This window comes from Triticum dicoccoides, chromosome 5A (genome assembly GCF_002162155.2).
Source record: "Triticum dicoccoides isolate Atlit2015 ecotype Zavitan chromosome 5A, WEW_v2.0, whole genome shotgun sequence".
NCBI classification, from domain to species: domain Eukaryota; kingdom Viridiplantae; phylum Streptophyta; class Magnoliopsida; order Poales; family Poaceae; genus Triticum; species Triticum dicoccoides.
In genome coordinates this window covers 65,460,255-65,532,343 of record NC_041388.1, presented here as the reverse complement: position 1 = coordinate 65,532,343, position 72,089 = coordinate 65,460,255, and the positions used below count along the sequence as shown (strand labels likewise).

General features: G+C 46.7%; 7 non-coding genes and 1 pseudogene across 7 annotated transcripts; all 8 read left to right on the top strand.

Annotated features, from left to right (window-relative positions):
• The first annotated feature begins 30,148 nt into the window (after window positions 1–30,148).
• LOC119304423 lies at window positions 30,149–30,267 on the top strand. The gene has a single exon (XR_005148252.1). It is a non-coding gene; the product is annotated as a 5S ribosomal RNA (ribosomal RNA).
• A 339-nt stretch (window positions 30,268–30,606) lies between these two features.
• LOC119304514 lies at window positions 30,607–30,725 on the top strand. The gene has a single exon (XR_005148329.1). It is a non-coding gene; the product is annotated as a 5S ribosomal RNA (ribosomal RNA).
• Window positions 30,726–31,525: 800 nt separating this feature from the next.
• LOC119304422 lies at window positions 31,526–31,644 on the top strand. The gene has a single exon (XR_005148251.1). It is a non-coding gene; the product is annotated as a 5S ribosomal RNA (ribosomal RNA).
• A 365-nt stretch (window positions 31,645–32,009) lies between these two features.
• On the top strand, window positions 32,010–32,129 carry LOC119304667 (annotated as a pseudogene).
• Window positions 32,130–32,494: 365 nt separating this feature from the next.
• LOC119304502 lies at window positions 32,495–32,613 on the top strand. Its single transcript, XR_005148318.1, has one exon. It is a non-coding gene; the product is annotated as a 5S ribosomal RNA (ribosomal RNA).
• An 863-nt stretch (window positions 32,614–33,476) lies between these two features.
• Window positions 33,477–33,595, top strand: LOC119304484. Its single transcript, XR_005148302.1, has one exon. It is a non-coding gene; the product is annotated as a 5S ribosomal RNA (ribosomal RNA).
• Window positions 33,596–33,951: 356 nt separating this feature from the next.
• On the top strand, window positions 33,952–34,074 carry LOC119304491. Its single transcript, XR_005148307.1, has one exon. It is a non-coding gene; the product is annotated as a 5S ribosomal RNA (ribosomal RNA).
• A 2,053-nt stretch (window positions 34,075–36,127) lies between these two features.
• Window positions 36,128–36,246, top strand: LOC119304447. The gene has a single exon (XR_005148275.1). It is a non-coding gene; the product is annotated as a 5S ribosomal RNA (ribosomal RNA).
• Window positions 36,247–72,089: the final 35,843 nt, after the last annotated feature.

The following is a 72,089-nucleotide window of genomic DNA, read 5'->3' as shown; positions in this document are numbered from 1 at the left end:
AAATACTCCTTCTATTCCTAAATATTAGTCTTTTAGAGAGTTCAACAAGTGACTACATACGGAACAAAATGAGTGAATCTAGACTCTAAAATATGTCTATATACATCTGTATGTGCCAGTCCATTTGAAGCCTCTAAAAAGACTAATATTTAGGAACGAAGGCAGTAAAATGTAAGACATCCATGGTCCTCAGTTCAATATTTAAAATGAACATGAAACTAAAACATGAATATTAAGTATAGTACTACAGTACATGCAAATGTTGTGTTTAGGCGGAGCTATGATTGTCGGGGGTCAACCCCTCGACCTTAGATAAAATTGTGGAGCTCTGTTTAGAGTTGTTTAGATTATATTTGTCCCCACCCTCACAACCACCGATTGGTGGTGCACCCCCACCCCTCTTCCCTGGGAGAATATCATGTGCCCCCATACCTTAGATGCTATATGCCGATACGAGTTGCTTGGAGCTTGTAGATCTGAGATATAGCAGCTCACATGATGTGTCTTAATATTTTTGCAGGAAACCTTGATGAGTTTGAGAATTGCACACAATTTGTACAAAAACTACTTAGATGCCCTTTGATCCCATATCCAAACGACCTCGAAGCTCGTATCACCGTAGCATCTAAGATGAAGGAGGACATCATATTCTCCTGTATGTAAGAATATCATGTGCTACCACACCTTAGATGCTTTGGTGATACAAGATCTTCGGAGGCGTTGGATTTGTGACCCAACACCTCCTCGATGGTTCGAATGGTTTTTTGCAGAAAAGCCCCAAAAGAGTTCAGCCACTGCTTACAAGCACAAAGACTGCTCAGATGCCATTGGATCTCGGATCAAATGACCTCCAAGCTCGTATCACCGTAGCATCCAAGCTGCAATAGCACCTTATGTTTTCTCGCACGGGAGAGTATGAGGTGCTCCCGCATCATAGATTCTATGGTGATACGAGTTCACTGAGATCTAACGTCCCACAGTAGGATGTTTGAATATTTTTGCAATATACGGCTGATAGAGTTTGGGAAATGCGCAGAAAGTACAAGTACTACGCATTTGCCATCTGATCACTGATCATACGACCTAGATACTCATATCACCGTAGCGGGTAATTAAGCTACGGGGAGCACCTAATATGAGCACCAGGGAGCCGTTGGATCGAAGATGCAGCGGCACACACGAGGCCTGAATGTTTTATTTGCAAAAAAAACTTTGGAGAGTTTGGAAATTGCGCATAATTACAAAGACTACTCCGAAGCCATTGGATCTCACTTCCAACGGTGTAAAAACTCGTATCACCATAGTATCTAAGCTGCGGGGTGGATGTGATATTCTATGCCACTGTCATTTTTGTTTGTAAACTTGCAAAATACGTGTAACTCGTGCCGTTACTTGTCTAACCGCGCAAATTGTTTGTTCAAAAAAACCATCCTACACTGAAATATCGGAACAACACAAGAGGGTTCCACTTGTCATTAATCAAATTTGGACCTAAAACTAACAAATCTGAAAGACGAGATTCGAACTAGCAACCTGGACTACAAAGCGTAAGTCGATATCATGAAAAAACGAACTGTTGTTGGCTTTGTCCCATAACTTGATTTTATACAGTACTTGCGTTGAGTAGAGTAGAGGGAGTGCCTCGTCAACACGTGCATGACCGTTGTCTCACTTACTAGTGGGTCCTAGGTCTGCGATCTCAATCTCTCTTCTCTCCATCGTCTAACCTTTGCACGGGCACACACGAAGAATGGCGCTAGCTTGTCATGGTGTTATTAAAACTAAAAAAAGCTTGGAAAATAGAAGAATCACCTAGAACAAGAGACGTTGTGGCTGGTCGAGACGGAGCTAACCACATCTATCCTCCGTGCCATGTTTGCATGATGAAGTTGTGTGGCTAGTGGGGTGTTTTCAACCGACTGGCTGGGTCCCAAGGTCGAACGATAGGTACTACGTCTGGTACAGTATATTTTTACACGCACATAAATTCTTCCTGACGGTGCACGCATAAATTCTTCCTGACGTGGGACGCCCTACCGCGCGATTTCTGGGTCCTCCTCGGTCGTAGCGCTGAAGCAAGTAAATGAGTCATCAAATCACAAAAGACCACCTTTCCCGCCGAGTACATCAGTGAAGCACGGTGGCTAGCTAGTTGGGCTAGTTCGACCGATTAGCTAGGCTGCCGCCACATTTGTTTTTTCACCCCTTTTTTATCTACTTGCCGGCACGTAAATTTAAATATCCATCGCGGCGTTGCTCAAGTGTTTGGGTGCGGCAGGATTTTTAATTTTTTGATTGGTGGGAGCAGGCGCGGCAGGATTTTTAATTTTTTGATTGACGGGAGCAGGCGCGGCAGCAATTAGTCACGATGACTCCGCCTATAAAAACCCACTGCTCCCTGATGTGAGAAGTCATCGACTGGTGTTTTACCATGGTGAAAACCAAAAGATTCCCCGCTCCCTCCGCCTTCCCGTAGATTGCATTGCCTTTCAGCCATTTCGCCCCCTTTGCTTCCTCTCCCCATTGCTTCTACCTGGTGCCATGGCGGCGCAGCAGATCACAGAGTCCGAGGTGAGGCTCCTGACATAGGAGCTCCATGCCAAGGATGCGGAGCTCAGGGCCAAGGATGTGGAGCTCCGTGAGCTCAAGGAGGAGAAGAGTGCCATGCTCCTCCCGTATGTGCGGGAGTTCACGGAGCTTCAAAAGCGGCTGGCGTCCACCACAAAGATGCTCGAGGCATCGGCGACGTTGCTGCAGAAAGCGAGAGATACGATAGGTCGTCAGGGGAGCCGGCTGGAGCGTGAGCGAGTCGATCGTGACGAAGTCCAGGATCGCCTCAGCCACTTGGTGAACCAAGTTGCCACACACGTGTTGCGGCTGCGCGATGCCTACCGTTGTGCCAGCGCGATGATGTCGGCCATTGGGCAAAACCCGTTCGACCACCCGGTCGACTTCAACGAGCTACGGCTTCCTGACCTGGTCTCCTTCTTCACCTATATCTCCGAGGAGCTGAGCCGTCTCCACGTGATGGTGGGGGCTGAGCTGGACAAGGAGGGTGAGGGAGTCCTGGATTAGGGGGTCTCCGGACAGCCGGACTATATCCATTGGCCGGACTGTTAGACTATGAAGATACAAGATTGAAGACTTCGTCTTGTGTCCGGATGGGACTCTACTTGGCGTGGAAGGCAAGCTAGGAAATACGAATATGTGTATCTCCTCCTCTTTAACCGACCTTGTGTAACCCTTACCCTCTCCAGTGTCTATATAAACCGGAGGGTTTTAGTCCGTAGGACAACATACAATCATACCATAGGCTAGCTTCTAGGGTTTAGCCTCTCTGATCTCGTGGTAGATCTACTCTTGTACTACCCATATCATCAATATTAACCAAGCAGGACATAGGGTTTTACCTCCATCAAGAGGGCCCGAACCTGGGTAAAACATCGTGTCCCCTGCCTCCTGTTACCATCCGCCTTAGACGCACAGTTCGGGACCCCCTACCCAAGATCCACCGGTTTTGACACCGACATTGGTGCTTTCATTGACAGTTCCTCTGTGTCGTCACCGTTAGGCTTGATGGCTCCTACGATCATCGACGGTGATGCAGTCCAGGGTGAGACTTTTCTCCCCGGACAGATTTTTGTATTCGGTGGCTTTGCACTGCGGGCCAATTCGCTTGGCCATCTGGAGTAGATCGAAAGTTACGCCCCTGGCCACCAGGTCAGGTTTGGAAGCTTAAACTACACGACCGATATACGCGGAGACTTGATCTTCGACGGATTCGAGCCCCTGCCTTGTGCGTCACACGGTCATGACGAGTACGATTTAGCTCTGCCATCAGACAGTATTCGAGAAATTGCACCGGCAGCCGCTCCGACCCTTAATTCGGAGCCAGTTGCGCCGTCCATGGACGGGTGGATGGACCCCGCCACGGAGGCCTTACCCTCAGCGGCGATCGAGCCGAACATCGACCTTACCCTGCACGAGAGCCGTGTTGTCAAACTGTTGGATCCTTCTCCAGCCACGTACTGCGAACCGCCGGCACCCGTTCCTATCGAATGTGGCTGGGCGCCGATCATGGAGTTTACCTCCGCGGATATCTTTCAGCACTCGCCCTTCAGTGATATACTGAACTCATTAAGGTCTCTCTCCTTGTCAGGAGGATCCTGGCCGAACTATGTCCGGCGGGACTGGGATGCGGACGATGAAGAAATTCGCGGCCCACCCGGCACCCACTTAATAGCCACTGTCGATGACTTAACCGATATGCTCGACTTCGACTCCGAAGACATCGACGGTATGGACGACGATGCGGGAGATGAAGAGGAACCACTACCCACAGGGCACTTGACAGCCACCTCATCATACAATATATACATGGTGGATACATCCAAAGAAGGCGATGGCGACGAGACAGTGGAGGATGACCCCTCCAAGAAGCAACCCAAGCACCAACGTCAGCGGCGCCGCTCTAAGTCCCGCCAAAGAAAAAGTGGTGATACCGGCACAGGAGGTAATAACACTCCGGATAGTGCCGAAGACAACAACAACCCCCTCCAGCAAGAGTTAGAGTAGGAGAATGGAGGAGGCAGCCCTCCTGAGAGAGCGGCAGATGGAGAGGCGGAGGATGATTACTACATGCCCCCCTCCTAAGACGAGGCAAGCCTCGGCGATGACGAATTCGCCGTGCCAGAGGATCCCATCGAACAAGAGCGCTTCAAGCGCCGGCTTATGGCCACGACAAATAGCCTTAAGAAAAAGCAGCAGCAGCTTCAAGCTGATCAAGATCTGCTAGCTGACAGATGGACTTAAGTACTCGCGGCCGAGGAATATAAACTCGAGCGCCCCTCCAAGAGTTACCCAAAATGAAGGTTGCTGCCTCGACTAGAGGAAGGAGCGTATGACGCGGCTGATCGGCCACCTCGTGGCCGTGATAGAGAGGCATTCCAGCCAAAAGCTCAGCCTGCACCCTGACGCCATTCAAATAAAAAAGCATGGGGAAACACACCAGACCTACGAGATGTATTAGTGGACAAAGAAAAACATGCAAGATCGATCTACGGATCACGAGGGTGTTCCACTATGCGAGACGATAAATGTCACGCCGAATACAGTAAAAGTAAATCGGCCGGGACGAACACAGCGGGCAAGACCCATCCGAGCTACGGCACGATATAGCCCAATACAGAGGCGCCGCACACCCCTTATGCTTCACAGATGAAGTAATGGATCATCAAATCCCAGAAGGTTTCAAACCCGTAAATATTGAATCATACGATGGCACAACAGATCCTGCGGTATGGATCGAGGATTTCCTCCTCCACATCCACATGGCCCGCGGTTATGACTTACACGCCATCAAATACCTCCCACTAAAGCTCAAAGGACCAGGGTGGCATTGGCTTAACAGCTTGCCAGCAGAGTCCATTAGCTATTGGGAAGATCTGGAAGCCGCATTCCTCGACAACTTTCAGGGCACTTATGTGCGACCACCAGATGCCGATGACTTGAACCACATAATTCAGCAGCAAGAAGAATCGGCCAGGCAATTCTGGACTCGGTTCCTAACAAAGAAAAATCAAATCATCGACTGTCCGGATGCAGAGGCCCTAGCAGCCTTCAAACACAACATCCGCGATGAGTGGCTAGCCTGGCACCTTGGTCAGGAAAAGCCGAAATCTATGGTAGCCCTCACGACACTCATAACCCGCTTTTGTGTGGGAGAAGACAGCTGGCTGGCTCGTAGTACCAAGGACGGCAATAGTAGGTCACGTCACAACAAACATAAGCGCCACATTAATAGCGATAATACTGAAGATACGGCAGTCAATGCCGGATTCAAAGGCTCTAAACCAGGTCAGCGGATAAAGCCATTTAAAAGAAGCACTACGGGCCCGTCCAGTTTGGACCGTATACTCGATCGCTCATGTCAAATACACGACACCCCCGACATGCCATCCAACCACACCAATAGAGATTGTTGGGTATTCAAGCAGGCTGGCAAGTTAATTGCCGAAGACAAAGATAAGGGGCCACATAGCGATGACGAGGAAGAGCCCCGGCAGCCGAACACCGGAGGACAGAAGAGGTCCCCCCCACAAGTGCGGACGATGAACATGATATACGCAACCCACATCCCCAAGAGGGAGCGGAAGCGTGCGCTCAGGGACGTATATGCGCTGGAGCCAGTCGCCCCAAAGTTCAACCCATGGTCCTCCTGTCCGATCACCTTCGATCGCAGGGACCACCCCACTAGTATCCGTCATGGATGATTTGCCGCACTGGTCCTAGACCCATCATTGACGGATTTCACCTCACTCGAGTCCTTATGGACGATGGCAGCAGCCTGAACCTGCTTTATCAGGACACAATGCGCAAAGTGGGTATAGACCCCTCATGGATGAAACCCACAAAAACGACCTTTAAAGGCGTCATTCCAGGTGTAGAGGCCCATTGCACAAGCTCAATTACACTAGAAGTGGTCTTCGGATCCCCGGATAACTTCCGAAGCGAAGAATTAATATTCGATATAGTCCCATTCCGCAGTGGTTATCATGCATTGCTCGGGCGAACCGCATTTGCGAGATTCAATGTGGTACCGCATTATGCATACCTCAAGCTCAAGATGCGAGGACCTCGGGGGGGGGGGGGTCATTACAGTTAATGGAAACACTGAGCGCTCTCTTCGAACGGAGGAGCACACTGCGGCCCTCGCAGCAGAAGCGCAAAACAGCCTCTCAAGGCAATCCACCAGTTCAGCGTTTCAAGACCCGGACACCTTCAAGCGCGCTCAGAGTAATCGGCAACTAGACCGCCTGGCACAATCTGAGCTCGCGTAGCAATGCAGCCCCCACCCCAGTCCCAGCCAAACGGCGAAATCCGTGCCATGCGTACATAATTACGCATTAAAAATACCATGGGCACAGGTCGGGAGGGGGGCACAACTACGGCACGCCCCAAGACGTGGCTTAAACCGCACTAGGGGCTTCCGGCTTTGCTATTTTTCTCTTTTCAGGAATTTAATCTCTGGAAACCCTGTCTGGCAGCATGATTGCCGAACACATGATGCAGCAACCAAGGAGGCACAAAGCTAAGTCACACCACGGAACTCCCAGATGGATTACGATAACGAGTGAAATATTTGCTTTAATACTATTCCTCAGCTTGCCCTTGGAAGGGACATAGTTCCACTTTTTGCTTATCGCACTATATGTATCATTCTGCTTTAACGCACCTTTCTGAATAAAACAATGCATAACATTACGACTATTATTGCATTCTATGGCGAAGTGAGAGTGATAAAGCATTATTAGTCCGGTTGCCTTGTTCGCTGTGCTGAGCACCTCCCTCGAAGGACCCAAAAATGGGAACAAGAGTGCTCAGGTTTATCCCGAACACCCCAGCACTCGCGGCATGGGGGCAGAAGCCGAGGACTAGCCATCTCTCAAATTGGATAAACAGCCAAACAGAAGGTAATATTTTAAATTCAAACAAGCGTTGCATAGCGCATATGAAACAAGTTTTCATCATACAGGATCACACGAGCAAGTTTATTCAAATATTACATATTTGGAACATTCATCCGCTACAAGAGGGGCACCCTTCAGGACAACCTCGTAATAAATTTCGGGGGTGCGATGCTCCTTGCCCTGCGGCGGTCCTTCCTTGATCAGCTTCACGGCGTCTAGCTTGGCCCATTGCACCTTCACACGGGCGAAAGCTTGGCGTGCACCTTCGATGCAGACGGACCGCTTGACGACTCCCAGCCATGGGCAGGCATCCACAAGCCGCCTCACCAGGCCGAAGTAGCTGTTTGGAAGGGCGTCGCTAGGCCACAGCCAGACTATAAAGCCCTTCATGGCCTGTTGGGCCGCCTTGTGTAGCTCAACCAGCTGCTTTAGCTGGTCGCTCACAGACACTAGGTGTTCGGTCCCAGTATACTGGGCCGAGAACAACTTCTTCGTTGAGCTTCCATCCTCGGCCCAGTAAAACTTCGCGGCATCCAACACGCTGCTGGATAAATCTGCGAATGCTCCTGGAGAGCTCCGGATTCGGGTAAGTAACCGGTAATTTACTTTTACATGCTTGCTTTGCATATAGAATGCCTTACCCGCCACTATTTTCTTCATCGCGTCGATCTCCTAGAGGGCCTTTTGGGCTTCGGCCTTGGCACTCTTTGCGCTCTATAGGGCCGCGGCAAGCTCAGACTCTCGCCTCTTCGAGTCAAGCTCCAACACCTCATGCTTCGTCATGAGAGCCTGGAGCTCTTGCTGCACCTCGCGCACCCGAGCCTCTTGCCTTTCTCGCTCGGTGCGCTCCTTGGCCGCTTTATCTTCGGCCTCGGAAAACGCTTGCTTTAGGGTCGCCACTTCGGTCGTGGCCCCTGGCAAATTCATGATGATCATGTCATTTTGCAATCGCATTCCTTTTATACATATCCAAAGACTAGGTACTACTTACCTTTGTTCTCCTCGAGCTGCCTCTCGGTAAGGCCGAGCTCGTCCTTGGACCCTTTAAGGTCCTGCTTCAGTATGGCGACCTCCGCAGTCAGTGCGGTAGAAGCCAGCAGCGAAGCCTGCATATGCATATTGACATACTTATATTAGACTCCTGCGATATTGTTTGATCCTCTGTTCGGCTTTTCTTTGTGAACACCGAACAGAGCATCAGGGGCTACTGTCTATGTGGTAATATTTTTCCTATATTTTAAACACGTACCTCAAAGCCTGTTAGAAGGCTGGCACAGGCTTCAGTCAGTCCGCTCTTGGCGGACTGAACCTTCTGGACCACCGCACTCATCATACTACGGTGATCCTCGTCGATGGAAGCACTGTGAAGCGCTTCCAGCAGATTGTCCAGCGCCTCTGGATGGACAGAGGTCACCGGTACAGGCGTCTTGCCCCTCTTGGAAGGAGGCCGCCTACCCGAGTCCGGAACGACTGGAGCTTCTGGCGCGGTGTTCGGCTGAGGGCCGAACTCGGAGCCCTCAGGGGCCTTGTCCCCTCTGCTCCCAGAGTCCGGAAGGTCGCCTTGAGGCGCCTCTGGGACTGTCTCCCCTCGACCCTGTGCCACTTGAGACAATACATCGGCATTGTCCGTAGGGCCAGGGGAGGTGGCGGTCGGAAGTGGATCGCTATCCATATCCGACGAGCCCAGGGAGCCATCCGATGATACATCGATACGGGCTCGTGGCAGTGTGCTTAATCATATTCGGCGTTAGGTGAAGCAGTGCGACAAAGGAATGCTATGAGTTACTCTGGTATCCGAATACTTACGACTTCCCCAGGGGCTTGGCCCTGGGCAGCCACTCGTCTTCGCCATCGGCGGCGGTGGTAGAACTGTCCGGAAGGAGAGTCCTTCCCTTCTTGGACCCTTCGGCCTCCCCAGTTGGGGCGGCCTTCCTTTTCTTGTTTCCCCTGTCTGGAGGGGGAGCATTTTCTTATGCCTCCTCATCTTCAGGGGAGGAGTGCACCGTAGAGTCATCAGACGGTTAGTCCGATGACGCCTGGCGTCGGGAACTCTTTCAGGTTCCCTTGGCCTTCTTGGTCTTCTCCAGCAACGTGTAAGGAGCCGGAGTCAGCATCTTCGCCAGGAGAGCGTCTGCTGGGCCTTCGGGCAAAGGAGCCAGACAGTCGATTTGTCCGGTCGTCTCCTGCCAGTCTTGTGAAAGCTATGGGAGCTTAGATCCCGCATAGAGTCAAACTATGAAAAACAAGTATCATGTAAAAGGTAAAACAGCTTACCGCACTGGCTTGGCGCTTCCGCTGAGTCCGCGATCCTCGATAGTGGGAGGGGGAACCTCGACACCCTTGAATATCACCTTCCAGGAATCCTCATGTGTTGTGTCGAAGAGCCTGTTTAGAGTTCGGTGCTGGGCTGGGTCGAACTCCCACAAGTTGAAAGCCCGTTGTTGGCACGGGAGGATCCGGCGGATGAGCATGACCTGGACTACGTTGACGAGTTTGAGCTTTTTGTTCACCATGTTTTTAATACATGTTTGGAGACCGGTCAGCTCTCCTGAATTACCCCAGGACAGGCCCTTCTCTTGCCAGGAGGTGAGCCGCATGGGGGTGCTAGATCGGAACTCGGGGGACACTGCCCATTTAGGGTCACGCGGCTCGGTGATGTAGAACCACCCCGATTGCCACCCCTTTATGGTCTCCGCGAAGGAGCCCTCGAGCCATGTGACGTTGGGCATCTTCCCCACCATGGCGCCTCAGCACTCAGCCTGGCGGCCGCTCACTACCTTCGGCTTGACATTGAAAGTCTTCAGCCATAAACCGAAGTGGGGCTTGATGTGGAGGAAGGCCTTGCACACGACGATAAACGCCAAGATGTTGAGGATGAAGTTCGGGGCCAGATCGTGGAAATCCAGGTCGTAGTAGAGCATGAGCCCCCGGACGAATGGGTGGAGAGGGAATCCCAGTCTGCGAAGGAAATGGGTAAGGAACACTACCCTCTCATGCGGCCTGGGGGTGGGGATGAGCTGCCCCTCTTCTGGGAGCCGGTGCGCGATGTCGTCGGGCAGGTATCCGGCTCTGCTCAGCTTCTTGATGTGTCCCTCGGTGATGGAGGAGACCATCCACCTGCCTCCCGCTCTGGACATGGTTGGAGAAGGTCGAGGTGGGAAATGCGAACTTGGGCGCTGGAGCTCGAGTGTGCAAAAATGGATGGGCAAAGGAGGAAGAAGGCATGGATGAAAAAGGTGAATCCTTATCCCTTTATATGGGCGGACAGAACTATGCGTCCCCACTAGCCTGGTAAAACTGGCTTATCCCCCAAGCGCCATAATCGATGGCGCAGTTGGGTTACCCACGCCCGTATTGATGAGAATCCCGTGATAAGGGGACACGTTCTCTGCTTTGACAAGACATGTCAAAAAACTGCCTCGCGTTATGTGCGGGGCTAGTTAAAGGAAACTGTTCGAATAATCACCGGGCCGTGACATAATGTCGTGTTGCCAAAACAAGTTAGCAAATTAGATTTGCGGAAATATTATTCTCTCTGAGGTGGTATGTGGAACTTATTTTGCAGGGTCGGACACTATCCTTGTATTCAAATTCTTCCGTGGTATATTCGGAGGACGAACCCGGCTTGCAATGCCAAAGACAATACTGCGCGCCGGACTCATCGTCATTGTAGCCTGGTTCAGGGGCTACTGAGGGAGTCCTAGATTAGGGGTCTCCGGACAGCCGGACTATATCCATTGGCTGGACTGTTAGACTATGAAGATACAAGATTGAAGACATCGTCTCGTGTCCGGATGGGACTCTACTTGGCGTGGAAGGCAAGCTAGGCAATACGGATATGTGTATCTCCTCCTTTGTAACCGACCTTGTGTAACCCTAACCCTCTCCGGTGTCTATATAAACCGGAGGGTTTTAGTCTGTAGGACAACATACAATCATACCATAGGCTAGCTTCTAGGGTTTAGCCTCTTTGATCTCATGGTAGATCTACTCTTGTACTACCCATATCATCAATATTAATCAAGCAGGACGTAGGGTTTTACCTCCATCAAGAGGGCCCGAACCTGGGAAAAACATCGTGTCCCCTACCTCCTGTTACCATCTGTCTTAGACGCACAGTTTGGGACCCCCTACCCGAGATCCGCCAGTTTTGACACCGACAGAGGGGTTGCGGGCTGCCGCCACCGTTGCCGGGCGAATCCTTTCAGGGCTCCGTCACCGGAATCCACTCGTGCCATTGGACGCCGTCTTTGACGAGCTGGCTCCCGTCGACCGGGAGCGGGCTCTGCGGGCGGTTGCACCCTGCATCACCAACCTCATGCGCCCCGAGAAGCAGAGGGACTTCGGTGGTGTTTAGGCGCCCTCTGCATGGGCATGTCCATGTCTCGGTGCAACATGACCGTTGGATCAAACTCAGATGGTGCAAATCAGTCACTGTAGCGCAAAGCGTGTGGGTGTGCTTGGTTGCATTCTCATCTCAATATAGTTGTTTCCTGTTCATGTATTTTTGTCAACCTACTAGTGTGGACTCATGCACCCTTCATGCACTCTGCCAAACACCCACAAGTGGGTCGAGAAGGGAACTTTTGCTCCCATCCTGTGCACCCTTCATACACCCTGCCTAACACTATTCGTGCTTCATATGGTTCATGTTTCGTGGAGTACTGTAGCACCATACTCTCCGTGCGCTGTGGACCGTTTTGTTAACATTGATGTCACTGTTCATTCTCGACCGGACAGTCGAAAAAGCGGTACTATGTTACATATAGGAGTAGTTGACATGCGCACAACATCATTTGTTAACGTCATATCTTACTACACTAGCAACAAGATTGTGTAGTACTGACGTATGAACCACTACACATGCCTACTAGTAGGAGCACTATGTATGTTCAAGTGGCTGTCGTGTTTCGCACTCCTCCGTCGTAAGAGTGGAAACGCTTGCTGTAATCATTTTTTTCTTCAGAAAAATAGTGGACACGCTATACCATGCGGATCCTCCTCCAGCCATGCACTAAATTATTGACTTTCGCCGACATGTGGGACATCCAGCACCTGGGTCCACCAGCCATGCACTAAATTACTCCGTAGTAGAGTGATGGTAGACTACCCTGATCGAACCACTGCAGTAATGACCAATGAGCCGTCAAATCACAAAACCCCCTCCTTTCCAACAGTAAGTTGGATGGACGAAGCAACCATCATTTCACTCTTCTCTCTCAGCTTCCTCTCTTGAAGAAAACCCCCACTCGCTTCGCTTCTCCCTCATCTCGTTCCTCCTTTCACTCTTCACTCTCACCTTCCTCTCTTGGATGGACGCCGGAGCACGGTTCGACATGATGTCGATGGCTCTAGCCAAAACTGTCGAGGCTCATGGTACGAAGAAGCGCAAGCACCCCGCCGAGACTACCGCAGACAAGCTCAAAGCCATCGCCCTGTCCAAGCCCCCCTCTCCGGGACCCCTCATTAAGCAAGTCCAGGTAATGTCTCTTGTTGACGATCTTTTTCTCGATCTTGATCATGTTTTTTCATCTAACATGCAGTACTAGTACTGGCAGTACAACTTTATGGGTGATCTTGCATGTGATTTTAGTGTGCCAAATGACGGTTCTAAATTCCTCTTTTGAACAAAACATGCGAGAGGTTGACACTGATTTCTTATAGATTACTTTCGACTACTCCCTCTGTCCCAAATTTCTTGTCTTAGATTTGTCTAGATACGGATGTATCTAATACTAAAATGTGACTTGATACATCCGTATCTAGACAAATCTAAGACAAGAATTTTGGGATGGAGGGAGTACTTTATGATCATCAATGCTACCTTTTAAGAGGGTATATTTGCCTCAGTAACTTGTGTTATGGATATTGCATGTAATCCCTCTGCTCTCATGCCTTTGAAGACATGTTCTAGTGTCTTTGTTCACTCATTTATGTGTGTATATGTAGTCATATATGGAGTATAATATCGAAAATCATCTTATATTTCTGAACGGAGGTGGTAAAAAAATATGGTTTCTGTTTGAATTAGGACCAGGTCCGCGGTGGAGATGAAGTTCTCAAAGTCATGCCGTTTGAACTGGAAGACCTGATGATGAGTTCTACTACTGAACTATCCAGCTGTTATCCTTGTCGCCACATGTCCTGAACTAGTGTTTTCCTGTAGCATTGTTGTCAGGCATGTTCTCGAGGCTGTACTTGTCCACAACAATTTCCTGGTTGTGCCTTTGATTACAAAGGGTGTGGTTCTTGTAAAGCTTACCAACAAATCTAATGCGGCCTGTCTTCATCATCATGTTTATGTGTGGAAAGACAACTCTGTTAGGTTCTCCAAGGTTGACAAGATGGTGATGGTGCATGTAGACATCTCACATGAAGTCCATGGCCTAGTCAGTTATGAGGGGTTCATCCCGTAGGTCGGTGGCAAGAAATAGTCTGCAGAGTTTAGTTAGTTCAACTTTGCTTGCCTCTAGTAAGTACTATTGTTCAGCACTTGATTTGTGTTTGTGAACCCTGTATTGTTTATTAGTACTGCCGCTTTTGGTGTGTGGTCAATCCTGAGAATGGTCTATGTTAATGTCTGTCCTCTCAATTCAGTATGTATATTTTGAATTATACAGATCATATTTTTTGTGAGGACGGTTTATCAATTATGGTTACACTCCAATATCTATATGCATTGCAGGGTTTATCGCACCCACCAGGATTTCCAGTCCCATGGATGTTCGGTCCATACAATTTTTCACGACCTTTGGACTGTCCTGCTTGTGGGAGTAGGCGGGGCCCCTGCATGCCACACATAGTTGGACTATCAATCTTCAGTTTAGTACTTCAACATAGTGATTTCCTGCTAAGGATTCACTCGTGTCACATCAAGTAAATCTTATTGATTTGCTGTCTAAATATTATTGAATTAATGTCATGTTTTCTTTCTTTTCCTGCAATTTGACGATGCAGATTTTGCCATGTGACATTCATCACAGAATAAACCGTTTGGTTTGCTCTACGATGGCTATTTTTTCAGGTTTCACTTCTTATGTCGTGTCAGTAATGAAGGCACTATGCATCACTTATATTACTGGAAAAAATTGGATCAGTCTGTTGTCTGAGTACAAGCTGAATCCCTATGATGAACTGCAATTTGGTTTAACAAAAACGCCACAATTAGTCCTTCTCGCATTTAAAAGAAATGAAGAAAAAAACTGGATCACAGTCACGGATCCTAGTCAAGTTAGAAAGCTGACCATAGTAGACCAGAAACGATCACCGCTGTCTCGCACAGATCGAGCACAAGAAGTTTCTGTAGCACTTATAGTGGCAGCAGCTCAGTCTGATGCAGCTGAGGATTGGGCACCGACCGCGTCAGCGGATCAGTCTGATCTACCAGAGGATCGGGCATCGACACCGGCACCTGCTCCGACACTGGCACCAGCTCTACAGGGAGCACCATCTCCGGCAGCAGCAGCAACTTCAGCACTTGCACCAACACTTGCACTTGCATCTGCACCGGCCCGTGCAGTTGCACCGGCAACAGACTAGGCTGCAGTTCGCACTTCATATACCAAAGTCTTTACAAAAACCTACATGTCCACCTTCTTGGTAAGCATTGGCCGCCCAAGTGCTTCGTTCTTTTTTCTTTCCATGTTGTTTCACATGATTCACTGTGTTGATCTAAATGTTTGGGTATGTCTTCTTGTTTGCAAACAGAGAATTCCGAGAGCATTGAGGGAGTCATTCAACAATCCGGGCGACCGCGGCCAAGTTTCTCTTACCATGCGCAGCCTTGGTGTGAATGAACCCGCTCAATATACCGTAAGTACAAAGGATGGTGCATGATGATTGATGCTAAAGGATGGTCAAGGTTCAAATCTAAATCATATCTTGCGGTAGGGGATGATGTCAGAATCGAAATTTCTCGGCAAGGAGAGCTGGTCCAAATCAACTTTGAAATTCTTCAATAGCAGCACGCAACTGCCGAACTGATCTATCCCTCGAGAGATTTTGATGTAATAATCTGGCATGGTGAAACAAGTGTCCTGTGTGTATAAGTAGTACGACAGTATTATTTATCACATGGTATATCGTTGATAGATTTGCAACTCTAATTGCTGGTTAGGAACTGTCGTTCGATTTCATTCCAATAGCTGTCGTGCTTTATTCAATTTTGTGTAGTCGCCTTGCGACAACATCTAAAACCAGCGCCGTACCGATCGCTTGCAATATGAAAAGCGCTGAGGTAGAACCTATGGGCCCCCAAACATGCAGGGTCAGCCTGCGGCCCAAAGTCCAGAACCGTGAGCCTATCTGAGTATTATATTCTCAGTTTAACCCCCATAAAAAAGCTGAACCCCAATAATGCCCATGCGTTGCAGAGGGAGTATATTTCTCGGAAAGGTGAGCCTATGATATAAAAGATTTGTATATTTCTTTACAGAGTGAGTATCTCTCTGTCAAAAATATATTTATGTGTAACTAGTTACTCCTGTCTTTCTACTTCCTTTCGCTGATATGTGGGGCAACCGGCAACGGGGTCCACGTGCCATATGCACAAATTAGAGTGCACAACTTCACGGTAGACACACCCCGGTCGTAGCACCGCAGCAATGCCTAATGAGCCGTCAAATCACAACCCCCCTTTCCAGCTATAGAAGTAAGCTGGACGGACGAAGCGGCAATATTTCACTGGGCCTGAATCCCCTTCTCCCTCATCTGCTTGTTCAGAGAAAAATCCCTCTTGGCGATTGCATAGGGTGTTCTCATGGAGAACTAGGTATGAATTCTTCATCCATCCCTGATAAATCCAAGTCCCTTGGTCGCAAGTAATCCTAGGATGGCAGCCGCCGCCGTTGATGCATTTTTCTTCCTACTGAATCTAGTGTGTTTCATTTGCAGTGCCCAAAGTGCGAGTACCCTACAGGTTTCTGCGCCCTCGGCGAGAAACCACACTTGTTCCTTCTCATCCTAACACAACATTTTGAAACACGCATAGTACGTTCCTAGAATCCTCTTTTCTATCCGGGAGGGTGGGGATTTTTTGAACATGCTGTGTTCTCATATTATTTTTCCTGCAGTGTATTATTTCTCTGCCAGAACACATGTACTCAAGATGCTCGGCCTTGCCATAACTGAATACACTAGTTTAATGGTCACAGTGAAGACAAGCCATCGATATAAGTTCCGAGTTGGGTTCATGAACCAAGAAGATTGCTGCTTTTTTATGGCCGAACATGGATAAACTTTCTCAAGTGTTACGGACTGAAAGTTGGCGCACGAATGTTGATGGAAATAGCAGAACCTGGTCTAATCTTCACTGCGATCTTCCACCCCGACGTCTTTCCAATTGTTCATCCATGTTAGTTTTGTATCTGGTTCTTGCTTGTTGCCTCGATTACTTCTTAATCCACCTACTCTGTCTAACTAATCACAATTTAAGTTTAGAAGTAGCAACGAATCTCTCACGAAGATGCTACTTCTAAGTAATATTTTCTCATAATTGGTGGCACGTGTAGGTTTTTTCAGAGTTAAGCAGTCTGCTCATTTGTTACTCTATAATAACTCGATTGTTACTAATAGCACTGGAGTTGACTGGATCGACATCCACAAGTTCCTCCACTTTATTGATCGTCTTGAGGTCCTTGTGGGGCGTTTCAATGGTAGAAGGCCACGTTGGATATGTGTGCCACTGCTGCACTCGTTGAACAGGTCCAACTGTGTCGAGAAACTTATGGTACGAGCTGTTTTCTGTTATATATGTTGTTCTTAAACTATTGCTTATACACAGTTTTACAGCTGTGATCTTCTTGAAACAGGAACTGCCGAGTTCTATTGTTCCTATACAGATGCCTAACCATGGTCGGGTTAGACATGCGCTTGGTCACAACATGATGTTTATGTCGACCTACTCAATTCCCCTTGGAGGTGAAAAGATACTTATTCATGGGTGGTCTCAAATAATAAAGGCCCGTCCATCTTGGAGAATAGGACAGAAGATTATGTTCATGCTTTTCCATGGCTCTAAAGAGAATATCCTGTTTATTGACCACGTTGCGAGATGAAGCCGCTTTTAGAAGGTTGTGGATGCGCGGGGTGTCGCCTGGGCCTTGTCCGGGGGCTTGGCGGCCTCACCCTTGGTTAACTGTAGGAAAAGTAGCACCGTTCGAGGCGTGCTTTGTACGGTTGAACCTGTATAAGTACTCATACTGCTCTCAGCTTTGGTTGTTAAGTGCCCCTGCTGGTTTCAGTTAAGGTTGTTAAGTACTCCTGCTACTTTTACAGTCTGTCGTGTTTCTTCAGTCCTGTCTTCCTCCAGCCGCCAAAACCAAACCAACGCCGGCGGGGCCGCCTGCTTCCGCCTCCCACAGTTGGCTGCGCCTCAGCGCACGCATCGCCACCCCACCGTCTCCAAAATCGTTAACGCCGACGTACTCCACGCGCTTTGGTGCGCTCGCCGCAGCGCCGGCCTCTCGCATTGTCAACATGGTCAACAAACAACAAGAATCGGCAGAAGTACGTGGAGAGGATGACAATAGGGGCCCACCACGTCAGCGTATGTAAAAATAAAATGCTTCCTCCTAGTGTTTTCCTGACATCTGGGACCCACGACATTGTGAGCGTATATAGTCAATAGACAAGAGAACAGCACAAGATCGGCTGACACCTGGGACGTAGCTACTCGAGCAGTATTTTTTTGTTTGGTATTGTTGAGACGGAGTAGGGTTTGAACTGGGCTGTGGCCCGTCTAGCCCGAGCTTATATTTTATGTTCACCATGTGACCAACCCAGCTATTTTTTCTTTGTGAAAATGAGCCCATTTTATTTTTTCTGAAGAATACTTATTTTTCTATTCCTTGATGGGATGCAACTCTTTCAAGACGCCTGCAAATCTTGAAAGTAGTATGAAATGGGTTGTAAATATAAAAACAGATGACAAATTGGCAATTACTTTATAATTTCTGAATTTTTTCACATTTTCAGATTCCTATTTCACTAGGCATTAACCTAATTTTAATATATCTTCAAAGTGCTTTAAATCTGGCTCGACATTTCGGTATTAAAAATAGTTTGGAACCCACAGAAATATGCAAAATTGGCCCTGGCCAACCAAAAAACGACTGCAATAAATTGCATAAGAAGTTTCCATGAGCTATATATAAATTATTAAAAAAAAGAGGGAGTTGTCTGACTTGTGGGCCTGTTTAGTTGACGCGTATGCAAGATTTTTTTAGTTATTATATACGTCAACAAACGATTCTAGCAGACATAACCGTTGGATGTCAATCCAACGGCCATCGTGTTTCTTCAATCTCTGATCTTCTTGCTCAAGCCGCCAAAGCAGTGCCGGCGGGACCGCCTACTCCCGCCTCGCGTGGCTGGTTGTGCTGCCGCGCAGGCCTCAGCGCCCCTACTACTCCCACCGCTGGCCAGGGCATCCCTCTACTCACCCACACCCCATGTTATTCTGCAGCAACGGCAGCCTCACACCGCAGCCGAACCGGTGAACCCTCGTACTCCTCTCCGCGCGTGCTTCCACTGCCACGTCTTCCCTGGCTCCGCGTCGTCCCTTCCTAGGCCTCGCCAACGTCCACCGCCATGGTGCTCTGGGTGCGGCATGGTCAATGTGGTCAACGACCGACTTCCATCGGAAGAGTACTGTACGTGGAGAGGCTGACAGCTGGGTCCACGGCAGCCGCAAGGAAGTGCCTCCTTATTACGCGGAAAATAATTATTCCTCCACTGAACAGCAGGGACCAACCGGACGGGCCACCAGTATTTCGCGAAAAAAAATGTTTCCCCCTAACTGCTGGGATCCATAGGACGGGCCACCGTATTTCGCGAAAAAAACGTTCCCCCCGCTGTCAGCTCGGACCCACCGGAAGTGCCTCCTTATTACGCACAAAAAAATGAATACCCCCTGCTAGCTGGGACCCACCTTGGTGGGAGGCTAACTTGTGGGCGTACTAAGTTGACTGGGACGGAGGCCTTTGTCAACTTTAGTCAATATATGAACGATTCTAGATCCAGTGACCGTACGATGTCCATCCAACGGTTGTAGTGCTTCTTCAACCTCTGGTCTTCTTGCTCCAGCCACCCAAAGGAGCGCCGGTCGTGCCGCCTGCTCCTGCCGCCCGTGGCCGGCTGTGATGCCGTAGAGGCCTCACCGCCCCCTACTACTCCCACCGCTGGCTAGGCCATCCCTCTACACATCCACACCCCCTGTTATTCTGCGGTGACGGCAGCCTCACACTGCAGCCGAATGAGCGAACCCACATACTCCTCTACGTGTGGGCATCCACTGCCGCGTCTTCCCCGGCTCCGCGTTGTCCCCTTCCTAGGCCTCGCCGAAATCCAACGCCCTAGTGCTCTCGGCGCGGTGTGGTCAACATGGTCAAGGAATGGCTTCCATCGAACGTGGAGACGGGTCACCATGTACATGGAGGCGGAGGCCAAGGAAGCACGTGAAGATGGCATCGACCTGCTGGAAGAGGGCCGGCTGTTAGCCCTCAGCCGGTCCGCCATCTATCAGCAGGGTCTGCGCCGCTACCACAGCCGGAAAGTCAAGCCAAGGTCCTTCCAAGAGGGTGATCTTGTGCTCCGGCTGATCTAGTGAACAGCCAGCCATCACAAGCTCTCAGCCCCTTGGGAGGGCCCCTTCGTCATCAGCAGAGCTCTAGGCAATGACTCCTACTACCTAATTGACATGCAGAAGCCGAAGGAAAGCAAGAAAGATGATTCCGACAAGGAGTTGGAATGACCATGGAATGCCAATCTCCTCCAAAGATTTTACAGTTAAAAAGCAGTATGTATCACGCTAACTTTTGTACTAAGTACGAGACAAAGGGTCCCCCGAGGAGCACTCGGGGACTACCCTTTTTTATCTATGGTTAATGGGTAACATGCCTATGAATATGTTACTAAATTTGTCTTTTCGTCCGGCACCAGGCCTGACCAGTCGGCCCGGGGACTTGCCGCCTTAAGTTATATATAAAGTTCTGCCTGCAGTCAGACAAGTAGTGTGCCGGCACCCAAGCCCCCTCTTCCCAAAAGTCACAGCTCGAAGAATCGACTGTCCGACTGGTTAGAGTCAAGGGCAGGAAAGGATGCCCACACGAAAAACAGCTAGGGACCAACGAACTAATATAACGCGAGCCGGAATCCTGCCCCGCCAGCCGGCTACTAGAGCAGTCGGCTGGCCGGCTTCCCGTTCACCTTGCTACAATCTAAGAAAGCTCAAGTACTTGCCTTCCCAAAACAACCGAGTCCTTCTCCAGCCACAGACTGTAGAGCAGATGTCCGGCTAGGAAGACGGCGGCCAAGGAAAGGCGGCGAAAGAAAAAGCCGAAAGAATGAAAAGCAAACGTGAAGGGAAGCCAAACACATGCATAATATTTACACAAAAGACCTTCGAAAGGCCAGCATTCGACATAGTCTGAATACACCCCCAATGGGTGGAACTGCCCAAATTTAAAGATTGTTCAAAAGAGTAACAAGCAGGAAAGAAAGGACGACGGATCAAGCCAGGGGAACGACGAGCGAGTTGGGAAGGTTGGTGGAGTCGGCGGCGCCGGCTGGAGGAGTGACCGGCTGGCGAGTCTCGGCATTGTTGTTAGAGGCACGATCGGGCTGAGACGGGCGGGTCGCTTCACCATCCGGCGCAGCGTCTTCATCATCCTCTCCCTCTTCCCCTTCGCCCTCATCACTGGAGGCAATCTCCTCCGCCGAGTCCTCACCTTCGGCCGGGTTCAACCCGAACCACTCGTCCGGCTGAGCGACGCCGGCGTCATCCACCTCAGGAGCAAAGGCGCTGGTGTCGGTATACTCGGCGATCGCCGAGGCGCGCTGGATGATAGCCGGCCGCACCGCCTCCAGCTCCTCGTCAGCCTCCTGCCGCCTGGTGCTCAGCTGGTCCAAGTTCAGCCCAGGATACCAAGCTCAGACGAACTCCAGTGCCCGCCCAGCGCCGGACCAGGCCGCTAACGCCTTCCAAGCCTCGAAGCGGCCGACTGCGACCTCCAGCCAGTCGGCGGTCCAACTTGGGGTGCGCGGGATCACCTCACCGGGCCAGAGGGCGGCCTGCACTTGCGCCCCGGCGCGCTGAAGACGGCGGAGCATGCGGTGGGACAACTGTAGGCGGGCTTGAAGCACCAGAAGCTGCTCCTCAAGTGACCGGCTGGCACCCGGTGCAACCTCGGCTCCCGCCTGCCGTCGCGCGTCACGATAGGCCTCGATGGCTTGAGTGGCGGCAGCAGAGTAACCGGGAAAGTAATCTGCACAAAGAAGAAAGTAGTGGCACAAATTCAAAGGATAAACCAGATAGTAGGAGGCAGGCAAACAAACGACGAAGATGGCGGCTCACCGTCGATCAAATCTTCTACCCGGCTATAGCCTTGACTCAGCGCCTGCCTGGCCTCGTCCCAGTTCACCGCCTCGGTCTCGTATTCGGCTTTGAGGGCGGCCTCGCTATCCTGCGCCTCCTTCAGGGCCGCCTTGTGGCTCTCCTCCTGGTCGGCCATCTTCTTGGCTAGGCGGTCATGCTCTTGAGCCAGGGCGGCGCACTCGGCCTCCTTGGCGCGAAGGGCGGTCTGGGCTCCGCTCAGCTGGCTCCTCAAGTCAGCATTGGCCCCTGTAGATATGAAGAAAGAAGAAAAGATCCAACCCGACTACTCAGCAGTCGGCCCAAATCTCAGGGACTACACCCAGTGGGTGCGCTGACGCGCCCCCACTTGAGACAAAAGATGAAGCACTTACTCCAGCTCTCGGTCAGATCGGTGGTTTTCTGATTCAACTCTTGGGCCTGGGAGTTGAAGGCAGCCGCGCGGAGGTTATGATACTCCTGCAGACGAGATAAGTGATACAAGTAAGAACAAAACGACAATTAGAGTCTACCAAGAAGTTCCAAGCCGCCTGCTCAGCAGCCGACTCGGAACTCGGGGACTAAACCAAGTGGGTGCGCTGACGCGCCCCCACGGAAGAAATCAGGAGCAATCAACGAAAAACAGAAGGACTCACCCGGATCACCGTTCGCGTCGTGAGAAATTCTTGGGTGTACTGCTTCAGTGCGGTAGCTTGAGCCTGAAGCCGGTTCCGGACGTCCTGCGCCGCCACATTCAGCACGGCCGTCCCACCGCCCGGCGTCCACCCAGACGAGCTATCGCTAGCCGCTTCCAGGTCCTAGGTCGGCTGGCTGGCGCTAGCGGCGTTGTGAGGATCTGGCGCTGAAGTCGCCTTCTCCTCGCGCCGACGGGACGGCGACAGGACCACAAGGTCCGCCCCGACAGTCGGCTCACCTCCAGCCAGCTGCGCGGGCGGCGCGTCGTACCGGCCACCTTGGCCCTTTCCAGTCGGCGGCGTCAGTTCCGCCTCCTTCCCCTTCGCCGGCTGGCCACGGCTAGTCTCCTCCATCGGGGGCACTGGAGTGTCGGGTGCCGCGGCACGAAGGGGGATGATGAGCAGTGGAGGTTGGTTCCGTTGGGCCTCCCCCTCCTCCTCCGTGGCCACGGCCTCCGCCTGGGCCTTGGAAGCCGCGTCGGCACGTGCCTCCACCGACTTCTCCCATGCCTCCCGAGCCGCCCTCCGCTCTTCCGCCTCCCACTCCTCCCGCGCTTCCTGCGCGTTTCGCTCTGTAGCTTCTAGGAGGTCGGCACGGGGATCCACACGGCAGGAGCTTGAGGACCCTCCCGCGGGTCCGACTACGGAGGCGGCAGGGGCTCGTTCAAGAGAAAGTGGGACCCTGTTTTTTAAGTCAAGAAGAAGGCTTAGAAAGATATCAACCGAAGAAGAAAAAGAAAGGCATAAGAGCGACAACACCTATGCTGAAACCGACTGCGGCTGCTTCACCACCTTGCAGAAGCGGGCCGCCTTCGCGGCCGCCTCATCCCGTTTGGTCGCCACTGCGGTACTCTTGGGCTTCTTAGGCCGACTTCCGAAGTGGGTTGACGCGGCCTGGCATTTCTACGCGCCGCCATGGGTAGCCGGCGTGGCGGATGGGCCCGTGCTTTGATGATGGGGCGCCGGCTGACGGCGCGGAACAACCTCAGCCTCGGCATCATCCAGCCAATCCTCGAAGGAGGCCCCGAGCCCAGAGCCGCCTGCCTCGCCGCCCTCCCCTGCGACGTCTTCTTCCATGGCGGCCGCCCCCAGGTCCGGGTTGTCAACGTTGTCCATCATGCGGTCAGGGAGGAACTGGCGTTCCACCCCCGCAGGCCAGGTTGCCGGCGGAAGCATGGGCTTCTTCCAAAACAAGCCGACTGGTTAGGAGTTGGCCATCATGAACCCAGCAACAAGGAAAGAAGAAAAGAAGAGAAACTTACTACCGGCGGAGGATTGGCGCGAGAGTACGACACCTTGCCGTACTGCCACTCCTCGGTGAGCTTGCAGTTGGAAATGTAGTTCACCATGTAAGACACCTCGGCATGAGGCATCTCCTTGGTGCTTAGCCAGCATGGATCGAAGTGGCCGCTCATCTGACAGATCATGTGAGGTCGGCCCTGAAGCGGGAGCACCCGATGCTCCACGAAGACGGCCACCAGGTCAGACCCGATAAGGCCCTCCGACTGGATCATCAACCGGAGCCGTGCAACGGAGGCGGCCCCACCCTGAGACAGCGACCTGGCCCGGAAGGACCATGAGGGCTGCCTCCCAGCCGGCGGTCCGGCTACATAAGGTGGCAGATTGACGAAGTCGCCTTGGGGAGCGATGTTCTTCACATAGAAGTAGGATTTCTGCCAGAGCTTTACCGATTGGATCAGCGGGATGGGAGGAAACTAGTTGTTGTCGCTCGTCCTCTGCATGGCGATGAAGGCGCTGCATGGGGCGGGCACGCCCGCGACGACAGTGCCGAGCTCGCACTGAAAGAATTCTCCCCACAGTTCGAGGGTGGGGAGGACACCGAGAAAACCCTCGCACAAGGCGACGAAGGCCGACAGTAGCATCACCGCGTTCAGAGTAAGGTGATGCGGCTGGAGATGATAAAATTCGAGGATGGAGTAGAGAAACCCGCTCGCCGGTAGGCCGAAGCCGCGCAGGCAGTGCGAGCGGAAGATTACCCGCTCGTCCTCCTCCGGCGCCGGCGAGATCTCCCTCTCTGGCGCAAGGCGGACCCGCATGAGATCCGCGCCTAGCAGCCGCCGCGTCCGACGGAGGAAGTCGACGTGGTCATCGTGGACGTTGGAGCCGTCCCAAGAGCTCGACAACGCCATGGGGACGACGGGGCGATGAGAAAGGTGCGGCGAAAGAAAGGCGCACGACCCAGCTACGATGAAGCGACGGCAAGCCAAGAAGATTGGCAGGAAGGCCGAGCGGCGGCAGGTAGCTGTCGCGGCGGAGAGGAGGAAGAAGAAGGAGGGGGCAGAGCGAGGGAGAGCGCACGAGCGTCTGGCGCTCCCCTCCTCTCCCCCTACTTATAGCCTCGTGCGGCGAAGCCAAGGAGGCATGGCGTGGGGGGACGTGGGATTAACTGCACCCACTCCCTCACGCCCCGCAATTATTGCGCCTTCACGGTGTGAGGAAACCACCGCTGGGGCGCGCGCGGTCCATTCGGGCCGCAGAAGATCCGCGCGTGGGCCGAGGCCCTGTAGTGGCGGGCCCCGGACTGCGGCGTCCCCCCGTCACGCGCGTGGGTTGGCAGGTCCTTCCAGCCGCGGGGTGCCACGTGGCGCGCAGGCGACGAACGATCAGCTTGTATCCTGACTCGCGCGCCAACTGGAACCCGCCTTCAAGCTTCGAAATCTCTAAGAGATGGCGCGCCTAGTCAAAGTTGTCTCCCAATTCCCGGCCCCTCAAGATAGGAAGCTGACTGAGCTCCTTCTCTTTTTTCTGCCTCGGGGCCCAAATAGCTTCGGGGACTACTATTGGAGTAAATGACCACAGGTAGCCTAGCCGGCTTCCCCTAGCACTTCAGAAAAATTATAGGCCGATTGAGCCTCCAAGCTTCCAAGACGTGGGGCCGCCTTCCCCCAGCAGGCTACCTCTCAAGCCGGCTGCGCAAAGGCGGCCCAACCCTGAAATCCTTGAGAATCAAGACCACGAGAAGGCCGACTTCAAGAAGCCGGCCATGAGAAGGCCGACTCCCAGGAGCCGGCCCCTCAGCAGGCAGCTAAGATCTTGCCCTCAAAGTCTGCACCCACATAACAGCGACAAGATGGGGCGTGGCTACAGTGAAGCCTGCCACCCCCGAATCCCGGGGCATGCATGGCTACAGTGCGCCGTACGGGGCGGCAATCACCCGTCTGGCGTGGCACTGTTGCCACGTTGATCGTGACGTCACCCACGGCGAGCGGTCAGTACAACCCGTGGGTGGCGGGCCCCCTCAGTCAGGGAGACCCCAAAGGCGGCCAGACATCCCGCAGTCGGCCAGGGGTGCGGTCGGCTCCCGATAGCCGGCCAGCTCTCTCCCTCGAAGGAGGTGCCTCATTAAGGAGATAAGACAAGGTAAGGCTACAGTGATGGGCCGCCCCGCGGCGGCACTGTAGCCATGCTTACCAAGACAAAGCCCTCATCACCAGAGGCAAGGCAACAGTAACCAGCCTCCGACAAGACTCCCGAGAGGTGGGGCCGGCCTGTCGACCAGAGGGCCGGCAGCAGGCGGGGCCTACCAGTCGGCGGGCCCATCGATCGGCGGAGAAGCCCGCCAGCGTAGACACAGACGGCTGGGGCCCGCGCTCCACCGGATTACCCTTGTACCCCTGGGGGTAGGCCTATATAAACTCCCTAGGGCGCCCATGCAAGGGGAGATCTCTCTCTGGATAGTTTTTAGACACCGCAGTGAGAGGAGGAGCAAGCAAGCCTTACCCCTCTTCATCCTTTCACCAAACAGCTCAAGGAGCCTCTTGTAGCTACTTGCCAATCTAGTGACCATGCGGAGACCCCGCAGAGCAGCAGTAGGGGTGTTATCTCCACGGAGAGCCCTGAAGCTGGGTAAGATTCGCCGGCGTGCATGTCTTCGCCTTATCCCATTTCCAGGCACCGATGATGTTTTATTGGCTCCCACAATGATAAGCCACCCGTTGGCATATGTCGCACCAACTACCCGACAAGCGATATAGAGTACGCGGGCATGTCTCGTCCCCCGCCTATGACATTGAGGTCATTGACAGCGACACCCTGAGGAGGGCTGTGTCACAGGTTAAGTGGCCAACCCCCAACCCCTCGGGTTCAACCTCCGTCAATCGCATCCATGGCCCCGCCACTGATCTCCTCTGGCTCGCTGTCAACAATTTGCCATTCTACATCGCCATCGAGCCCCTTTCGTCATTTATGAAGGACACATTCTGTGACACTGGCTTGGGATCCACAGCTTCCAAGTCAGACCTCATCGACGGCGACCACGAGGAGGGCACCCTCTCCGGCTCTTCCAAGGGGAAAGAGCCCATCTGCTCTTCCAAGGGGAAGGAGCCCATCTGTGACAACATGGAGCGCATCCAGGGTCCGTGCTCTTCCCACGGGAACGAGCCCATCTGTGACAAGTGAGGAAACCCATGATTTGTTTCTTTCAGTTATTCACAATGTGATGCTCTATATGTGCAATTATTTACTGTGCGGTACATTTCATCAATCTAGTTTTAAACATACCAATAGGAATGCATATATTTGCATGTTGTTAAGCCTGTTATAGCTAGCATATGCCTCTTTTAAAAAAAATTGATTGTTCGGTTGTTTGTAGTTAGCATATGTTCAGTTTCTAATGCTATCTTTGGTTGTTCGTAGTATGCCTTGTTTATTCCAGTTATTCACAACGTGATGTTCTATATGTGCAAATATAAACTATGCAGTTCAATTTCATCAGTACCAATTTCAACAATACCACTATGAATGACTACATTTGGTTGATGCATCATATAGTTAACACTCCTTTCCATTTTTATTTAACCATAACCAGTGTACTTAGACCGGCACAATACTAGTTTGAATGACCATGTTTGCTTGTTGTTAAATGTTAGGTCTGTAGCAGTTAGCACACCTTTCCACTTGTTTTGCTTTACTAGCGTGCTTAAACCTGCACACTGAAGCTATCTTTTGGAGATTATTTTGTCTGCCGTGTGTAATTTTGGTTGATGTTTAGCCTGTTGTGCTTAACATGCTTCTTGATGTACCTACACAGAACAATTTTGGGAACGACTGCTTTTTTCCGTCGAGGTTAGTTTCATCCCATGGCTTATATCTGCTCACTATTCAGGATATCCGTTGCTGGTACCATATAGGCCGGCGGCTGATAAGGGACTAATCGGTGAATCAGACTTTTAACTGAATATATCTGCAACCCATTTTTCCTTAGGTTAACTAGGGCCATATGTAATATATCTGAGGCTACATAGCAACATGCACTGTACTTAATGTCTAAATATGCAATCCTAGTCTACATAGCAACAAGGAAGAGTGTTACATTAATGTTCTAATGATGTCTAGATATACGTAGAAGAGCAGCAGCAACAACAACAACAACAACACATCCATGTTTGGATACTCAACTTAGCTAGAGGTTAGAGTTAGTTTCGAGCTCATTACTAACCCTGAACTAACTCCATCCAAAGAGTTTTTTGGATGGCAGGATTAGATTGACAATAAATGCACTAGGAGAACTAGCTCCAATTAGCACCTCTTGGGTTGGATACTAGTTTTTTTGGGTGGGTTATAGATGCAACTAGCTCAAACTAGCCCTCATGTTTAGATATACTTTAGGGCTATTTGAGCCCGAACAAGCTCAAACTAACTTAACCCGTGGATACAGTAGCAGATAATTTTTAAGAATGAACTAAACTCCTTCCGGCCCAAAATATAAGACATTAATTCATCAAATATGTGAGTATATTGGATGTTATAAGATACTCCCCCCGTTCCTAAATATTTTTTATTTTTAGGGATTTCAAAGGGACTACCACATACAAATGTATATAGACATATTATAAAAGAGTGTTGTACTACATCATTGAGCCATTGTTGTTTAGCTTCTAATATTAACTTGGTGCTTTTAGGTACATATGTAATTGGTAAAGATCCGCGTTTCAACCCTTTTTGCGTATGGGGCAATGAGATATCGATGAACCAGCATCAAGTGAGGAAGCTGATAAAGATTGTTAGTAAAATGGGTCCAAAGATGGCAATTAAACTATTTGTTTACACTTTATCCAAGACAACAACGAACTGCGGGATGGTAATTAAGAACTCTGCAGCCTTCTTTTTACTGCCCATAATGAATTGTGTTAGATGACAATGTCTGAAATCTTATTCCTTTGCAGTGGTTGCCAAAGCAGATTACTCAAGATTACCTCTCAAACTACATGATTGGTGGGCATGCAAAGTTTAAGTTTTTCTACCAGAACACGATGATTATCTAGATGTTTTCATGAAGACCGTGAAGGATGGGCAGTCGACTATCACAAGGGGTTGGCCTAGAGTCGTGCGTGCCTTCGGCATGGAGGAGGGCACAATATGGGCATTCTGCTTCACCTTGTTCAGCAACCAGAATATATTTCGCCTCTTTATTTACCGTCTTTAATAGTACAAGTATACAACTGTGGTTCATCATTCTTTATTTGGTTCTTATGTAATTCTTGAACATATGTACCTATGCATCGAATAATGCATTGGTTGTTTTAACCTAATGGATATGTATAAAGCTGTAGCATGCATTCAAATTCAAATCCAAATCCGGTACAATTTGGAAAAGAAGCATTTAAATTACAGTGAAATTACGCTCTCCAGGTTGTTACGGCACACACGGTTGGTAAAACACAAACGTTTGCGATATGCACCATAATCTGAGATGGTTCACAGGGAGGATAGGTGTGCAGGCATGCACACAGTTGGCGTTTGCAAAGTGTGTGCGATGTCAGACAATATCACAAATGGTGCGGGCAAACTAAACGTTTGTCTTAGTTGCCTTATCGTACATGATTCTCAACAATGAAATGTTTCTGGTGAAGTATGCATCGTAAATGTTGCACCACAGAATAGCGTGTGTGATAGTTGTCGACTACGACGATGTTACGACGGTCCGACGTTTCGTAATCCTGTCCGACACTCGTAAGACGATTAGCTAATCTTCTTAACGGTGAACCGTTTGTGATGGACTGCTCATCATACATGTTCTATAATAGTGAACCATTTGTGATGGGTCGCGCATCGTAAACGTAGCACCACAGAATACCGATTGCGATGGAAATGCGAGCAGAAACGAGTAGGAATACTATAGGGGCCCAATCCCCGACGGTTTCTGGGTCGTGTGGGAAGTACCCCCTATCGCCCACACTCACTTAGAGACGGTTCCAAATGCCTTCACGGAAAGGGGTTTTAAACTGTTTGTTTAGGACCGACGTGCATCAGTGGTACTTCCTCTCAAAGGGAAGGAACTTCGGTAACACATCCTCGTCTTCACCGGCTCCACTCTTGGTTATATCTGCCCTTTACTCGTGCATGCTTATCTTGTGTTACATCCCTTGCTTGCTTGTGTACTTATTGTTGTTGCATCATATAGGTTGCTCACCTAGTTGCATATCTAGACAACCTACTATGATGCAAAGTTTAAATCTAGGTGAACTCGTCTCCGTAGTTGAGCGAGAGAATAAATAGTATAGGGCATTATCCATTATTAGGAAACTGTTTTAATGGTAGTAAGAATGTACAGCCATCTTTGAAGTGGACTTGGGAGTGGGAAGCATAAGGGATGAAGCCGGGGATAACATGTCTGATGCGATCATACCAGCACTAAAGCACCAGATCCCATCAGAACTATGAAGTTAAGCGTGCTTGGGCGAAAGTAGTACTAGGATGGGTGACCTCCTGAGAAGTCCTCGTGTTGCATTCCATTTTTAATTTTTTTTTGCGCCTCATGAAAAACAGAACGCACGTGCGCGATATATAATAACACCGTTATCTTGTTTTTAATGTTTGCGATATGTTTTAGCTCGTAGCTTACTAATCACGCGTCAAGGGGGAGTTGGGGCGTGAAAAGCTCGTTCTGAAAGGGGTGTAAAATACATGTTGCTTTGGTATAGAGGGAGGGGTGGAAACCGTAGTAAACTCGTCTCCATAGTTGAACGAGAGAGTAACTAGTACATGGCATTATCCATTATTAGGCAACGATTGTAATGGTAGTAAGAATGTACATGCGTCTTTGTAGCGGACTTGGGAGAGTGAAGCATAAGGGTGTGATCATACTAGCACTAAAGCACCACATCCCATCAAAACTCTGAAGTTAAGCGTGCTTGGACAAGAGTAGTAGTAGGATGGGTGACCTCCTGGGAAGTCCTCGCGTTGCATTCCCTTTTTAATTATTATTTTGCGCCTCGTGAGAAACAGAACGCATGTGCGCAATATATATTAACCCCGTTATCTTATTTTTAACGTTTAGGATATGTTTTAGCTCGTATCTCAATACTCTAGCGTCTAGGGGGAGTTGGGGCGCAAAAGGCACGTTCTGAAAGGGGTGTAAAATACGTGTTGCTGCGGTATAGAGGGAGGGGTGGAAATCATGGTAAATTTGTTTCCGTAGTTGAGCGAGAGAGTAAGTAGTAAAGGGCACTATCCATTATTAGGCAATAATTGTAATGGTAGTAAGAATGTACAGCCGTCTTTGTAGCGGACCTGGGAGTGGGAAGCATAAGGGATAAAGCCGGGGGTAACATGTCGGATACGATCATACCAGCACTAAAGCACCGGATCCCATCAGAAATCTAAAGGGTAGTCCTCGTGTTGCATTCCTTATTAATTATTTTTTGCGCCTCGTGAGAAACAGAACGCGCGTGCACGATATATATTAACCCCGTTAACATATTTTTGACGTTTGCGATATGTTTTAGCTCGCAGCTCATTATTCATCGGTCTAGGGGAGCTGGGGCGCGAAAAGTGCGTTCTGAAAGGGTTGTAAAATACGTGTTGCCGTGGTATAGAGGGAGGGGTGGAAACCGTGGTAAACTCGTCTCCGTAGTTCAGTGAGAGAGTAAGTAGTATAGGTCATTATCCATTGTTAGGCAACGGTTGTAATGTTAGTAAGAATGTACAGCCGTCTTTGTAGCCAACCTGGGAGTGGGAAGCATAAGGGATGAAGCCGGGGGTAACATATTGGATGCGATCATACCAGCACTAAAGCACCGGATCCCATCAGAACTCCGAAGTTAAGCGTGCTTGGACTAGAGTAGTACTAGGATGGGTGACCTCCTAGGAAGTCCTCGTGTTGCATTCCCTTTTTAATTATTTTCTTGCGCCTCGTGAGAAATAGAACGCACGTGCATGATATATATTAACCCCGTTATCTTATTTTTAACATTAGCGATATGTGTTAGCTCGCAGCTCATTACTCACGCGTCTTGGGGGAGTTGGGGTGCGAAAAGCGCATTCTGAAAGGGGTGTAAAATAAGTGTTGTTGCGGTATAGAGGGAGGGGTGGAAACCGTGGTAAACTCATCTCTGTATTTGAGTAAGAGAGTAAGTAGTTTAGGGCATTATCCATTATTAGGCAACTGTTCTAATGGTAGGAAGAATGTACATCCGTCTTTGTAGCAGACCTGGGAGTGGGAAGCATAAGCGATGTAGCCGGGGGTAACATGTCAGATGCGATCATACCAGCAGTAAAGCACTGGATCCTATAAGAACTCTGAAGTTAGCATTCTTGGGCAAGAGTAGTACTAGGATGGGTGACCTCCTAGGAAGTCCTCGTGTGTAGCATTCCCTTTTTAATTATTATTTTTCGCCTCATGAGAAACAGAACGCACGTGCATGATATATATTAACCCCGTTATCTTATTTTTTATGTTTGCATTATGGTTTAGCTCGCAGCTCATTACTCATGCATCTAGGGGAAGTTGGGGCGCAAAAAGCGCGTTCTGAAAGTGGAGTAAAATATGTGTTGCTGCGGTATAGAGGGAGGGGTGGAAATCATGGTAAACTCGTCTCCGTAGTTGAGCGAGAGACTAAGTAGTATATGGCATTATCCTTTATTAGGCGACGGGTGTAATGGTAGTAAGAATTTACAGTCGTCTTTGTAGCGGACCAGGGAGTGGGAAGCATAAGGGATGAAGCCGGGGGTAACATGTCGGATGCAATTATACCAACACTAAAGCACCAGATTCCATCAGAACTCCGAAGTTAAGCGTGCTTTGGCGAGAGTAGTAGTAGGATGGGTTACCTCCTAGGAAGTCCTCGTGTTGCATTCCCTTTTAATTATTATTTATGCGCCTCGTGAGAAACAGAACTCAAGTCCTCGTGTTGCATTCCCTTTTTAATTATTTTTTTGCACCCCGTGAGAAACAGAACGCACGTGCGCGATATATATTAAGCTTGCCATCATATTTTTCACATTTGCGATATGTTTTAGCTCGGAGCTCATTAGTCACGCGTCTAGGGAGAGTTGGGGCGCGAAAAGCGCGTTCTGAAAGGGGTGTAAAATACGTGTTGCTGCGGTACAGAGGGAGGGGTGGAAACCGTGGTAAACTTGTCTTCGTAGTTGAGCGAGAGAGTAAGTAGTATAGGGCATTATTCATTATTAGGGAATGGTTGTAATGGTAGTAAGAATGTACAACCGTCTTTGTAGCGGACCTGGGAGTGAGAAGCGTAAGGGATAAAGTCGGGGGTAACATGTCGGATGTGATCATACCAACACTAAAGCACCGGATCCCATCAGAACTCCGAAGAGAAGTCCTTGTGTTGCATTCCCTTTTTAATTATTATTATGAGCCTCGTGAGAAACAAAACGCACGTGTGCGATATATATTAACACCGTCATCTTATTTTGGACGTTTGCGATATGTTTTAGCCCGCAGTTAATTACTCACGCATCTAGGGGGAGTTGGGGTGCGAAAAGCGCTTTCTGAAGGGGTTGTAAAACATGTGTTGCTGCGGTATAGAGGGAGGTGTGGAAACCATGGTAAACTCCTCTCAGTAGTTGAACGAGAGAGTAAGTAGTATAGGGCATTATCCATTATTAGGCAACAGTTGTAATGGTAGTAAGAATGTACAATCGTCTTTGTAGCAGACCTGGGAGTGGGAAGCATAAGGGATGAAGAAGGGGTAGCATGTCGGATGCGATCATACCAGCACTAAAGCACCGGATCCCATCAGAACTCTGAAGTTAAGCATGCTTGGGTGAGAGTAGTACTAGGATGGGTGACCTCCTAGGAAATCCTCGTGTTGCATTCCCTTTTTAATTATTTTCTTGTGCCTCATAAGAAACATAACGCACGTGCATGATATATATTAACCCCGTTATCTTATTTTTGATGTTTTCGATTTGTTTTAGCTCGCAGCTCATTACTCATGTGTCTAGGGGAGTTGGGGCGCGAAAAGCGTGTTCAGAAAAGGGAGTAAAATATGTGTTGTTGCGCTATAGAGGGAGGGGCAGAAAGCGGTGTAAACTCATCTCCGCAGTTGAGTGAGAGAGAAAGTAGTATAGGACATTATCCATTATTAGGCAATGGTTGTAATGGTTGTATAATTGTCTTTGTAGAAGACCTGGGAGTGGGAAGCATAAGGGATGAAGCCAGGGGTAACTTGTCGGATGTGATCATACCAGCACTAAAGCACCGTATCCCATCAGAACTCCAAAGTTAAGCGTGCATGCTTGGGTGAGAGTAGTACTAGGATGGGTGACCTCCTGGGAAGTCCTCGTGTTGCATTCCCTTTTTAATTATTATTTTCTGCCTCTTGAAGCGTGCTTGGGCGAGAGTAGTACTAGGATGGGTGACCTCCTCGGAAGTCCTCGTGTTGCATTTCCTTTTTAATTATTATTTTCCGCCTCGTGAAGCGTGCTTGGGCGAGAGTAGTACTAGGATGGGTGACCTCCAGGGAAGTCCTCGTGTTGCATTCCCTTTTTAATTATTATTTTCCACCTCGTGAGAAACAGAACTCATGTGCGCGATATATATTAACCTCGTTATCTTATTTTTGACGTTTGCAATATGTTTTATCTTGCAGCTCATTAGTCACGCGTCTAGGTGGAGTTGGGGCACAAAACGCGCGTTCTGAAAGGGGTGTGAAATATATGTTGCTGCGGTATAGAGGGAGGGGTGGAAACCGTGGTAAACTCGTCTCCGTAGTTCAGCGAGAGAGTAAGTAGTATAGGGAATTATCCATTATTAGGCGACGGTTGTAATGGTAGTAAGAATGTATGGCCGTGTTTGTAGTGGACCTAGGAGTGGGAAGCATATAAGGAATGAAACTGGGAGTAACATGTCGGATGTTGATCATACCTCCACTAAAGCACCGGATAAAGGAAATATGCCCTAGAGGCAATAATAAAGTTGTTATTTATATTTCCTTATATCATGATAAATGATTGTTATTCATGCTAGAATTGTATTAACTGTAAACTTAGTACATGTGTGAATACATAGACAAACAAAGTGTCCCTAGTATGCCTCTACTTGACTAGCTCGTTAATCAAAGATGGTTAAGTTTCCTAGCCTTAGACATGTGTTGTCATTTGAAGAATGGTATCACATCATTAGAGAATGATGTGATGGACAAGACCCATCCGTTAGCTTAGCACTATGATCGTTTAGTTTATTGCTATTGCTTTCTTCATGACTTATACATGTTCCTCAAAATATGAGATTATGCAACTCCCGAATACCGGAGGAACACCTTGTGTGCTATCAAATGTCACAACATAATAGGGTGATTATAAATATGCTCTACAGGTGTTTCCGGTGGTGTTTGTTGAGTTGGCAAAGATCGATATTAGGATTTGTCACTCCGTGTATTAGAGAGGTATCTCTGGGCCCTCTCGGTAATGCACATCACTATGAGCCTTGCAAGCAATGTGACTAATGGGTTAGTCACGGGATGAGGCATTATGTAATGAGTAAAGATACTTGCCGGTGACGAGATTTAACTAGGTATGATGATACCGACGATCGAATCTCGGGCAAGTAACATACCGATGACAAAGGGAACAATGTATGTTGTTGTGCGGTTGGACTGATAAAGATCTTCGTAGAATATGTAGGAACCATTATGAGCATCCAGGTTCCACCGTTGGTTATTGACCGGAGATGTGTCTCAGTCATGTCTACATAGTTCTCGAACCTGTAGGGTCTACACGCTTAATATTTGATGACGATATGTATTTTGAGTTATGTGATTTGATGCACGGAAGGTTGTTCGGAGTCCCGGATGAGATCATGGACATGACTAGGAGTCTCGAAATGGTCGAGACATAAAGATTCATATATTGGAACACTACATTTAGACACCGGAATGGTTCGGGTTGTTTCGGATAAGTTTCGGAGTACCGGGGGTTACCGGACCCCCCCCGGGTAGTTATTGGGCCTCATGTGCCTAATGGTGGAAGAGAGGAGGTAGGCCAAGGTGTGGCGCGTGCCGCCCTAGCCCAAACCGAATTGGACTAGGGCTAGGGGGCCGGGCCCCCCTTTTCCTTCTCTTCTTCCTCCCCTTCCTTCTTCTCCTACTAGGACTAGGAAAGGGGGAAACCTACTCCTACTAGGAGTAGGATTCCTCCCCTTGGGTGCGCCCCTTGTGGATGGCCCTCCTCCTCCTCCCCTCTTTTATATACGGGGGAGGGGGCACCCCATAGACACACAAGTTGATCTTTAGCCGTCTGCGGTGCCCCCCTCCATAGTTTTCCACCTCGGTCATATTGTCGTAGTGCTTAGGCGAAGCCCTGCATCTGTAACTTCATCATCACCATCAACAGGCCGTGGGTAACATGTTGGATGCAATCATACCAGCACTAAAGCACCAGATCCCATCAGAACATCGAAGTTAACCATGCTTGGGCGAGAGTAGTACTAGGATGGGTGACCTCCTGGGAAGTCCTCGTGTTGCATTCCATTTTTAATTATTATTTTGCGCCTCATGAGAAATAGAACGCACATGGGCGATATATATTAATCCCATTATATTATTTTTGACGTTTGCAATATGTTTTAGCTCGTAGCTCATTACTCACGCGTCTAGATATCTCACATGTTGGCAAAAGGATGAACAAATCTCACGTCAACAAAAGAGTGGAAGAACATAGGGCATGTTTGGTTCCCATCCTAAGGTTGTCACGTCTAACCTTAGTCATGCCACAACATCTTAGACATGTGTTTGGTTCATTACCACACTTGTGGCTTGCCACCCTTCTCTAGTTATATGGTCCACATGTCATAGGCTTAGTTATTTGCCAAATCTTGCCAAACTTGTGGTGGCCATAGCCACAATTTTTTTGGCAGCCACACTTTGCCTAAGGTTAGTTGTGGTAAAGGGGCTGTTTGGTTCTAGGCCTAGCATTGCCACACTTCAACACACATTTTTGCTAAGCTTTCCTAAGGTTAGTTCATCAAAATGAGAGCCACAAGTTGGCAAGCCTAAGGGAATCTTACCATATTTTGTGTGTATATGCCATGTGGGGTCCAAGTGTGGCTTGACTAAGGTGTGGCTTGAAACAAACACTCATCTCATAGATTCTACGTGGTGTGGACATGAACCAAACATCATCATAGATTCCCGACGACCGAGAAGGAGCAAGGAACCTCGCGGTATAGCATCTGCACTCATAATATTTTATATTATTCAGCGACATAAAATCAACCAAATCTCTCGTCTACCTGGTTCACGCGTTTTCCCCTGTTTTTTGCTGCCTGCCCACCTACAGAACCGCTGCACGATAGCCAATTCCTCTCGAAACACCTAGGGAGCTGGTTTAACCGAACAAGTCTAACTTGTTTTTAGTGGGTACATTGCCATGGCATCGAAAGGATGTGATAGCTGACTCTGGCAAAATAATTGACTACAACGTTGGCATACATGAGCATGGGGCCCACTTGTCAGCATATTGGACAGAGGAAGGAATGCAAGACAAAATGGAGCGCGGAAGGGTGCAAATCGATTGGCTCACGTGTGATGACCACTAGAGCAATCCACTCAGATTGTACTACGTTAAAAAATTCGCGCAAACACGGCCGGTTATACTGTGAGTAGGTTACCGTGCACTTGGCTCTTCGCCTCTTTCGGAAGTCGAAACAATGATGATGGTACTACAGTATAGATACTTCTGCCAATCTAACACCAAATGAACTGCTACACGTCCACCGTCTATACACTATCGTAAAGCAAAAGCTTCTCCTCGTCCTCCGTCATTCAGTGCGTGCACGATTCATGTTCCATTGAGAAAACTAGTATGTATACACGTGCAATGCACGTCTTAATAGTATTGTTCCTATGATTCTAGTAAGAAACATATAGTACTCTGCGCTGAATTCAAAGTAAAATAAATATTGCTAGTGTATGTATGAAAATTGGTAACTGACATGATACAAAGTTTGTGAACTAATGACACCCAGAAATTTCCCTAGGGAAAACATGAATATTTACGTGGACCCACAAATTGTTTGCTTTTGTTTCTCCTCTCAAACCATACATCTCTAGTACTCTCGGACAAGGGCGGAGACAGGATTTGGGTATGAGGGAGGCAAAAAATTAATGTTCACAAATGTTACGGAACATAACGATATACTAAGTCTCGTGATAGCATTGATGACAAATCATCATAATATATATTTGGAACTATGAAAGAATGTTACATATCTGTTACTCCCTCAGTTTTTATATACAAGGCCACAAACTAATATTACAGGTACCAAGGTAGAAACTAATGGCCACTTAAGCCAATGTTGCAAACTAGTCTTTTCTCCTCGCTTGACGTGTTAATAAATGTATATTTTTTCTCCAACACACAACAAGACCACTCTCTCACTCCTCGTTGGTTGATTAATGCGATGCATTAAAACCAACCTTCTCACCCTCACATGCATGCATTGGGTATTAATGTCCTCGGTTCCTAGTACAAGGCAAACCTCATAAATTTTATCTCGATTCGTGTTAGTGGCCTTGTAAAGATGCAAATTGTAATTTTGATAGTGGTCTTGTATACAAAAATGGAGGGAGTAACTTAATTTGAGCTCTACAATGACAAGTGTTGAACAAGTTGATAATGTCAAACTCACAACTATTTTTCTTTACAATCATACAATGTCAAAGAAAATTGTATATATTCTATTTCAAAAACATGTCTTGAAGATAATTGGAAGATAATTAAAGCAATTTAGCATTTATCATCAGTGTTTTTTGCCGCTGTTAATTCTTCCATGTGGTGATTTTTGTCATGAATTATAAAGTGGTGGTTTTCTGCTAATAAAATCGCTATTGTGGTGGTCTTTTGCATTTCACTTGGTTGCAACAGAAAACGCCCCAAATGGTCCAACCGAACATGCACGTGGATGAATCAATCTATCGGACCAATCAATATTGTCCAATGTCAAAACAATAGTTAGCCACACCTACATATATGAGCTGCTAGGCTTTGGTCTTCTCTATATTCGGTGTAGCTGGTTCCATGAATACATTTTTATTTGGACTAATGATGCAATTAGTTGCGGCCAGTAGCGGATGTACAGTATACATCTCACTAAAATGTTCACTTGTCTCCGCCCCTGTCTCGGCTGTTTGTCGGACGCACTGGCACATGCAACATGGCGAGAAGAGGGGAGGTGTGACGCGATTGTTCCAGACACGAGCAGATGCATCTGCGGGCTACTGTTCCTTGCAAATCCTTTCAGTCTCAACCATTAGATTTATGAGACCAATGGCTAGGATTGATGCCGATGAGACAATTCAAAACTCGTACACTATATAGTTGTATAGATATAGATAATGTTGTGTACGTGCCATCAAATAGAATAACTTAATTTATAAAAAACGCGCCACCGCGTCATGATCGAACTTTGATTCGTCCACGCGTGGTTCCCATGAACAACTGATACGTCTCCAACATATCTATAATTTTTGATTGTTCCATGCTATTATAGTATCTATTTTAGATGTTAAATGGGCTTTAATATGCTCTTTTATATTATTTTTGGGACTAACCTATTAACTGGAGGCCCAGTGCCAGTTTCTGTTTTTTTGCCTATTTTAGAGTTTCGCACAAAAGGAATACCAAACGGAATCTTAACAGAATGAAACCTTCATGATGATCTTTCATGGACTGAAAGCAAACCAGGAGACTTGGAGTGGAAGTCTTGAACTCCGTGAGGCAGCCACGAGGCACGAGGGCACGCCTAGGGGATATGCACGCCCCCACCCTCATGGGCCCCACGTAGCTCCACCGACGTACTTCTTCCGCCTATATATACTCTTATACCCTAGATCGATCGCAGAGGGCCACGAAACCACTTTTCAACCACCGCAACCTTCTGTACCTGTGAGATCCCATCTTGGGGCCTTTTCCGGCGATCTGTCGAAGGGGGAATCGATCACGGAGGGCTTCTACATCAACACCATAGCCTCTCCGATGAAGCATGAGTAGTTTTCCACAGACCTTCAGGTCCATAGTTATTAGCTAGATGGCTTCTTCTCTCTCTTTGACTCTCAATACAAAGTTCTCATTGATGTTCTTGGAGATCTATTCGATGTAATACTCTTTTGCGGTGTGTTTGCCGAGATCCGATGAATTGTGGGTTTATGAACAAGATTATCTATGAATATTATTTAGTTCTTCTCTGAATTCTTATATGCATGATTTGATATCTTTGCAAGTCTCTTCGAATTGTCGATTTAGTTTGGCCTACTAGATTGATCTTTCCTACAATGGGAGAAGTGCTTAGTTTTGTGTTCAGTCTTGCGGTGTCCTTTCCTAGTGATAGTAGGGGCATCAAGGCACGTATTGTATTGTTGCCATCGAGGATAAAAAGATGGGGTTTATATCATATTGCTTGAGTTTATCCCTCTACATCATGTCATCTTGCTTAATGCGTTACTTTGTTCTTATGAACTTAATACTCTAGATGCATGCTGGATAGCGGTCGATGTGTGGAGTAATAGTACTAGATGCAGAATCATTTTGATCTACTTGACACGGACGCGATGCCTACATTCATAATCATTGCCTAGATATTCTCATAACTACGCACTTTTCTATCAATTGCTCGGCAGTAATTTGTTCACCCACCGTAATACATGCTATCTTGAGAGAAGCCACTAGTGAAACCTATGGCCCCCGGGTCTCTTTCTTATTCTATTGCATCTCTTTTATTTACATCTCATCTCATTTACTATTTTTCAATCTTTACTTTCCAATCTATACAACAAAAATACCAAAAATATTTATCTTACTATCTTTATCAGATCTCACTTTTACGAGTGACCGCGAAGGGATTGGCAACCCCTTTATCGTGTTCGTTGCAAGGTTCTTGATTGTTTGTGCAGGTACTAGGTGACTTGTGTGTCGTCTCCTACTGGATTGATACCTTGGTTCTAAAAAACTGAGGGAAATACTTACTCTACTTTGCTGCATCACCCTTTCCTCTTCAAAGGAAAACCAACGCATGCTCAAGAGGTAGCAAGAAGGATTTCTGGCGCTGTTGCCAGGGAGATCTACGCCAAGTCAAGACATACCAAGTACCCATCATAAACTCTTCTCCCTCGCATTACATTATTTTCCATTCGCTTCTCATTTTGCTCACCCCCACTTCTAAACCGATTTTCAAAAACCTTTGCCTTTTCTTCGCCCCTTTTCTGATCACCTCTTTTTCCCTGCCTCTTGTGTGTTCGTTCGGTTTCTTGCCATCATGTCTGAAACTGGGGAGGTTATCATTGCAAAGGATAATAGTAACGATGGGGGAAACTTTGATGCTTCTGATAATCCTCATGAAGAACCTACTATCTTACACACTAAAAAGTTTCAGATTGGTAGTGGTAATATTACTGGGAAAGGAGTTATTCAAGATTTCTTTACTTGTGCCGGTGCTTTGCCCACTATGGGTGGGTCTATTCATCATAGAACTAGTAGTGTTGCGGATGCTATATCTTTGCTCGTAGTTGATCTTGAAAGACAATTTATCCACATGCATCCTTTCATACAAAGGATTATTCTAGAATTTTCCAATATTCAGCATTCTTCTATTAAGCGAGCGGCTACCATCTTTTTAGCTCATGAGTTCAGGCCAATGAAATCTTTGCGCATTATAGGGTAGATGCTGGCCGTCCTCCCATGGAAGCAATCCTTTTTTATCAAGAAGACATAATGCGTTTACGATCTTGAGATCATGTTGCTTATAATGAAAACCTTAGAAAAAAGGTTACTACCGATATTCTAGTTGATAGGATTTCTGAACTTAATGATAATTTTCCTATTCAGAACAATGGGCTAGGTTTTACTCTTGAACAAAGGCTCATGACTTTTTTCTAAAAGAATTCTTATAATGATGAATTGGTTGTGCAATATGAGGGGCCAAAGGAGGAACCAATACCCCCCGAGCTTGATCTTGGGGACTTTTGTCCCATTAAATTTAGTCCTTTTGATTACTTTTGCTTGCCACGGAGAAAACTTGCTTCTGAACGTAGGGAGTATGAGATGAGTTTTCGCGATTTGCCTTATCATTATTATGGCAGTACCTAGATCTATTCTTGTTTTTATGGCTAGCTAGGGGCGTTAAACGATTTTGTTTTTTATGGCTAGCTAGGGGCTAGCCACTGTTATGATTTTGTTTTTTATGTTTTAATTAGTGTTCGTGCCAAGTAAAGCCTTTAGGATCTTCTTGGGTGATTGTTGTTTGATCTTGCTGATAAAAACAGAAAGTATGCGCTCACGAAAATAATTTTCATTTTTTACCAAAGAGCGACAAATTACAAATTCTAGCTCCAATTGATCAATATACAAATTGTCCTGATTTTTCAGAAATTTTGGAGTTACAGAAGTATTCGTAACCTACAGATTGCTACAGACTGTTCTATTTTTGACAGATTATGTTTTTGTGTGATGTTTGCTTATTTTGATGCATGTATGGCTAGTATCGGGGGGTATGAACCATAGAGAAGTTGGAATACAGTAGGTTTAACACCAATATAAATAAAGAATGAGTTCATTACAGTACCTTAAAGTGGTGGTTTATTTTCTTATACTAACGGAGCTCATGAGATTTTCTGTTGAGTTTTGTGTTGTGATGTTTTCAAGTTTTTGGGTAAAGATTTGATGGATTTTAGAATAAGGACTGGCAAGAGCCAAATATTGGGGATGCCAAAGGCACCCCAAGGTAAAATTGAAGGACAACCAAAAGCCTAAGCTTGGGGATGCCCCGGAAGGCATCCCCTCTTTCTTCTTCGTCTATCGGTAACTTTACTTGAGGCTATATTTTTATTCACCACATGATGTGTGTTTTTCTTGGAGCATCTTGTATGATTTGGATCTTTGCCTTTTATTTTACCACAATCATCCTTGCTGTACACACCTTTTGGGAGAGACATGCATGAATCGGAATTTATTAGAATACTCTATGTGCTTCACTTATATCTTTTGAGCTAGATAATTTTGCTCTAGTGCTTCACTTATATCTTTTTAGAGCACGGAGGTGGTTTTATTTTATAGAAATTATTGATCTCGCATGCTTCACTTATATTATTTTGAGAGTCCTTTAGAACAGCATGGTATTTTCCTTTGGCTATAAATTAGTCCTAATATGATAGGCATCCAAGATGGGTATAATAAAAACTTTCATATAAAGTGCATTGAATACTATGAGAAGTTTGATTACTTATGATTGTTTTGAGATATGAAGATGGTGATATTAGAGTCATGCTAGTTGAGTAGTTGTGAATTTGAGAGATACTTGTGTTAAAGTTTGTGATTCCCGCAGCATGCACGTATGGTGAACCGTTATGTGATGAAGTTGGAGCATGTAGTTTGATTCCTTATTAGTGGCGGTCCGGGATGAGCGATGGTCTTTTCCTACCAATCTATCCCCCTAGGAGCATGCGTGTAGTACTTCGTTTCGATAACTAATTGATTTTTGCAGTAAGTATGTGAGTTCTTTATGACTAATGTTGAGTCCATGGATTATACGCACTCTCACCCTTCCACCATTGCTAGCCTCTCTAGTACCGCGCAACTTTCGCTGGTACCATAAACACACAATTTACCTTCCTCAAAACAGCCACCATACCTACCTATTATGGCATTTCCATAGCCATTCTGAGATATATTGCCATGCAACTTTCCACCATTCCGTTTATTATGACACGCTCCATCATTGTCATATTTCTTTGCATGATCCTGTAGTTGACATCGTATTTATGGCAAAGCCACCATTCATAATTCTTTCATACATGTCACTCTTTAATCATTACACATCCCGATACACCGCCGGAGGCATTCACATAGAGTCATATTTTGTTCTAAGTATCGAGTTGTAAGTAAATAAAAGTGTGATGATCATAATTATTAGAGCATTGTCCCAGTGAGGAAAGGATGATGGAGACTATGATTCCCCCACAAGTCGGATGAGACTCCAAACGAAAAATAAAAAAATGAAAAAAGAGGCCATAAGAAAAAGGAGAAAAGTCCCAAATAAAAATAAAAAAATGAGAGAAAAAGAGAGAAGGGGCAATGCTACTATCCTTTTTCCACACTTGTGATTCAAAGTAGCACCATGATCTTCATGATAGAGAGTCTCCTATTTTGTCACTTTCATATACTAGTGGGAATTTTTGTTATAGAACTTGGCTTGTATATTCCAATGATGGGCTTCCTCAAAATGCCCTAGGTCTTCATGAGCAAGCAAGTTGGATGCACACCCACTTAGTTTATTTTTGAGCTTTCATACACTTATAGCTCTACTGCATCCGTTTCATGGCAATCCCTACTCACTCGCATTCATATCTATTGATGGGCATCTCCATAGCCCGTTAATACGCCTAGTTGATGTGAGACTATCTTCTCCTTTTTGTCTTCTCCACAACCACCATTCTATTCCACCTATAGTGCTATGTCCATGGATCACGCTCATGTATTGTGTGAAGATTGAAAAAGTTTGAGAACATCAAAAGTATGAAAGAATTGCTTGGCTTGTCATCGGGGTTGTGCATGATTTAAATATTTTGTGTGATGAAGATAGAGCATAGCCAGACTATATGATTTTGTAGGGATAGCTTTCTTTGGCCATGTTATTTTGAGAAGACTTGATTGCTTTATTAGTATGCTTGAAGTATTATTATTTTTATGTCAATATTAAACTTTTGTTTTGAATCTTTCGGATCCAAACATTCATGCCACAATAAAGAGAATTACATTGATAATTATGCTAGGTAGCATTCCACATCAAAAATTCTATTTTTATCATTTACCTACTCGAGGACTTGCAGGAATTAAGCTTGGGGATGCTTGATACGTCTCCAACGTATCTATAATTTTTGATTGTTCCTTGCTAGTATATTATCTGTTTTGGATGTCTAATGGGCTTTAATATGCTATTTTATATTATTTTTGGGACTAACCTATTAACCGAAGGCCCAGTGTCAGTTTCTGTTTTTTTGCCAATTTTAGAGTTTCGCAAAAAAGGAATACCAAACGGAATCCAAACAAAATGAAACCTTCGCGATGATCTTTCTTGGATCAAAAGCAAACTAGGAGACTTGGAGTGGAAGTCTGGAACTCTGTGAGGCAGCCACGAGGCAGGAGGGCGCGTTCAGGGGGGAGGTGCACCCCTCCCTCGTGGGCCCCATGTAGCTCCACCGACGTACTTCTTTCACCTATATATACTCTTATAGCCTAGATCGATCGTAGAGGGCCACGAAACCACCTTTCCACCGCTGCAACCATCTGTACCCGTGAGATCCCATCTTCGGGCCTTTCTCGGCGATCTGCCGGAGGGGGAATCGATCACGGAGGGCTTCTACATCAACACCATAGCCTCTCCGATGAAGCATGAGTAGTTTACCACAGATCTTCGGGTCCATAGTTATTAGCTAGATGGCTTCTTCTCTCTCTTTGATTCTCAATACAAAGTTCTCCTCGATGGTCTTGGAGATCTATTCGATGTAATAGTCTTTTGCGGTTTGTTTGCCGAGATCCGATGAATTGTGGGTTTATGAACAAGATTATCTATGAATATTATTTGGTTCTTCTCTGAATTCTTGTATGCATGATTTGATATCTTTGCAAGTCTCTTCGAATTATCGATTTAGTTTGGCCTACTACATTGATCTTTCTTGCAATGGGAGAAGTGCTTAGCTTTGGGTTCAATCTTGCGGTGTCCTTTCCTAATGACAGTAGGGGCAGTAAGGCATGTATTGTATTGTTTCCATCCAGGATAAAAAGATGGGGTTTATACCATATTGCTTGAGTTTATCCCTCTACATCATGTCATCTTGCTTAATGTGTTACTCTATTCTTATGAACTTAATACTCCAGATGCATGCTGGATAGCGGTCGATGTGTGGAGTAATAGTAGTAGATGCAGAATCGTTTCGATCTACTTTACACGGACGTGATGCCTATATTCATAATCATTGCCTAGATATTCTCATAACTATGCACTTTTATATCAATTTCTTGGCAGTAATTTGATCACCCACCGTAATACATGCTATCTTGAGAGAATCCATTAGTGAAACCTATGGCCCCCAGGTCTCTTTCTTATTATATTGCATCTCTTTTATTTACACCGCATCTCGTTTACTATTTTACAATCTTTAATTTCCAATCTATACTACAAAAATACTAAAAATATTTATCTTACTATCCTTATCAGATATCACTTTTGTGGGTGACCTTGATGGGATTGACAACCCCTTTATCGCATTGGTTGCAAGGTTCTTTATTGTTTGTGCAAGTACTAGGTGACTTGTGTGTTGTCTCCTACTGGATTGATACCTTAGTTCTCAAAAGCTGAGGGAAATACTTACACTACTTTGCTGCATCACCCTTTCATCTTCAAGGGAAAACCAACGCATGCTCAAGAGGTAGCAACAACTACGTACTACACTCGCCAAATTATCTGATGAGCTTCCTCTTCATACAGAAATGAGCTCACTGTGTACCCGCGCATGAATGTTAGGGAAAGAGGCAAAGAGTACCTGCGTCGGTGCTTGCACCTCTTCTCTTCGTGCTTGTATTCCTTTTTTCGGGTGATTCGTGCATGTACTCCACCTACGTTCGTGACCGTTGGTGAGTCTCTGCTACTATACTTAACTCCATTTTCTTGCATGACATGTGGACCTGGATGCTGGATGTCCCACATGTCGACAAAACTTAGAAGAATGCTTTCGACGACCAAGAAGGAGCAAGAAACCTTGCGGTGGAGCGTCTGGACTCTTTATTATTCGGTGATATCAAATCTACCCAATCTTCTCCATAGTAGACCGGAAGAGTCTGAAACATGGCAGCCCAGTGTAGTTACATCATACATGGACAACCCATGCTATCACCATATTTCTTGGCCTCCGTGTGACACCTAGCTCTAGTAATCCACCAGCCTGTATCGCTTCTCGATCCTCCTCTCTCTCAAAATGCGGCGGGTTGGCGATTTTGCCGTCTATTGAGGGCGGTTCACTCATCACATGTTAGCGACGTGCCAAGAGCATTCTAAAAATATATTGTACTCTATTGTTATGCCAAGAAGAGGATGCGCTTTGGCTGACAAACCAAATGAGACAGTCGTGTCGTGTCGTGAGTGGGTCCAGTTTCTCGTTTTGAACTTGTTTGCTGTAGTAGTAACACTTGGTTTTGACTATTGATGAGTAACATTTTATATAAGGCCTAATGTATTCTTCGAGGTTGCCTTTGACTACTGATAAGATTTTATATAACTTGAAAACTATATGATTCGAAGATCCTTTCATGTTCTGTTTCAAAAAAAGATCCTTTCACGTACGAATTTGACGATATGCTTTGAGCAACTTGCATGTCCTATACTGCTCTTGTTTGGATACTCTAACTTAGCTAGAGGTTAGACTAACTCATGACAAACCCTGAACTAACTGTAGCCAAAGAGGTGTTTGGATGACAGGGTTAGATTGACAATAAATGCACTTGATGGCGAGAGAAAAGTGATTTTCTATGGGCCTCACGATAACTAGCTCCAACTAGCACCACTTGGCTGGCGGGATAGAGAGAGAAAAGTGATTTTTCAGTGGGCCCAATGAGAACTATCTCCACTTAGCACCTCTTGGGTGGGATAGTTTTTTTTGGTGGGTTTGGTGAAACTTGCTCCAATTTAACCCTCACGTTTGGATACCTTAGGGCTATTTGCGCTCCAACTAGCTCAAACTAACTCTAACCCATGGATCCAAATAGGGCCAAAGTTAGTCTCGAAAAACGCATTAAGCCCTAGATACGTGAACAGACGGAGTACATGATACTAGCAAATGCTCACCATTATTGGTAGTTCATTGGTTAGTTTCGATTTTTGATTCAGTTGTTGTGCTGCTACCGTCCAATATTCGCGTGTGGTTGCTTCTAGAATAATAAAAAATGAGGTAGTACTTACTGTGGGAAAGGTGAAGTGATGGTTGCTTCGCCCAAGCAACTTATTACTCTGGGAATATGGGAGTACTAGCGGATTCAACAAATAGAGAAATGATGATTGCTTCGTCCGAGAAACTTACTATGGTGAAGGTGGGGCTCTATGATTTGACTGCTCACTAGTCATTACTACTACGGCGCAATGACCGGGGTGAATCTTTCCCTACAGTTGTGCACTCAATATTGTTGCATGGCAGGTGGAGCCGGATGAAGGATGTCCCACATGTCGGCAAAACGAAGTTGAATTGTTTCTGGCATTGCTATCAATCCTTCAGGATTTGTTTATATGTACGCATAATTTTAATGAAATTGTACTGTGATGCTATGAATGTTTTGACTTTGGTTCCCGCAGGAAAAAAAGGTCTCAACATAGGATTCATGTGTCCTCTTGCCTCAAGATTGTCTCGTTACAACATTCCATCAAATACAAATGAAACTACCATGGCTACTATTGCATCTCAATGGTTCGCAGATCAGCGCCAATATTCACATCACAACTGAAGACAAAGTTGTGAGAAGGTGTACAAATAAAGAAAAATATATAATTGATCGACGTTGTTCGTAGGCATGGCTCCATTTCCAAGGCACAGTGTTCATTGGTTGGCAGCTAGTTTCACCCAGCTCCGTAGCGAAAAATGAGGTGTATGGAGGATATCACAATCCGATCATTTTATGCAGCTCCACTAAAATCGAGCTGATCATCCCTGTTTGCAAAGATATTCAGTCAGTGTGATTACAATAATAGTGGAACTAGATGATGAAACATAACACACACAAATAGAAGCCGATCACCTCTGCGATCTCTCTTTAGGACTAACTACTTGTTGGAGAAGATTATGCACAAAGTTGGATGAGGAGGATAGCAAAATCAATCTCCCTTTCTGCAGTCCCACAAAAGTGTAAAAATGTTGCCCGTGTGACATTTTGGCGGAACTTCACAAAACACTCTTAAGAAAAAAATGATTTGTGCAGTTCACCAAAAGGTCGCAATAGCAACGAGGTGAAATGGATAGCCCTGTTTGCAAAAGGAGGAAGAATGGAAACAATTACTGCCCAATAACACGAGTTGAAGACACATACGCAGACAAAAAAGAAGCATATTCCATGTAATAAGGGAAAGATGGAAAGTACGCCGGCCGAGATACGTTTTAAGCAAACAACTAGAGAAGATCCACATGCAGCAACGTGGGGAGATGGGAAGTGGAGCAACGCTGAAGGAAGCTGTACCTGAGTCGTCGGGATGTAACTAGGAGTGCGTCGGCGGCCGGGATCTGCCCATACTGCGGCAGCGAGCAAGTGGTGAAGGCCCTACCGCGCCGGAGCTTGGTCAGAGAGAACGACGGGTACCGCTGATGTCGCTTGAAGCTACGTCGGTATTTCCCCAAAGAGGAAGGGATGATGCAGCACAATGGCGGTAGGTATTTCCCTCAGATATGAACCAAGGTTATCGAACCAGTAGGAGAACCAAGCAACACAACATAAACATCACTTGCACACAAATAACAACTTCTCGCAACCCGACGTGTTAAAGGGGTTGTCATTCCCTTCCGGGGTACGTCCCCTGAAGATAGGCAAACGGACGTGAGGTAAATTGGTAGTAGATTGATAGATCGAACGCCAAATAAATAAATAAGAATAAATTTCAGCAAGGTATTTTTGGGTTTTTTGGTTTAATAGATCTGAAAATAAAAGCAAGGAAAAAGTAGATCGCAAAGGAAAATATATAAGAAAGAGACCCAGGGGCCGTAGGTTTCACTAGTGGCTTCTCTCGAGAAAAATAGCAAATGGTGGGTGAAAAAATTACTGTTGGGCAATTGACAGAACTTCAAATACTCATGACGATGTCCAGGCAATGATCATTACATAGGCATCACGTCCAAGATTAGTAGACCGGCTTCTGCCTGCATCTACTACTATTACTCCACACATCGACCGCAATCCAGCATGCATCTAGTGTATTAAGTTCATGGAGAAACTGAGTAATGCCACAAGAACGATGACATGATGTAGACAAGATCTATCTATGTATTGATAGACCCCATCGTTTTATCCTTAGTAGCAACGATACATACATGTCGGTTCCCTTTCTGTCACTGGGATCAAGCACCGTAAGATCGAACCCACTACAAAGCACCTCTTCCCATTGCAAGATAAATAGATCAAGTTGGCCAAAAAAACCCAATATCGGAGAAGAAATACGAGGCTATAAGAGATCATGCATAAAAGAGATCAAACAAACTCAAATACTTTCATGGATATAAAAAGAAAGATCTGATCATAAACTCAAAGTTCATCGATCCAACAAACACACCGCAAAGGAGTTACATCATATGGATCTCCAACAGACCATTGTATTGAGAATCAAGAGAGAGAGAGAGAGAGGAAGCCATCTAGCTACTAACTACGGACCCTGAAGGTCTACAAAGAAATACTCACGCATCATCGGAGAGGCACCATTGGAGGTGGTGAACCCCATCCGAGATGGTGTCTCTGGTGGTTCTAGACTTTGCAGCGGCTTGATGAATATTTCGTCGACTGCCCTAGGATTTTTGGAATATTGGGGTATTTATAGAGCAAAGAGGCGGTCTGAGGGGCACCCGAGGTGGGCAGAACCCACCAGGGCGCGCCTGGGCCTCCTAGCGCGCCCTGGTGGGTTGTGCTCCCCTGGGGGCACCCCTCAGGCACAACCAGGGCCCGTTGTGTTCCTTCTGGACCATAAAAAATCTTCGTCAAGTTTTGTGGCATTTGGACTCCGTTTGATATTGATTTTATGCGTTGTAAAAAAACATGGAAAAAATAGCAACTGGCACTTGGCACTATGTCAATAGGTTAGTACCAAAAATGATATAAAAGGACTATAAAATGATTATAAAACATCCAAGATTGATAATATAACAGCATGGAACAATCAAAAATTATAGATACGTTGGAGACATATCAGCATCCCCAAGCTTAAGTCCTACTCGTCGTCGAGTAGGGAAGTGATAAAAACATAATTTTTCATGTGGAATGTTACCTAACGTGTCATATCATATTCTTTTCTTTATAGCATGGACATTTGGACTTTTATATTGTTCAAAGCAATAGTCTAGTTTTGACATGATAATTTAAATACTCAAGCATACCAACAAGCAACCATGTCTTTCAAAATATCAACACTAAAATAAGTTATCCCTAGCCCATCATTCTCAACCATTGATCCATTCATGAAACACACTCGCATATTAGCTACACCCAATACTCAAGTACGATCATATTGCCTCCTACACTACTGCAGGATGCTGCTAACGCGGCACTACGATCAGACACCCTTCGACGAAGCTGTGTGCGATGCCATAATCGCAAACAGTGGTGTAAAAAAACTTTCAAAAAAGGTGCAAAACATTTGCGATGGAGGATGCATCAAACACGGTTCAGATTTAAGTTGCGTGTGCAATTCAGGGCATACGGTTTAGTCCACATAACTGTTTGCGATGAGGAGGAACAAAAGAAACGGGCAGCCAGATGAAGGTGTGTGCGATATACAACAAACGGTTCACGAACTATTTGTGATTAGGCATAACAAAAGAAACGGTCAGCCAGATTCAAGGTGTGTGCGATATACGGCATGCGGTTCACCCTCATGAATTGTCTGTGTTGAGACAAGAGAACAGAAACGGTTCAATATAACAAGATGTGTGTGATACGCGGCAAAAAGGTATGTAATCAGAAATGTGTGCGCGGACCAATAATAACACAGACGGTTGTTGCTAATAAGGCGTGTGTGTTGTGCCATGGGATTGCATAGAGAACAAAAACATTATATACACACTTATAAGGACATGGTTGCATGACCAAATTAAACATCCACTTACATAGGTGGCTACTACAACCATGGCATTTGCACACACCAAAGTAAACTATTACATGCATAATTACATAGGTGGCTACTACACACATGGCATTTCCACACACCAATAAAGTAAACTATATATTACATGCATGATTAACTAGCATAAATGATCATCTCATCATCATTTAATTCTTGTGACGCATGCTCTACTTGTGGCTCAATTCGGGCTCGTCGATTTGGGTAACGAGGCACTTCCTCATGTCAGCGATCCTCCTGTGCATCTCGTAGCATGTGTAGATGCTCTTGGCCGCGAACATGAGGTGAGGTTCATCCAGTTGCCGCATCCAGGCCTTGTGCCAGGATAAGGGACTTGTTCTCTAGGCATCCTGCTTCATCTTTTCTTTGTAGGGGTCGATGATGGCCGAGGCGAGTTCGACCAGGGAGTCCTGCCCGTGCTGCCCCAGACCCTGTAGTGGTCATGAATATATAAGTTGAACATGCAAGAAAAAGCTGTACACAAGCCGAGTGCGCCGACGGACGCGAGCAGAGCATGTCGCGGCGCCTAACGGCAAGCACAGCATGCTCCGGCGCCTAATGGCAGGATAGACCTTCACTCAAGCCAATCAACATGTGTTCAAAAAAGAAAAACTATCAAAAAGTAATGAGATAGACACTGGCAGCATAACTTATAAATTGACATATGGAGTACTAGTTATAGTGATGCATATAATTAGGCAATAAGAAAGATGAATCCATCAATGTACGGCCTCCTCCTCCTCAACTCAGTATCCCGGGCCACCGACCGGCGGCTAAGGAGCGGCGGCTTTTGTGGCGAGGTCAAGGTGCTTATCAACAATGGCATCCAATAGTTCCAGCCAATTGAAGAAGGCCAAGGTCGTAGCATCCTCACTGGCCTTGTAGATAATTATGTAAATGATTCGCTCGTACACATGGATGTGTAGGTCGACGGTTTCTTGCAGGGTGAGGCGCCTTGCGGCGAGCGCGACATCCAGGTGGACATTCTTCGTGGCATCGGCGGGCAGTCGTAGGGACACCAGTGCTTGAAAGAGGTTCCGACCATGGAGGACAATTAGGGCGGCAGGCAATCAGGATCCCGGGCGCGCGGGCTTGAGGAGTACGGTGATGTCGTCCATGAGCTTTGTCCATGTCAAAACCGGCGGATCTTGGGTAGGGGGTCCCGAACTGAGCATCTAAGGCGGATGGTAACAGGAGGTAGGGGACACGATGTTTTACCCAGGTTCGGGCCCTCTTGATGGAGGTAAAACCCTACGTCCTGCTTGATTTATTCTTGATGATATGAGTATTACAAGAGTTGATCTACCACGAGATCGGAGAGACTAAACCCTAGAATCTAGCTTATGGTATGATTGTGTGTTGTCCTACGGACTAAAACCCTCCGGTTTATATAGACACTGGAAGGGACTAGGGTTACACAAGGTCGGTTACAAAGGAGGAGATATACATATCCGTATTGCCTAGCTTGCCTTCCACGCCAAGTAGAGTCCTATCCGGACACGAGACAAAGTCCTCAATCTTGTATCTTCATAGTCCAACAGTCCGGCCAAAGGATATAGTCCGGCCGTCCGGAGACCCCCTAATCCAGGACTCCCTCAGTAGCCCCTGAACCAGGCTTCAATGATGATGAGTCCGGCGCGTAGTGTTGTCTTCGGCATTGCAAGGCGGGTTCCTCCTCTGAATACACCACAGAAGAATTTGAATACAAGGATAGTGTCCGACCCTGCAAAATAAGTTCAACATACCACCATAGAGAGAATAATATTTCCACAAATCTAATCTGCTGACTCGTTTTGGCAACATGACATCATGCCATAGCCCGGTGATTATTCGAGGCGGTTTCTTGACACGTCTTGTCAAAGCAGAGATCGTGTTCCCCTTATTACAGGATTCTCATCAATACGGGCGTGGGTAATCCAACCGTGCCTAGGACTCCTAGATATTAGGCATGTCCCAAACAGACACGGGGAGGACGTTTGATATTCACCCTCTTTATAAAGGGACAAGGCTTTCACTTTTTCCCTCCCGTGCTCAATTGAATCCTTCCCCCGCCTCGAGTTCTAACACCCAAAGCCTAGGTCAGGCGCTTCGGATCTCCAATCATGTCCGGATCTAGCCTCCAGGGCCGGTGGATGCCTTCCTCCGTCACGGAGGAGGACATCAAAAAGTTCAGGGAGGCCAGATATCTGACTGCCGAGATTTCACACAGGCTGCCCGCCCGAGGGCAGGTCATCCCTACTCCCGAAGCCAACGAGAGCATCGTGTTCATCCCCCACTTCCTCCGAGGACTAGGCCTTCCTCTGGATCCCTTTGTCAGGGGTCTTATGTTCTATTATGGGCTGGATTTTCACGATCTAGCCCCGGATTCCCTCCTACACATATCGTCATTCATTGTCGTTTGTGAGGTCTTTCTCTGCATTACCCCTCACTTCGGCCTGTGGCTCAAGACCTTTGACGTGAAGCCGAAGATAGTTGAAGGGAAGCACGCAGCATGCGGAGGCGCTCTAATAAGCAAAATTGCTGTCGCTTCATGGCCGAAGGGTTCCTTTCCAGAGGTATCTGGATTATGGCAACGGGAGTGGTTTTACATCACAGCTCCCAGAAGTGCCAAGTGGGTAGCTGCCCCTGCTTTCTGCTCGGGTCCTCCACCACAACCGATGTCATGGATTAGCATAGGGCTAAGCTGGGGTCTAGCCAAGGACGTGCCTATACTGCAGAGCCGCATTCAAGATCTCTTCGAAGGAGATTTCAGTCTGGTTATGGTGGTGCAAGTTATGCTGGTTCGTCGAGTCCAACCATGCAAATGCAGGCCCCTCCGCATGTGGGAGTTCAACCTAGAAGGACCGCGCACTATTCAGAATATCCTTCGCCTGACGCACGAGGAGATGTATAAATCATTCTTCAGACCCCAAATAGAGTGTCCGGATACCACCGAGGACATGGGCCGGAGTAGCAACCGCAACGCCGACCAGGTAAATAATCCTCTATCCGAACACACCTTCTTCCATTTATCATGACGTCATTCTGAGAAATCGCTCTTCGACTAGGTCTGGCTAACAAAGGCGAAGATGATTCGGTGTTCGGCCCCCTTTCCTGAGGGTTTGGACAATCCGGTACTGGAAAAGATGCTCGAGCTAGCGCCTTGCTCGGAGCCCTCAAAGGAAGATAAAGGAGGGAATAATGAGGGCGAAAGCGGGCCCCAATCGCTACCAATTCCAACAGAGGGAATTTGCGCCTCCGTGCGGGAGGATAACCAAGGGGAAGATTCTGACCTTCTCTCGCTACGATGAAGGAAGAGGACTGCCTCTGAAGATCCGAAAAACAAGGCTTCCAAACGGGAGAAGAAGTCTCCAACAGAGGGTCCTGCCTTGGGGGGTGCTCTTGCCGCACAAAGTCCGCGCGGGGATCAGCCCTCTAATGAGCCTTAAGTGATCAAAAAAATACTTAATAGTAAAGATATTCTACCTTACTTCCGAGGAAAATAACCGAAGCGTTTATCTTGCAATTCGGATCTTAGCCCTTCTCAACAGAGCTTGTCTTCAGGGGATCTTCTTCCGGAGATGATGGAGAGCGAAACGCCTCCCCCGGACTCCCCCGCTCAAGAAGCGAGCGACCTTGAAGTGTCGTCACAGAGGGCCTCTCCGGATCCGGTGAGGCCAGAAGATAATCCTATAGTCACCCGAAGTCCCCAGCATCCGGCTCTTGAAGAGGGCAAACAAAGGAGTTCGGCGCCGTCTGGTATGCGGTCGGACGCACTGAGGGATCTGCTAAAGCGAGCGACCATCTCGGAAGAACACCGTACATTGATGGGTACGGTGATGGAAAGGATTTCGTCTGCCGAAAGCGGGTTGCATGACGCCTTTATGAGTATACTAACGGGCTTTGAGGTACGTAAAATGATGTACATTTGTGATAGTACCGCACATTTTTAGGTGTGCCCTGTGTAGATAGTAGCCCCTGAGACTCTGGTTGTCGCCGAGAATGGTGGCAAACAGAGGATCGTGGTCCGAGGTAATAACCATACCACTTTATGTGCAGGTGGTGGAAGCTCCGGTGGCTAGCCGGACTAATGAGTTTGCCAAACTAAAGCGGCAAGTGGATGCGGCAGATGCCGACATCGAGCTTGTTAACAAGCGACTTGATGAGACACAGGGTAAGTGATGTTTTCTGGTGAATGTCACATAGTAAGAGCAGCGTGATGCCAGTATCTTTAATATGTTTTGACTGCAGATGGAGCTTCCACCGTGGAGATCCTTCGGGCGGAACTTGCCCGAGCCAAAGAACAAGCAAGGAGTAGTAATGCGGCTGCTTTCAAGGCGGCCAAAGAGTTAAGAGCCGAGAAGGCCGCGCATTGCAAGAGCAAAGAGAACATGGCCAAGATGGCTGTAAAGTTAAAAGACACTGCTGACCGTTGCTAGTTCCTTGAAGAAGAAAACCGAGCGAAGGCGACGGATCTCGAAAAGGCCACGATGGCGACCAAAGACACCCGCTCTGCCATGAGAGCGAAGAAGGAGCTGCGTGAAGCCGGTGATATTGTGGCTGGGAAGCCCTTTTTGCTGCGGAGGAAGTTTGGAGCTCCGCGGTATGCCCCTCTTGGTCGGCTGTGGAGTTCGGCAGACGCATATCTGGATTTGACGGTGAGTGCTGTCAATGCGGACGAATACTTCCGAGATCAAACAGATCGTGAAGTGGACAAGATATTTTGGTCGTAGTTTAACGTTCCAGAGCGTCCGCTTCCACTAACTGATCAGCTTGCCAAATGGGCCGAACTCAATAGATTGTCCAGACTCGCCATGAGGTCCGTCGTAGATCATCTGTGGCTGGAAAGGCCGAAGCCGAACAGCTATTTCAGCTTAGTGCAACAGTTCCTTGGTGCGGTGCCATGCATCAATGCGATGAAGAGGTCGGCGTGCATAGAAGGCTCGTGGATGGCTCTTGCCCGTGTCAAAGCATATTGGGCGGAGATGGATGCTACCACTATTGCGGCGCAGGGTTCGGCCATAGGCCGAGTGGCTGCCGAGCACTATTTTGAAGAAGTTCTTGAGGGTGCTCGTTTGATAGAGGCCTAGTGCTCGAAGAATATCATGTTTGAGTGACATGTATTCCCATTGCAAAAGCAATGTTTTATTAAATTTATCAAGGTTGTATTTATACTTTTGCCCGAAGGTAATATGATGCCTCCTGTGCGACCATTTACGTATATATATATGTATATCCTGAAAGATTACAGTCGTCGGCTTCAGCCCCCTCGCATATAATGTGGGGGTGTTCGCAGAAGACGCGTGTTCACAATTAATCCAACGTCTTGGTCCTTCTAAGGAGGTGATAGCGTAGCGAACTAGGCAACCGGACTATAATGCTTTAACACTTTCACTTAGCCAGAGGAGTTTGACAGTGGGGCTACTATGTAGCCCCTGGTGGCTCCGCACTCACCCGAATTCGGGGTGCGTACATGCCTGGCCGGGAAACAGCCCTTCGTTAAGGCGGAGGAATTCTAAGATTACGATAGGTCATCGAGTGGTTGACCAGTCTCGCGCTATATCATGACAGTCAGTTTTCGGCTTTCGCTACTGAGGTGCTTGTCCGGATGAACCAGGGCACAATCGCAGTAGTTCTCCTGGTGCCGCCTTAGCCGATAGAGTGGAATGTAAGGCAGCAAAACACAAGAGCCGGGCAAACCCAACATTTGACCAAAGACATGATTCGGAGCTGATGCATATAAGGCTGCTACCTCTGGAGCTTGCGTTGGATTTCGCCGAAGAGGAAGGGATGATGCAGCAGAGTAGCGTAAGTATTTCCCTCAGTTTTTGAGAACCAAGGTATCAATCCAGTAGGAGGCCACGCTCAAGTCCCTCGTACCTGCACAAAATGATAGCTACTCGCAACCAACGCGATTAGGGGTTGTCAATCCCTTCACGATCACTTACGAGAGTGAGATCTGATAGATATAATATTTTTGGTATGTTTGGTATAAAGATGCAAAGTGAAAAGTAAAAGGCAAAGTAAAAAGCAAAGAAATATTAAACTGATGGAGATTAATATGATGAGAATAGACCCGGGGGCCATAGGTTTCACTAGTGGCTTCTCTCAAGAGCATAAGTATTCTATGGTGGGTGAACAAATTACTATTGAGTAATTGACAGAATTGAGCATAGTTACGAGAATATCTAGGCATGATCATGTATATAGGCATCACGTCCATGACAAGTAGACCGAAACGATTCCGCATCTACTACTATTACTCCACTCATCGACCGCTATCCAGCATGCATCTAGAGTATTAAGTTAAAAATACAGTAACGCTTCAAGCAAGATGACATGATGTAGAGAGATAAATTCATGCAATATGAAATAAACCCCATCTTGTTATCCTCGATGGCAACGATACAATACGTGCCTTGCTGCCCTTCTGTCACTGGGAAAGGACACCGCAAGATCGAACCCAAAGCTAAGCACTTCTCCCATGGAAAGAACTACCAAACTAGTTGGCCAAACCAAACGGATAATTCGAAGAGACTTGCAAAGATAACCAATCATACATAAAAGAATTCAGAGAAGATTAAAATATTATTCATAGATAGACTTGATCATAAACCCACAATTCATTGGTCTCAACAAACACACCGCAAAAAGAAGATTACATCGAATAGATCTCCACGAGAGAGGGGGAGAACTTTGTATTGAGAAGAATCCATCTAACTACTAGCTATGGACCCGAAGGTCTGAGGTAAACTACTCACACTTCATCGGAGGGGCTATGATGATGTAGAAGCCCTCCGTGATGACGGCCCTCTCCGGCAGAGCTCCGGAACAGGGCCCAAGATGGGATCTCATGGATACAGAAAGTTGCAGCAGTGGAATTAGGTTTTTGGCTCCTGTTCTGATTGTTTGGGGGTACGTAGGTATATATAGGAGGAAGAAGTACGTCGGTGGAGCACCGAGGGGCCCACGAGGCAGGGGGCGCGCCCTAGGGGGGGCGCCCCCCACCCTCGTGACCGCCTCTCTGATGCCTTGGCGTAGGGTCCAAGTCTCCTGGATCACGTTCGGTGAGAAAATCACGTTCCCGAAGGTTTCATTCCGTTTGGACTCCGTTTGATATTCTGTTTCTTCGAAACACTGAAATAGGCAAGAATCAGCAATTCTGGGCTGGGCCTCCGGTTAATAGGTTAGTCCCAAAAATAATATAAAAGTGGAAAATAAAGCCCAATATAGTCCAAAACAGTAGATAATTGTAACACCCTCGATGCGACTATAGCTCCCACGTTTCGAGGCACGACTTAGAGACATAATCGCATTGAAGGCATATGTCGCAAGTCAGGCAATCATCACAAACATCCCAAGTAATATAGATAGTAAAAGGGATAACATAGTTGGCGTACACTCGCCACGTCAATCAAGTACATAAATAACATTACATCATCCAAACACTCATGGCCCGTCTATGGCGCCAAAATGAAAGACAACCCAACATGCGACACGGTCCCGATCACCCCCAACAGGGCACCACTACTGATCATCAGGAAAGGAAACATAGTAACATTGAGAGTCCTTGTCGAACTCACACTTGAGCTCGAGCTTGTCACCTGGAGCGGAATCATCAGGCCCTGCATCTGGTGTAATAGTAATCTGTGAGCCCCAGGGACTCAGCAATCTCGCTCCCTCGCGATCAATACTATTTAAGCTTAAAAGGTAAGGTAAGGTAAATATATATGTGGAGCTGCAGCAAGCGACTAGCATATATGGTGGCTAACTTATTCGCAAAAGAGAGCGAGAAGAGGGGGCAAAGCGCGAGCGAGAAACTAGAGAACAACCTGCGCAAGCATTACTCCAACACCGTGTTCACTTCCCGGACTCCGCCGAGAAGAGACCATCACGGTAACTCACACTGTTGATTCATTTTAATTAAGTTATGGTACAAGTTATCTACAACCGGACATTAACAAATTCCCATCTGCCCATAACCGCGGGCACGGCTTTCGAAAGTTCAAATCCCTGCAGGGGAGTCCCAACTTAGCCCATGACAAGCTCTCACGGTCAATGAAGGAATAGACCTCCTCCCGAGACGTTCCGATCAGACTCGGTATCTCGGTTCTTCAAGACACTTCAACAGGTTAAAACAAGACCAGCAACACCGCCCGAATGTGCCGACAAATCCCGATAGGAGCTGCACATATATCGTTCTCAGGGCACACTCAGATGAGACTAGCTACGAGTAAAACCAACCCTCAAGTTGCCCCGAGGTGGCCCCGCAGGCAGCTCAGGTCGGACCAACACTCAGAGGAGCACTGGCCCCGGGGGGGGGGGGGTTTAAATAAGATGACCCTCGGGCTCCGGAAACCAAAGGGAAAAAGAGGCTAGGTGGAAAATGGTAAAACCAAGGTTGGGCATTGCTGGAAAAGCTTTAAACAAGGCGAACTATCAAGGGGTTCCCATTATAACCCAACCGCGTAAGGAATGCAAAATCCGGGAACATAACACCGATATGACGGAAACTAGGGCGGCAAGAGTGGAACAAAACACTAGGCGAGAGGCCGAGCCTTCCACCCTTTACCAAGTATATAGATGCATAAAGATAACATGGCAATATAATGATATCCCAACAAGTAAATAAATGTTCCAACAAGGAACAACCTCCAATCTTCACCTGCAACTAGCAACGCTATAAGAGGGGCTGAGCAAAGCGGTAACGTAGCCAATCAATGGTTTGCTAGGACATGGTGGGTTAGAGGTTGGACATGGAAATTTGGGAGGCTTGAAAGCAAATGGTAGGCATCGTAGCATTGGCATAGCAAAAGAGCGAGCAAACTAGCATAGCAAAGATAGTAGTGATTTCGAGGGTATGATCATCTTGCCTGCAAAGCTGTCAGAGTTGACTAGATCCTCGAAAGCAAACTCAACGGGCTCCTCGTTAGCGAACTCTTCTCCCGGCTCTACCCAAACAAGACAAACAAGCAACAAGGACACAAGGAACCACGTGCAAGGATGAAACAATATGGTGCAATGATGAAATGCTATGCGGGATGCGATGCGGGATGCATATGCAAGATTTGACAAGTAATGCATGAACCTAGCCTCAACATGGGAATCCAAGTGTGCCACTGGAAAGATGAGATGAAATCGCTTGAAAACGATATAAAGAACGCCGGAATCGGAGTTACAGTTTGGAAATGGCAAGCGATTCAAATATGACACCGGTCTGCGATTAACAGCAAGTAGCCAACTAAATGCAATGAGATGAACATGCTACAGCACCCAAACATGGCAAAAAAATACATGGCAGGGATGCCTTCAAGATGCTTGACAAAAGTCTAGCACTGAGCTACGGCCAATTCATCCATTAACAGGTTCAAACAAGCATGGCAAAAATGCATATGGTAAACAGATCTCAGACTTAGTGAAATTAAAACTTGTTTGAAATTTCAGATCAGGTAGCACTCTTTGGAGCAACAAAACTACATGCTACAGGACCTGAACATGGCAAAGTAAAACATGGCATGGATTTACTCAAAAAGCTTAACAAAAGTCCCTTAGTGACCTTGAGCCAAAAGGGATCAGAAAACACATTTGCAAGCATGCGAACATAGCAAAAGCATAATCAGTTTTCAGACTTAGTGAAAACTGGCACATGCTGAAACATAACGCAAGTAGGCATGTTTACGAGCTCGATGCACTCACTACGGTGCAAGTCATGAAAATCTAAGCATACATCTATCTAGAACACACAAAATGCAAGCTAGACATGGCAAGAGCAATAGAATAGCATGCACGGATCAACTACAACATCATCGGCAAAATTGCAAACAAGTTGACAATCTGCCCAGATTCACAAAGTAGCAAAAGTAGAGCTCGATTGACTCAAGCTAGGGTGCTTCATAAATGCAAACAAAGACATGTATGGATAGAGCACCACAAGATTAATAAAACATCCTTACTGATCATCCTCAAAAGAGGCACGGATCACTAGGAAACAATATGAACATATGACAACATGAGATAAACAGCTCAAGGACTTAGTGGAAATGCTAAGTCCCTGAAATCAGAATTACCAAGTGCCTCACTTGGCAAGCTTGTGCTAGTCACCACACGCATCACAAAAAAACATGGGTTGCACCTCTGGAAAGATGACAAAATCCTTAACAAAACATATGTAGAGCATCAGGGCATTTCATGCACACAATAATCATGGCAAAAATGACAAATGTCTAAATGGAGTAGCAGATCTGACAATTATCTCAAGTAGCCTCCTTCTAACAGCATTTCGGGCATCAAGATGAACTCAAATGAAAATGATTCAATGGAATGAAATGATGTACTCTCTGAGACGAACATTTTGATATGCTATATGCCCAAATCGGAGCTACGGATGCAAAGTTACAGCAGGTCAAAGTATGCAACATGAATCTGAGAGAGGGGGAGAAAGTCAACCCTCGGGTTAGGGTTTTCAGATTGGATCTGGATCGGGGCACGCGGATCGAGGTTCATCGTCGGGGCTCGCCGGAGGAAGAGGACGCCGGGGCTTCGGGCGCCGGTGACCGGGGCGACGAGGGGCGGAGGCGGCGGCGGCGGTTGCCGGCCAGGGCGGCAGGGCGCCTGGCGGCGGGGCCGATGCGCCGGCCGGTGCGGCAGCGGGGCGAGGTGGTGGCCGGCACGGCGGACCGGGTCACCGGCCTCGGGGAAAGAGGCGGCGGGAGGCGAGGCGCCTCGGCGGCGGAGGAACGGGCCGCGGGGGCCCGGATCGGGCTCCGCGGGCCTCAGCGCGGGGACGGCCGGCGACGGCCACATGGCGTGACGGGAGAGGACGAGGGGACGGCGGCGGACGTGTCCGGCCCGGACGGACAATGTCCGGCACGGCGGGAGGGGTGGATCTAGGGTTTTTCGGGAGGAAGGAGAAGGAGATTTTTGGGGGTTCTTTAAACAGGCATAGAGGGAGCTAGGAGAGTCCAAATGAGGTGCGGTTTTCAGTCACGCGATCGTGATCGAACACTCTAGATCATGGAACAGGTTTAGGTGGGTTTTTGGGCCAACTTGGAGAGGTGTTGGGCTGCAACACACACGAGGCCTTTTCGGTCCCTCGGTTGACCGTTGGAGTATCAAACGAAGTCCAAATGATACGAAACTTGACAGGCGGTCTACCGGTAGTAAACCAAGGCCGCTTGGCAAGTCTCGGTCCAATCCGGAAATGTTTAATCCCCATACACAAAAGAAAGCTAGAAATGGCTACCGGAGGAGAACGAAGCGCCGGAGTGCAAAACGGACAACGGGGAAAATGCTCGAATGCATGAGATGAACACGTATGCAAATGTAATGCACATGATGACATGATATGAGATGCATGAAAACGATAACAACACACGGAGACAAAGACCCGAACCCGAGAAAATAAAATAACTTAAGGCTGGAAACGACAAGCGTTGGAATACATATTGGGAAAGTCATATCCGGGGTGTTACAACACTCCACCACTACGAAAGGATCTCGTCCCGAGATCTAGGACTGAAAGAACGTCGGGTACTCAGAATGAAGGTGATCCTCACATTCCCATGTAGCTTCATGGTCGGAATGGTGTGACCACTGGACTTTGAGGAACTTGATTGACTTGTTGCGAGTCTTGCGTTCAGTCTCTTCAAGAATAGGAACTGGGTGCTCACGATAGGAGAGATCTTCTTGGAGCTCAATGTCCTCGAAGTTGACGGTGCGGTCAGGAGTCTTGAAACACTTTCGAAGCTAAGAGACATGGAACACATCATGAACATTTGCAAAGTTTGAAGGAAGCTCAAGTTGATAGGCGAGATCGCCTCTCTTGCTGACAATCTTGAAAGGTCCCACGTATCTAGGGGCAAGCTTCCCTTTGATACCGAAGCAACGAGTACCTTTCATAGGAGAGACGCGGAGGTAAACATGATCTCCGATCTCGAAAGCCAAATCACGGTGCTTACTATCATAGTAGCTATTATGACGCGATTGGGCTGCTTTGAGGTTATCTCGAATGACTTTGCACATTTCTTATGCCTCTGTGATTAAGTCATTTCCAAGAAGCTGATGTTCACCGGTTTCAGACCAGTTGAGAGGGGTACGTCACTTCCTGCCATACAGAATTTCAAATGGGGCCTTGCCCAAGAATAAGATCAATATCCGAGTTACCAAGAACCATTGGAGATGCCAGAAACTTGAAATCACCCATCATGATAGAAATATCCGGAATCATCATACTAGAACTCAGACGCTTAGCCGGAGAGACAACTTGCATAGCTCTAGGTAAAGCCTTAGTACTAAAATTGTTCTCCGATGCAAATGGGAATGACATGAAGGAATGCGATGCACCAGAGTCAAAAAGTACTTTTGCAGGAATATCATTAACAGGAAGGTTACCCATGATGACATCTGATGAATCCTCTGCCTGAGCTGCATTCATCAAGTTGACCTTGGCATGCTTGGGGTTATGCTTGACCACAACTGTACTTGTCGATCTCACAGGAGGAGGAGGAGGAAGAAGACGCCTCTGGTTGAGACACTTGTTGGCATAGTGACCCTTCTGTTGGCACTTGTTGCACGTGACCTCTGAAAGCGGACGGTGGTACGGAGAACTTGATCTTGGAGCTTGAGATGATGTCTTGTTCTGAAAGCCAGGGTCGGGTGGATGGGAAGAACCACTGCCACCTTTGCTCTTCTGCTGATACGGCTGACGAAACGGAGGAGGAGGAAGCCAATACTTCTGCTGCTTGGCCACTTGAGTAGAGGAAGAAGGAGTAACATCTCTGACTCGCTTCTTGGAAGCATCACACCTCAGTTGAGCGGCCTCTTATTTCAGTGCCATGTTGTAGAACTCATCATACCTCAAGGGCTCAAAGAGAACAAGAGCGAGCTGAATTTCTTCTCTGAGGCCACCCCTGAACTGGTATATCATGCTCTTCTCATTAGGTACGTCCTTCTTGGCAAAGAAGGCGAGCTTCTGAAACAACTTGTTGTAGTCATAGACAGACAAAGAGCCTTGCTTCAGGTTGCGGAATTCCTCACGCTTACTTTCAACCATGCTCTGAGGGATGTGGTGAGCTCTGAAATCTTGACGGAATTCATCCCAAGTGATCACACGTCCACCTCTGGAATCCTTGTACTGCTGGAACCATTCTGCAGCTTGATCTTTGAGTTGGAAGGAAGCGAACTTGACGAAATCTTCAGGCCTGACGTTATTGCACTCGAAATGCTTGCACAGATCCACGAGCCAATCGTCAGCATCGATTGCCTCAACATAATTTCTGAAAGTCTTTGGCCCATTAGCAAGGAACTGGTTGAGTGTAGCAAATTGATTCTTATTGTTGCCTTGATTCCCTTGGTTGCCTTGATTGCGCTCTTGGAGAATTTGCATGATCAACTGTGTGTTTGCATTGGTTGCGGCCATCACAGCTTGCCATGCCTCCGGAGGAGGTGGAGGTGGTGGCGGATCAGGATTCGGAGTCGTGCGTGTTAGAGGAGCCATCCTGAAGAGGTTGACATCCATTAGCACATTGATAGACAAATATTGAAGTTGAATCCAACGGAATGAAAATTGCAACATAAAGTCTTCACATCCGAACAAAATGAACGAATGCATTCCTCTTGAAATGGTCACATATCCATAAATTGAGAAGCCACATAGAATTAAGGTAGAGAAATAAATCAACAAGGTACGGATCAAGAACGAATACTCGGTAAGAAATCCCAATTTCAAACCAATATTCATGGAAGAAGAACTAGGGCTACAAGAATTCTCGATTATGGAGGTGAAAAAAAAGGTTCGCCGTAAAGGGTTACGTCGATGCAAGTTTTCACACAGATCTGGATGACTCTAAGTCTCGATCTAGATACATATTGAAAGTGGGAGCAATTAGCTAGAGTAGCTCCGTGCAGAGCATTGTTGACATAAATATTTGCAAAATACTTACGGATCTGAATGTGACAGACCCGTTGACTAAGATTCTCTCACAAGCAAAACATGATCACACCTTAGTACTCCTTGGGTGTTAATCACGTAGCGATGTGAACTAGATTACTGAATCTAATAAACCCTTTGGGTGTTGATCACATATCGATGTGAACTATGGGTGTTAATCACATGGTGATGTGAACTATTGCTGTTAAATCACATGGCGATGTGAACTATATTATTGACTCTAGTGCAAGTGGGAGACTGAAGGAAATATGCCCTAGAGGCAATAATAAAGTTATTATTTATTTCCTTATATCATGATAAATGTTTATTATTCATGCTAGAATTGTATTAACCGGAAACATAATACATGTGTGAATACATAGACAAACAGAGTGTCACTAGTATGCCTCTACTTGACTAGCTCGTGAATCAAACATGGTTATGTTTCCTAACCATGGACAAAGAGTTGTTATTTGATTAACGGGATCACATCATTAGTTGAATGATCTGATTGACATGACCCATTCCATTAGCTTAGCACCCGATCATTTAGTATGTTGCTATTGCTTTCTTCATGACTTATACATGTTCCTATGACTATGAGATTATGCAACTCCCGTTTGCCGGAGGAACACTCTGGGTGCTACCAAACGTCACAACGTAACTGGGTGATTATAGAGGAGAATTACAGGTGTCTCCAAAGGTACATGTTGGGTTGGCGTATTTCAAGATTAGGATTTGTCACTCCGATTGTCGGAGAGGTATCTTTGGGCCCTCTCGGTAATGCACATCACATAAGCCTTGCAAGCATTACAACTAATATGTTGGTTGTGGGATGATGTATTATGGAACGAGTAAAGAGACTTGCCGGTAATGAGATTGAACTAGGTATTGGATACCGACGATCGAATCTCGGGCAAGTAACATACCGATGACAAAGGGAACAACGTATGTTGTTATGCGGTCTGACCGATAAAGATCTTCGTATAATATGTAGGAGCCAATATGGGCATCCAGGTCCCGCTATTGGTTATTGACCGGAGACGTGTCTCGGTCATGTCTACATTGTTCTCGAACCGTAGGGTCCGCACGCTTAAGGTTTCGATGATAGCTATATTATGAGTTTATGAGTTTTGATGTACTGAAGGAGTTCGGAGTCCCGGATGAGATCGGGGATATGACGAGGAGTCTCGAAATGGTCGAGACGTAAAGATCGATATATTGGACGATTATATTCGGACATCGGAAAGGTTCCGAGTGATTCGGGTATTTTTCGGAGTACCGGGTAGTTACGGGAGAAGTAATGGGCCTTGATGGGCTTTAGTGGGAAGAGGAAAAAGGCTGTTGCGGCCCCCCTCCCCTTTAGTCCGAATTGGACTAGGGAAAAGGGGGCCGGCCACCTTTCCTACTCCTCCACTTCCTTCTCCCTTCCTCCCCTCTTGATGGACTCCTACTAGGACTTGGAGTCCTAGTAGGACTCCCATCCTGGCCGCACCAATGGCCTTGGCCGGCCTCCTCCTCCTCCATCCTTTATATACTGAGGCAAGGGGCACCCCATAGACACAACTTGATCATTGAGATCGTTCCTTAGCCGTGTGCGGTGCCCCCTGCCAACATATTCCACCTCGATCATATCATTATAGTGCTTAGGCGAAGCCCTGCGTTGGTAATACATCAAGATCGTCACCACGCCGTCGTGCTGACGGAACTCCTCCCCGAAGCTTTGCTGGATCGGAGCCCGGGGATCGTCATAGAGCTGAACGTGTGCTCGAACTCGGAGGTGCCGTAGTTTCGGTGCTTGATCGGTTCGATCGTGAAGACGTACGACTACTTCCTCTACATTGTGTCAACGCTTCCATTGCAATCTACAAGGGTATGTGGATCAGACTCTCCCCCTCGTTGCTATGCATCACCATGATCTTGCGTGTGCGTAGGAAAATTTTTAAATTACTACGTTCCCCAACAGTGGCATCCGAGCCTAGGTTTTATGGTTTGATGTTATATGCACGAGTAGAACACAAGTAAGTTGTGGGCGATATAAGTCATACTGCCTACTAGCATGTCATACTTTGGTTCGGTGGTATTGTTGGATGAAGCGGCCCGGACCGACATTACGCGTACGCTTACGCGAGACCGGTTTCCCCGACGTGCTTTGCACAAAGGTGACTTGCGGGTGACTGTTTCTCCAACTTTAGTTGATCCAAGTGTGACTACGCCCGGTCCTTGCGAAGGTTAAAACGGAGTCTATTTGACAAACTATCGTTGTGGTTTTGATACGTAGGTGAGATTGGTTCTTGCTTAAGCCCGTAGCAGCCACGTAAAACTTGCAACAACAAAGTAGAGGACGTCTAACTTGTTTTTGCAGGGCATGTTGTGATGTGATATGGTCAAAACGTGATGAGATATAAGTTGTTGTATGAGATGATCATGTTTTGTTAAAGTTATCGGCAACTGGCAAAAGCCTTATGGTTGTCTCTTTATTGCATAAGATGCAAGCGCCAAATAATTGCTTTACTTTATCGCTATGCGATAGCAATAGTTGCAAGAGCAATAGTTGGCGAGACGACCATGTGATGACACATTGATATAGATCAAGATGATGGAGATCATGGTGTCATGCCGGTGACGATAGAAATCATGACGGTACTTCGGAGATGGAGATCACAAGCACAAGATGATGATGGCCATATCATATCACTTATATTGATTGCATGTGATGTTTATCTTTTTATGCATCTTATCTTGCTTTGATTGACGGTAGCATTATAAGATGATCTCTCACTAATTATCAAGAAGTGTTCTCCGTGAGTATGCACCGTTGCGAAAGTTCTTCGTGCTGAGACACCACGTGATGATCGGGTGTGATAGGCTCTACGTTCAAATACAACGGGTGCAAAACAGTTGCACACGCGGAATACTCAGGTTATACTTGACGAGCCAAGCATATACAGATATGGCCTCGGAACACGGAGACCGAAAGGTCGAGCGTGAATCATATAGTAGATATGATCAACATAGTGATGTTCACCAATGAAACTGCTCCATCTCACGTGATGTTCGGACATGGTTTAGTTGATTTGGATCACGTGATCACTTAGAGGATTAGAGGGATGTCTATCTAAGTGGGAGTTCTTAAGTAATATGATTAATTGAACTTTAATTTATCATGAACTTAGTCCCGGTAGTATTAGCATATCTATGTTGTAGATCAATAGCTCGCGTTGTTGCTTTCATATGCTTATTTTGATATGTTCCTAGAGAAAATTGTGTTGAAAGATGTTAGTAGCAATGATGCGGATTGGATCCGTGATCTGAGGTTTATCCTCATTGCTGCACAGAAGAATTATGTCCTTGATGCACCGCTAGGTGACAGACCTATTGCAGGAGCAGATGCAGACGTTATCAATGTTTGGCTAGCTCAATATGATGACTACTTGATAGTTTAAGTGCACCATGCTTAACGGCTTAGAATCAGGACTTCAAAGACGTTTTAAACGTCATGGACCATATGAGATGTTCCAGGAGTTGAAGTTAATATTTCAAGCAAATACCCGAGTTGAGAGATATGAAATCTCCAACAAGTTCTATAGCTAAAAGATGGAGGAGAATCGCTCAACTAGTGAGCATGTGCTCAGATTGTCTGGGTACTACAATCGCTTGAATCAAGTGGGAGTTAATCTTCCAGATAAGATAGTGATTGACAGAATTCTCTAGTCACCATCACCAAGTTAGTAGAACTTCATGATGAACTATAATATGCAAGGGATAACGGAAACAACTCCCAAGCTCTTCGTGATGCTGAAATCAACGAAGGTAGAAATCAAGAAAAACATCAAGTGTTGATGGTTGACAAGATCACTAGTTTCAAGAAAAGGGCAGAGGGAAGAAGGGGAACTTCAAGAAGAACAGCAAGCAAGTTGTTGCTCAAGTGAAGAAGCCCAAGTCTGGTCCTAAGCCTGAGACTAAGTGTTTCTACTACAAAGGGACTGGTCACTGGAAGCGGAACTACCCCAAGTGATTGGCAGATAAGAAGGATGGCAAAGTGAACATAAGTATATTTGATATACATGTTATTGATGTGTACTTTACTAGTGTTTATAGCGACCCCTCAGTATTTGATACTAGTTCAGTTGCTAAGATTAGTAACTCGAAACGGGAGTTGCAGAATAAACAGAGACTAGTTAAGGGTAAAGTGACGATGTGTGTTGGAAGTGGTTCCAAGATTGATATGATCATTATCGCACATTCCCTATACTTTCGGGATTAGTGTTGAACCTGAATAAGTGTTATTCGGTGTTTGCGTTAAGCATGAATATGATTTGATCATGTTTATTGTGATACGGTTATTCATTTAAGTAAGAGAATAAATTGTTGTTCTGTTTACATGAATAAAACCTTATATGGTTACACACCCAATGAAAATAGTTCGTTTGATCTCGATCGTAGTGATACACATAATCATAATATTGAAACCAAAAGATGCAAAGTTAATAATGATAGTGCAACTTATTTGTAGCACTGCTGTTTAGTTCATATTGGTATAAAGCGCATGAAGAAACTCCACGCTGATGGGCTTTTGGAATCACTTGATTATGAATCAGTTGATGCTTGCGAACCATGCCTCATAGGCAAGATGACTAAGACTCTGTTCTTCGGAACAATGGAGCGAACAACAGATGTGTTGGAAATCATACATACTGATGTATGTGGTCCGATGAATATTGAAGCTCGCGACAGGTATCATTATTTTCTGATCTTCACAGATGATTTGAGCAGATATGAGTATATCTACTTGATGAAACACAAGTCTGAAACATTTGAAAAGTTCAAAGAATTTCAGAGTGAAGTGAAAAATCATCGTAACAAGAAAATAAAGTTTCTACGATCTGATCGTAGAGAAGAGTATTTGAGTTATGAGTTTGGCCTTCAGTTAAAAACAATGTGAAATAGTTTCACTACTCATGCCACCTGGAACACCACAATGTAATGGTGTGTCCGAACGTCATAACCGTACTTTATTAGATATGGTGCGATCTATGATGTCTCTTACCGATCTACCACTATCGTTTTGGGTTTATGCATTAGAGACAGCTGCATTCACGTTAAATAGGGCACCACCTAAATCAGTTGAGACGACACCGTATGAACTATGGTTTGGCAAGAAACCTAAGTTGTCGTTTCTTAAAGTTTGAGGTTGCAATGCTTATGTGAAAAAGTTTCAACCTGATAAGCTCAAACCCAAATCGGAGAAATGTGTCTTCATAGGATATCCAAAAGAAACTATTGGATACACCTTCTATCACAAGACCGAAGGCAAGACTTTAGTTGCTAAATTCGGAAACTTTCTGGAGAAGGAGTTTCTCTCGAAAGAAGTGAGTGGGAGGAAAGTAGAAAACTTGATAAGGTAATTCTACCTTCTCCCTTATTGGAAAGTAGTTCATCACAGAAATCTGTTCTTGTGACTACTACACCAATTAGTGAGGAAGCTAATGATGATGATCATGTAACTTCAGATCAAGTTACTACTGAATCTCGTAGGTAAACCAGAGTGAAATCCGCACCAGAGTGGTACGGTAATCCTGTTCTGGAAGTCATGTTACTAGACCATGACGAACTTGCGAACTATGAGGAAGCGATGATGAGCCCAGATTCCGCGAAATGGTTTGAGGCCATGAAATCTGAGATATGATCCATGTATGAGAACAAAGTATGGACTTTGATGGATTTGCCCGATGATCGGCAAGCCATAGAAAATAAATGGATCTTCAAGAGGAAGACGGACGTTGATAGTATGTTACTATCTACAAAGCTAGAATTGTCGCAAAAAGGTTTTTCGACAAGTTCAAGGTGTTGACTACGATGAGAGTTTCTCTCTCATATCTATGCTTAAGTCTGTCCGAATCGTGTTAGCAAATTGCCGCATTTTATGAAATCTGGCAAATGGATAAACAAAACTGCATTCCTGAATGGATTTCTGGAAGAAGAGTTGTATATGATGCAACCAGAAGGTTTTGTCGATCCAAAGGGAGCTAACAAAGTGTGCAAGATCCAGCGATCCATTTATGGAATGGTGCAAGCTTCTCAGAGTTGGAATAAACGCTTTGATAGTATGATCAAAGCATGTAGTTTTATACAGACTTGCGGTGAAGCCTATATCTACAAGAAAGTGAGTGGGAGCACTACAGTATTTCTGATAAGTATATGTGAATGACATAGTGTTGATCGGAAATAATGTAGAATTATTCTGTAAAGCATAAAGGAGTGTTTGAAAGGAGTTTTTCAAAGAAAGACTTCGGTGAAGCTGCTTACATATTGAGCTTCAAGATCTATAGAGATAGATCAAGACGCTTGATAAGTTTTTCAATGAGTACATACCTTGACAAGATTTCTTGCCTGTGTTACAAGGTGTGAAGTTGAGTAAGACTCAAAGCCCGACCACGGCAGAAGATAGAAAGAGAATGAAAGTCATTCCCTATGCCTCAGTCATAGGTTCTATAAAGTATGCCATGCTGTGTACCAGATCTATTGTATACCCTACACTAATTGGCATGGGAGTACA